Source organism: Wolffia australiana, chromosome 10, assembly GCF_029677425.1.
Source record: "Wolffia australiana isolate 7733 chromosome 10, ASM2967742v1".
Taxonomy (NCBI): Eukaryota; Viridiplantae; Streptophyta; class Magnoliopsida; order Alismatales; family Araceae; genus Wolffia; species Wolffia australiana.
In genome coordinates, this window is record NC_135844.1 from 4,957,640 (window position 1) to 5,029,728 (window position 72,089).

Consider the following 72,089-nt stretch of genomic DNA (forward strand, 5'->3'; position numbering starts at 1 on the left):
GCCAAGATGACCTGCGTTCTGTGAACTGCAGCCAAAGCGATCCGCGGTTTGTGATCCGCGATCCACGTTCTAGGCGATCCATGGTCAGTGCAGTTCACGATCAAGGCAACCCGCGACCCTCGTGCATGAGTTTTCTCGATCGACTGACTTCGTGGGACGGAGACACCGGGTGCTGGTGGGCCTGGGCACAGTAGGGGAGTTGCTCGTCGACTCCCGCCACTATTAGACGCTGCTCCGTCAGCAAATCGGCGGATCTAGGCACTTTTCGGTCAGAACGACTAGTAAGATCGCCGCCGACTGTCCTGGTCGTTGTTGCACCACGCTGGACGGAGAGAGAGAAAATGACCGCAAGGGGAGGAAGAGGTCGAACAGATGTTAATGATCTGTGCCTCTTCTCACACCTTGGACGTTCTTTCTCACCAAGCTATCTCTCCTCAGCCTCCCCCTTTCTTCTTCTTCTTGGAGGCGGGGCCTGCCTTCTCTTTCAACAGCAAACTCTTTAGAAAAAAAATAAGTCCCAGGACTCTTAGGGCACCCTTCTTCTCTTACAAAGGAGGGATACATGGGCTCTAATAGGACACAAAAGAGGATGATCCACTAAGGGGCCATTATAGAATGGGTCCCCCTCTTACAAGAGAATGAAAATAAAAGGGAAAGGGAGTGAGGTATGAGGAAGGGGTCCAAGTGCTTAGGCCCCCATCCCATCCTACAACAGAATTAAAATGGGACACGCACACGATAAACGCTCATGTAAACCAAAAGAAACCGATGTAGAAACATGAATAAACGGAATCGATAGGTACGAACGTGCTCTCACACAGGGTATTTGAACCCGGGCACCTTCACAACCGCCTTAGAGTGCCGGTCGGGATGTTGCCGGTGATGTTGAACACAGACTAGCTGTGGTGCTGGTGATGTTGCCGGCGTCTCTGAAGATGCTTCTAGGAACTCAGGCTGCTCCGTGCCGTCAGGGCTTCTCTATTGGGCACTAAATGGCCAACTGGGCTTGCCTCTGTTTGGCCGACTAGGCTTGCTTGTCAGATGCTACCCCTTGCCGGCTCCGGGCAGGGTTGAGCGCTCGCGCTTGCCTGTTTGTGGCCGGCTTGGGCACTAAAGCTCCTGGTCGGCCCCTTGCTGGCCCAAATTCAATGTTTTTGTTCTTTTTAGATATCCCCTTTTTTATTTATTTGTCCATCAATAATTACTTCTTCAATTTCTCTCATGCAACGACGTAGATAACATACTACATAGAACAATAGAAATTTAAAGACGTGTTAGATACACTTTTACAGAAAAATTCTTGAGTATGTAGAACATACATAAAAATGACATTAAAATGCAATTTGTTAGCACTTGCTCTATCTAGTGCATGAAATGCAAAATTCTTGTTAAATTGAAGATAATACACATTAAATGATCCCAAAATGGCTTTAACATGTGTATGATTACATGGCACATTTTGGCTCTAACAAACATCCTCTAAGAGAATTTATACAAAGAAACATAATTAAGGGTGAAATAGAGTTATTTTTTTCCCCTTTGTCTCCACCTCTCTACCTCTCAGATCGGGTTTGATACAAGTGAGGGTGTGTCTTCATGCCCTATAAGGGTTATGTGCCACTGGAATTACAGGCTGACTGTCATAGTGTATAGAATGTGGACACTCTAAAGACAGGTTGAGTTTTTCTATTGTTCTGTTGATCCAAAAGAATCCACAAGATCCTACAACTACTTCCTTGATCTTAGTTTCTGCAACTGACCTTACCACCATTTTTTGTTTCATAGTGTGTTTCTTCCTGCCTTTTGTGGTAGCTTCCATGTTCTCTCCCCATTACCAGCAGCAATGGAAGCTCTGCATAAATATATTCAGTTACGAAGTCAGGCTTCGGCCATGCTGTAAATTTCTGAGCTGTTAACACATACCTTCATCACATCCATTCACCTACCTATCCATATCGCATCACCATGCCCTTGCGACTTGGACACATAATAATCATCTCAGAACATCCTACCGCAACAACATCTATGCCTCTCGAGAGTGCCTTCTGATATGTCAATGCACATCCACACTGTGTAAGCATGCTAATGCCACATCAGCACATCCATGGCACACCTATACATCGTTGCCACATTTGCACCTTCATATCCACAGCTGCACATTCCTAGCCACGCCTTTGTGGCATTTTGTTCCACGTGCTTTGTGGCCTTAGTAGCATTATGGGATATTTATGTTTTACGGTGGTATTGTGATGTTTTGTATCATCATTTCAGTTTTATTGGTGTCTTTGTAGTGATTTCACGTGCTTTTGGACGCTTTCTGGTGCCGTTGTGGTATATCCTGCAATGGAGAAGGTGCTTTCCTATGCCTATTTAATTTTGCATGCCATCCTTCTGGTATGTTCATGGCATTTGTTCACTACCAAGATGTCTTCCACAGATTAGTTTCCCTCTTCTGGTGATCCTCTGGCAGCCTTCTTACTTCATCAAAAACTCATAATTTTAACATTGAGTGCACAGCTTTTTTGTTTGCACTTCCTAATCTCTGTTTCTCCCTATGCTTTGAATAGGATATCCCTTCTTTTTTTCCACGACTGTTGGAGAGGTGACTTATTTGTGATCTCTATTGAGGGTTTCCCCTGAAACATGTGGTATGAATCCTATTCTGCAATGATAATTAGGTTTCTATTGTTTACTTTTCCCCATCTCCCATGGAGAGGGTTACGATATGTGGCCCTACTCTCCATTATTTTTTCATCCTTGCTCACTCTTCACTACATTATTTTAACTACAAACACTCTTATTCAGTTGGACTGGTAGGTCACTTATATATTCCAATATTATGATTGTTGTTAAAGATAATATATATCATGTCATAATTCATCAATATATCTGATAGGTTACTCAGGAAGACCAATGCAGTGAAGTTGAATAGGTCATTAGAAAGACCTGACGGGCACATGTGGGAAAGGACAGCACAATATTATTGAATGAAATATAGAAAATATGGTTTTCTGGCTTTGATGTGGTGATGGATACAATTTTGGAAAATTTATTATATTGGATTTTGTATTCAGCGTTTTGAACAAGATTTCTGCATACGGCAACTTCAGCCTATCTTCTCCTTATCCCAGTTGTCTCAGGATTTGCTACGTTGTTCCCGAACCTGCCCACTGTGAATCGTACAATTAGTTATTTAATTAAGATTGGGACTTGTAAATATAGTGAACTTACTAGATGGATCTCATATTCCAAAGAATCTTGTGGATCTCGTGGCTATGTTAATGATTATGTTTGGAGATGTAACATATTAATTTACAATTTTTCAGCAGATCCTATCTGATGATTCTGATATTAAATTTCCTTTTTTACTTAAGCTTTGTTAAGAAAACCGATCCTTGACATTAATTTATTAAATTTACATCATATGCTTCTTTGGTTATACTTATATGAAAAACAAACTAGCCATGAATAAAAGTTGTGTGAAGTATTTATTCTCTTGGGTTTCAATGAACAGTAACAAGCAAGATGAAGGGCCCTTCAAGGAACGAATTGGGATGTTTGTCTAATTGTCATATACAATACAAATATTTACTGTTTTCTGTGAATTCTTACCGAGTGCATAACTTCTTAGAGATTCATCATCATATTGCTAATGTGTCCTAGCATAGTTCAAAGGGATGTTGGTTATGATTTTTTTATCCACAGTAAAGACTTTTCTCTAAGTAAGGATCCATGGTGCTGTGGATAATGGGGTGACTGTTGATGATTGATGATCCACATCTAGTTATTATTATGATGTACGTGTGAAGCTTGTTACATCTATAAGTCAAAAGCAGTGAGTTGCAGCTCGATATAGGGCAAATGCCTAGTTTAGGACTGTTTGTCTCACAATGTTTGAAATTATATAAATGATAGTTTTTAATTGTTAATGGTTCCTGTGGGAATTGCTTTCAACCCCTTCTATTGTAATCAGTATTCTATTCACAATGATTATTACTCTTTCCTGCATGCTGGTGTTCAACACATTGAATTTGATGAGCAGTTTATTGAGAAAAAAAAAAAAGACTGGTATATTTAGCCCCCCTCACCTTGGACTTAATCTAGCAGCTATGTCAATTTATTCTCTTTCTGATCCCTGTGCAGCTCTGTGTCTCTGTTCCCTCACATCAACTAGTTATTACACGAGAGACAAACCAAGGATCATGTGAAGTTTGCCTGTATGGACCTTTTGCCGTTTCTGCCACCATATCACTTAAAATCTTCTGGTTTTGGGTTTCATACTCTTGACAATTATGTATTTTAAGCTTAATTTTATCCAAAATAATTTTTAAATTTTTTTAATCACCTTGAGACTATTTGTGCAACTTTGATCATCTAGTACCAATGGGTATTTCATTTAAAGACACAAATCAGCATGGTATATAGCTTCTTAGTTGAAAAAACCCCTAGCCTTTTTGAACATGTTTGAAATCATGGATAAATCAATTCAAGCAAATTTTTATTTATTTTCATTTATCTCAGGCTTTTGGTATTGAGCTGTTGTCCTTTCTAGATATTGGGTAGTGCAAAAAGTAGTTCCCGAAGGACTTCATGCAGTCTCGAAATATGGTTCAAGAGAAAAAATGATTAATTCAGTGATGCACAACGGCTTGGCTAAAGAATAAAAGGTTGCACCTGGAATGGGCCAGTTGGGAGATCATTATTTTGAATGAAGCTCTCAAAATATTAAAGTCAAAGAGCCAATTTAAGCAATGCTTTCCACTTATTTGAATTCTAATTCCAGATTTATGTAAATTTCAGGTTTTCCTTCCTCTCTCTCGACCTGGCTTGCTCACATAGCATTGTGAAAATTGATCTGATACAATTTTTTTTTATTTATCTGAATCTCTCTTATTGACAGTATTATATTCTACTTTACTGTTAGACAAATCTATGATTAATCACTGACAATCCAGATTAGTATTTATTTTTTAGCATTACAACATTCTAATGCATATTGACCCTGTGGTATTGGAAACCAATGATGAAGCTGGTGAATTTAACTTCTTGTGTTTATTTTCATGGAAGAGAATAAACACATTGAGTGGTCCTGCTCAATCATATTCTTGAATTGGATATGAGGATCTATCCGTGATACCATGCCCGACATTTTTATTCATGGCATATTTTGGTTATTATATCTTGATACAGCACAGCACAAAACCATCTCATTCATTTAAAATATATTCCTTTTCATCTGTATGATATCATGGATTGTATTTATGATTCACTATGCATAATGAATTTTTCATACATAATATCTCTTTTGAAATTCAATCTGGACATTATAAAGTGACCCTAGTGAATGCGTTGACACTTGATACCTTATTAGATTCAATGTTTTGTATAATATAAATATGTCAGATTTACAAGTTAAAAGCGCTTTTTAACAGGTTAAAGAATTGCAACGACTATATTTTCTTGGTCATAGTAGATAGTTTCATGGGCCAACTATGGTGGATGAAATTAAGTAAATTTTTTTTCCTTTGCTTTTCAACATGAATCTAAGAAACTTTCTACTTTACAATGGTTTGCATCACATGTAAATAGAGGCTCATGACATCAGAAAGAGTTATTCAGTAGACAAAATTTTCAATGTAAAATAATGAATAATCATTAATGGTGTTCCACCAGTATTTTGAATTTCTATGTCTGTTGGCGTGTTAATTCAGATCAGGTGCCCCGATTAAAATATCAGACATAAAATTATTTATCGGATTATGATATCGTTTAAACACTTGGTCAATTTTTTGTTTATTATCGTAGAATAAATAATCCATGTCTGACATTCGAAATGGATAGTGGAAATTTGTAATTTATGCTCATTATCGGTTTTTGGATCTGTTACCATTGAGTCTTCAACATTTTTTGTGAATTTCAATTATTCAATTGAACTTGGGTAAACTAACTATAGATAGAGTGCATTTTATCATATTCTTATACCCTTTTAAATATTCTTTGACTTTTTTGTTGCAATTAAATTAGAAAAAAAATTCTAAAAAATAAAGTAACTGGAAATTTAATTTTTAATATCCCCACTCTATGCGTTCAACCATTCATTTAGGCGTGGAAGGAAAACTATTTATATTTTAGTATGAATACAAAAATTTAAACCCCACATTTCACCCCCAATTTCTGATGTAGAGACTTAAACAGAAAGGAGGATGTTAAAACTTGTGTTGAACTTAAAAGAACAAGAAACAGAGGGAGAGCAAGAAAGAGAGCATGATAACAACAGATAGAGGGAGAAATGGAGCAAGGGAGAGGGATAGAGAGAGCAGGAGAACAAGCAAGAGAGGGGGAGACGAAGAGGGAAATAGAGCGCATAAAAAAAGTGAGACAGGGAGACAAGGAGAGAGAATATGAAAACAAGCAAGAGAGGGATAGAGGGAACAAACGAGAGAGGGAGAGAGAGCATGAGAAAAAATCAGAGAGGAAGATTGAGAAAGAGAGAGAGAGATGTAGAGAGAGACACGGCGAGTGAGAGTGAGAGAGTTAAAGAGACGGAGAGACACGAAAAGTGACAGAGAGACATAGAGAGAAATATAGAGAAAAGATAGGTAAAGAGAAAATGAGAGTGGGATGGAGAGAGCATGATAATCAGTTGGAGAGGGAGAGAAAAAAGCGAGCGAGAGAAGTTGAGACAGAGATATAGAGGGAAGGAGAGCAAGAGAGAAAATGAGAGAGGAAGGGATAGAAAGAGGGAGAGAGGGAATGAGGGAGAGAGTCCGAGACAGTGTTTTGAAGATCTTAGATGTTTTCTTCAGAGTGTCTGATAATGGTTATCAGATCATAATCATTGTTGCTATCATAATCTGTTGAATAATAGCGTTATCTGATACTGTTATCTTCTTAATAACCTATTAGTCTTATCCGTTCTCTGCCTGAAAAACATTCCCAGTCATTGATATCAGCCATCATTATTCCTCTACTTATTACAATTTTTTTATTACATTGATTTGATACAGATACTGCGAGTAGAAGCCTGATTCAGAAGATGATGACATTTGTGTGAGACTAGGCCTTAAGGATGTCTAATGCAATGTAATATATAATAAAGTTACATCCTTACACTATAACAAGGAGATACAATATTACGTAAATGACCCACTTGGATTAAAACTGTTGTATGACATGCAATATCCATTATTATTAACTATATGACATGAGTACTACACATGTTAAAAACCTATAAATATGTATGTGCCACATGTGCTGTCATTGTAGAATTCGGATGAATGAAGAGTGGTATGTATATGATAAGAACCCAAGTGGGCCTATGACTTGGCTGGCCCAATAAGAGCACATTGTCATCAGGTCGAGTCAGTCTATGTACAATCATATGGAAAACTGGTTTTTAAAGGGGTTCTTGGAAATTTAAAAGGTTTTTTAGGGAACTGTGAAAAAAAGGTTACTTGAGAACAGTGATCCTCCCAAAAAATTAATTTAAGAAATCAAAAAATACACGTGACCCAAAGAGTCAGCTCGGCGATGAGGCTGGAGAGGGGTTTTTCAGAGATGTCCTCGAGGACTGCCCTCTGTAGTTCTATCACTTTATTCCCTTCAAAATCACTCAGCTCGATCAATGTTTCAACACTTATCAGTATGATACAATGATGATATTCTGGAGAGTAATCAAAAGTGAGGCAAATATTAAACCTCAATGATTGCCAATGCTTATTGATTGGAGGTGGCCACTGAAAATATTTTCATCAAAATATTGTCACCGATGGTGATAATAGACATTTGCGTACAGATTTCACACCAATGCAGCAGAATAATTGATTTTTCTTGCTGTTATTGATATTTGGTTAGTCACTCTTGTAAGAAAATATCTAATTTATTTATATTTCTGGAGGTGTGACCGAACAAGGGTAAAGAGTTTAAGTTGGCATCCATGATCTCTCGTAGTTATAAATTTGTAGATTTTCATGATTTATTACGCCTTAACCTTTAAAGGGAAAACATTCAAGGGTGACTTGGACATATCCGTGTTACTTGCATGTCACTCTTGCGTTTTGTTCGTACGGTATGGTAACCTCTAACAAATGCATTACTCTATGATTTGTACTGTGATCTAGAATATTAAGTAATTTATTTTATAGGAGCTATTTTGTTTTAGATGTCAATGACATGACTAAGTGATGGTTTAATGTGGCGTCCACATCAACATTTTGAATCATGGCTGGAGGATGAGGAAATTATACTCAATCATAGAACAAAACATTGGTACAATATTTAAGGACATCAACTCATGAAATGTTTTTAATTTTATAAAAATTAAAATTATAATTGGTTAGACTTTCCAGGAGAAACAAAATATGACATCTGCGTTTTAAAACTTTAGTTTTGGGTGACAGTATTATTTAAAACATAGGAGTTGTATCTTTTACTGAGGAAAAATTGGATACTTTATCTTAAATACCATGGCTCATGAGGAAGCCAGGGAACTATACTTTAGATCTCAATACCTTAGCATATCTATGCAAAGCCATATCAATTTCCAAACATGTCTATTTATTTCTGTAAAACTACAAGAAAAGTAGAGAAATACTTGGGAGGGAGATGAGAAGGGGGGGGGGGGAGAGAGAGAGAAACACTTTTGCACTGGCTATATGTTAAAAAGTACGTTGAGATTCAGACGAGTGTGATCCTTATCAGTTACCAAGTGATGAGGATATCCTCAATATAATAAAGAGAACAATTCCCTTTATTGAAACTGCCTCATCCCTTCGTCATCTTTTTTTAGAGTTTCCTATTCTTAAATTACCCTAACATGCTGGTCAAAGCCTTTTTTAGATCAATCTTAATCCATTTATGGCTAAAATGTAATTCAAGAAGTGTATTTCAAACATATAATCTTGATTAATTTAGCAAAGCCTTGCGAGTTTTGCTTAGAGAATAAGAAAACTAGATTCATCGAAAACAGTCCTTTGTCCCTTATAAAAGGATATGAAACAGTAAAAAAGTTACATCAGACCCGGCTACCTAAAACTTAGTCAACTTGTTATTACAGCTGTAACCTTGAATGATACACCTGAATACTAACAACTTCTTTGCAAAATACACACTAGTTATTGTTTGGAGGAGGACGAGGTTCTTTACTGTAGGTCACTCCTTTTGTTTGCCTGTGTAAAATATTTCATGTTAGGCAACCAAAAAATAATATCTTGGCAAAAAATATACATCATCTGATAGAGAGATATATTTTACCCTAGAAGATCAAGCCTCAGGATAGCTTTATATTGTTCTGGGATTTCCATCAAAGCAGCCAAAGCAAAACTTGCTTCTTTTCTTTGGCTTGTGGTTTCATTCATGATCCTCGAAAATTCCACAAACTGCATAAAAATGATTCGTCTTATGGAATTTTCATCACCTGCCTTTCAACATAATGCATGCTATATTTTCATGATATTGGGATAGTAGAGGGACCTGAAAATTATCAAAGGTACGCTCTGGGACATAATCGTCAAACATGGCCATGGTATCCCAAGGACCATCTCCCACTCCAACGCAAATGATGGACAATGGATATTCGCTGCATGTATCATATGCCACAGAAATATAAGAGTTCAATGATAAAGAATAACATTGATAAATATTCCTCTCTCATGAAAATCTCAATATGAGAAAAGATTATCCAAAATATCTTGAAATTTTTTTTGGACCTTGCTTTTACTAGAGCTTGGATAGTTCTTCTTTCTTGTACACTAAACTTCCCAGAAGGTAAGTCAGCGCTTCGTGTAATCTTAATAAACAGAAGATTCCACATTAGATGAAATGATATATTTTATGATCTAATGAGTACATCTTACAAAGTATTATAAAATTTCCTGACCTGGCCATCAGCAACGATGACAAGCACATGATATCTGCCACCACTCCGGTCTACAATATCCATGGCGGTCTCAATTGCTGGGGAAAATGATGTGGGACCTGTAGTGATAATCATTTTCATTTAGAAAGATCTTGTAGACCAAAATTTTAACAAGACAACATGTAGTTTTTAATGAAGCAATTCATACCAGATAACTGAACAAACGGGGTTATCTCCCTGTATACTCTGAGCACATCCTCAAATCCATTGCATGGCTGGTCATTAGGAAGAAAGCTGAAGACCGCTTCATCATGTGTTGTGACTGCAACATGTGCTTACCTTCGTCAGTACTCACTTGGGTTTATGAACTTATGAACTTAATATGAGTTCGGATCAAATCAAGTTAAAAAAGAACCAAGGGTGAAGAGAGAGATGAAAAAGATGACAGAAAAACAGGAGGAACCCAAACTGCCTAGGAGTTGGTCTGTAAAATATGAATATGAAACTCAATAGGAAAAACAGGAGAACTACAATTGTAGCCCTACTAAGTACATGTCTTGTTATTATTTCATAAAGAAAAATATTATAGTTTTTGTTCAATAGTATATGACACGACTGAAAAATATGAATTCTTTTAAAAATATTTAGGCTCATGACAATATTTGCAAAAAATTTATAATATCAAGTTTTTTCAATAGATACCTTTATTTAGGTGCCTAATGTGAAAGTTACTTTCAGAAGATAGAGAATGATAGGGAATGGATGAGACAACCTGAGAGAGTTTGATGGAGAGGGAAGTCGGCTGTAGTTATAATGATAGAGAGACAGTCACAATAGCAGGGGATCACCAGGGATTCAGAGGATGATGCAGATGAGGACAAATAACCCACATATGACATGAACCTCATCTCTCCTTCTCTATCTACAAAGAGGAATACCATGACTATTTAAAATAAAATAATGTGGACGGTTAATGAAACAAACGTTATCATGTTTACGGAATGTCACTTGGCTGATTAATTGCCATTCTATCACTTTGACCACTTAAACCACTTAAGGTATTTTGGTCATTTTTCCTTTTAGGTACATTTCCCATTAAACAGATCCCACTGTCTTTTTGAAAGAGCATAGATGAAGCATATTCAAGCTGTGTTTTTTTATGTGAACTTTATCCAGCTACCCATTCTTCACCAGAAACGCCCATCCTACCAGCTCCTCACCTTATTGCTCTTTGGAAAGATAGGACATGCATTCCCTTCTTCTTTTCCAATCCTCTCTCATATGAGACCCAACACCCTTATTAATAGTGATACCATATCCAACCCATTGTAATGAGTATTCTTTCTATTCCCACATATTGGGGATATTTTTATCTTTTCCAATTTTGCACTTTTTATAAAATAGGGATATCTTCTTTTAGGAGGGAGGTAATAAGAATCATGTTGGAGTTGTGTACACGATGTCTGTTGTTATCACTGGTGCAACTCTGTCATTATATTTTCTGTCTTGACGACAATCTCACCATAGCACCTGCTTTCTTTCTTTCTCTCTCTCTGTGAATCAATCCTAAATAAAACATCATGTTCCTTATAACACAAACTAATGGTAAAATTGGAAGAAAACCATAACCAGGATCCTATCAGGAAATGACCTAAAGAGCCTACTAACTAAACTAATAAAAATATATTGAGAGCTTTTGGATACGAAAGAAGAAATAGTCACAACAGGATAGAACAATCTGGGATAAGGAATGGATAAATCTGGACGGAAGCAGTTTCAGACGTAGTTACAAATAGATGACCACAAAGACATCATAAAGTCTGAGGAGAGGACCAAGACTAGGAGACAACTATGGGTAGCCCACATAGACTTTAAACTCAACTCATACGGTAGGGCTAATGGTCAAATGACCAAAATACCCATCGTGCTACAAACTGGGAAAGATGGTATCCAATTTTACACCATATTTTTGTGACTGCCGTATAGGATATCCCTTAGTAGAAATTAATGAGGTTTATGTCATATTATTGATGTCTAAAAATTAGAAATGCAAGATTTTGGTTCAACATGGTCTAGATGATAATACCTTTATAACCCATCAATGCAATTTAAAAGTTGAAAACATAGGGTATGAATGCAGAGATGATTAAAGTTCAGATCACTGACCGTCTCCAAAACCATAGCATGGTATGAGGTTATCCTCATCAAACCCAGACAGCGTCTGCCCAATGATAGATATCACTTGCTCATATGGATTCATGGATGGATGATCAAGATCGTGCAAGTTCTTGCCCTCGAAGGAGTTTTCCCCTGGAAGGACCCATCAACCATGGTTTGAAAAATGAAGGGGAAGAAATGGTATTTCACATTAGTGGGCAAAACCTGTCCATTCATTGGATTTGGTAAAATCAACGGCTATGATGAGGTTGGAGGATTCGAGGCCTCCTTCTTGGAGGGCAGCTTTGACCTGGGGGGAAAGGAGAAGAGAAAAATCAAAATCATTAGAAGTCAATGGTCAATAGTAGGGATGACGTGGCACCTCGTGGATGGTGGCGTAGTTATCGCTGATTGTCCTGGAGCTCTCGCGTTTTGAGGATCTTTTTCGGCTGATGGGGAGTCTTGGATTCTGCGGTAGACATTGCTTTGGAAACTAGTCATCGTTTTTATCATTTGACCAGCAGGAAGAAAGACTCGACAGAGAGAGAAAAAGAGAGAGATAGACAAGACAGGAAGAGAGAGAGGAACAGAGAGAGACGAGAAGAGAGAGAGAAGAGAGGGAGAGTGAGAGAGAGGGATAGAGGGAGAGAGGGAGAGAGAGGACAGCGACACAGGGAGAGAAAGAGGAGAGGGAGACAGAGGAGAGAGATAAAGGGGAGAAGGAGAGAGAGAGGAGAGTTGACAGAGGAGAGAGAGATAATACAGAGACAGAAGAGAGGGAGAGAGAAAGAAGAGGTGACAAAGGAGAGGGATATTACAGAGACAGAAGAGAGGGAGTGAGAGAGAGGAGAGGTGACAAAGGAGAGAGATATTACAGACACAGAAGAGAGGGAGAGAGAGAGAGGAGAGGTGACAAAGGAGAGAGATATTACAGACACAGAAGAGAGGGAGAGAGAGAGAGGAGAGGTGACAGAGGAGAGAGAGATAATACAGACACAGAAGAGAGGGAGAGAGAGAGGAGGTGACAAATGAGAGAGAGATATTACAGAGACAGAAGAGAGGGAGAGGGAGAGAGGGAGAGAGAGAGAGAAGAGAGCGATACACAGGAGAGAGAGAGATAGTAGGGAAAAGAGAGAGGGAGTGAGAGAGGGGAGGGAGAGAGAGGAGAGCGGGAGAAAGAGAGAGCCCTCGATAAAGAGAGAGTGCCCGCGACAAAGAAAGAGAGGGAGAGAGGAGTAAAGAAAGAAAGAACGAGAAGAGAAAGGAAGGAAGAAAGAGTAATACTGCGAGAAGAGAGGAAAAAATATGCGAAGAGGGAGAGAGGATGGGAGAAAGAGCGATTCTCCGAGAAGAGAGAGAAAAAAGAGGGAAAGAGTGAGAAAAGACGTGGGAAGGGAGAGAGGATGGGAGAAACAGCGATCTTGCGAGAAGCGAGATAGAGCCGAAGAGGGAAAAAAACGAGAAGAGAGAACGAGTGAGAAGAGAGGAAAGGAGGGAGAGCGAGAGAGAGTGAGAGGAGGGGAGAGAGAGAAAGAAACGGGAAAGAGAATGAACGAGATAGAAAGAGAGAGAAGAGGAAAAAGAAAAACTGCGAGATAGATTTATAGGAGAGAAAAAAGAGAGCAACAGAGAGAGAAATTCAGCAAGAGGAGATGAAGGAGGGAAGAGAGAGTGAATGACACAGAGAAATTCAGAGAGAGAGAAGAGATAAGGAGCGACAGAGAGAGAAATTCAGAGAGAGAGAGATAGGAGAGAAGAGAGGGAACGACACGGAGAAATTCAGAGAGAGAGATAGAAGGAGAGGAGATAATGAACGACAGAGAGGAAAATACAACGAGAGAGAGATAGGAGGAAAGAGGGGAAAAGGAGCGACAGAGAGGGAAATTCAGAGAGAGAGAGATAGAAGGAGAGAAGAGAAAAGCATCGTCAGAGAGAGAAATTCAGTGAGAGAAAGATGTAAGAGGAGAGAAAAGAGAGCGAGCGAGAGAGATAGGGGGCGAGAAGAGAGAGGGAACGACAGAAAGAGAATTTGAGAGAGAGAGAAAGGGAGAGAGAGGGAGAGGGAGAGGGAGCGGGAGAGAGAGGGAGAGGTATAGAGGAAGAGAGGGAGAGAGAGGGAGAGGTATAGAGGAAGCGAGGGAGAGAGAAAGGGAGGGAGATATAGAGAGAGAAAGAGAGGGAGAGAGAGAGGGAAGGAGATAGAGAGAGAAAAAGAGAGGAAGAGAGGGGGAGAGAGAAAGAGAGGGAGAGAGAGAGGGAGGGAGTTAGAGAGAGAGAAAGGGAGAGGAAGAGAGAGTAAGGGAGAACAAGAGAAGAGAGAGAGAGAGAGAATGCACTAACCTTGCCCCTCAGGTCACTGGATTGATTTCCTCCCATGAATTTTCCACGAAATTATGCACTAGCTTTGCTGAGTCCACCGCGTTGGATTTCCAATCAGGAGACAATCCACTTCCCTGCTCCTCTTCAGTTGCTTGAATCTCTCTCTCCCTCTCTCTCTCTCTCTCCGACTCTAGCTTGCCTTGAACCAGGGACACAAGCGAAAAACGCGAAGCCCTTAAACTAGATGGAAGAAAACGCGTTTCCAGCCTCGCCGATTGCAGGAAGATAAGGAATCTTGCCCTATTTCTCTATCTATAATAGATAGAAAAGTATATCATACTTTGAAAGAGACATTTAGAAGGAAAAATATCTTCTTGCGTAGTATGGGATCAGCAGAAGAAGAAATATAATGCCTCGTAGCCATCGGTACACACGAAGGAAAGAGAAAGGAGAAAAATTTTCCGTTGCGAGTGTGAATTCAAGGAAGAATTGCGTCACCCCGTACAGCAATTAAAAGGTCAAAACTAAAAAAAAAATTGTTGTTTAATTGGGTTATTCCCACAGATACATGCGATGAATAGACTATGAAAGGGAGCCCCTCAGGAATATTTGAAATTATAATACCTAGAGAGTAGTGTAGGATAGAATTTTGTTTAGATGAACCGGAGAAGTAGAGAAATTCTTGAGAATGCCACACACCATTTCAGCACAATAGGAAGGATTAGCTATAATATGTTTTGGAGTTTATGAGTTTTGAAGTTTTTAAGAACTTATTGATTACACGTTTATTTATATACCCAAATGGGTACTCTAGAAGGGTTCTGCAATGTCCCATCCGATTCCATCAGCTTCAATCATTAACAGATTTATTTTATTTGTTCTCAGAGGGCAGTCTAGCTCAGTGTTTTTGGTACACTTTTGAGGGAAGAGAACTCTTGGTCGAATCCATGTTTTTATCCTTTTTCTGTCCCAGTCTACCTATCTTTTGACTGCTTCTCCTCTTGTATTGATTTACTCTTAGTTAGGTACTAGAATTTGTCAAAACCCACAGTCCGGTACAGTGCCAAAAGGAGGTTTGACCGTGTAACTACTTGAAAGTAACCCACAATGGGTACAGGAACTTTCCTTTCAGATCCTGGGGCCATCTTTTTTTTGTGCCTATTTTAATACCTTGTTTGTCCTTGTCTTTGCCCGTTGTTTTTGGAGATTTCCTTCAAGTCATAAGATTCCTCTACAGCTTATGAATTACTGGTTTCATATTGGTCAATATATGAGCATATAAATATTTATACATCTTTTATTTGAATGTTCTATATGTGAGAAAACCTATACATATCCCAGTATTTAGTTAACTTTGAATTTCAGTAGAATTTTCTATCTGTGAAAAGGGCACTATTATTATACTTAATTTTAGTGGCATCTAAATACCGGAATGGAAGGGAGGAATTATTAAATAGTAAGGCTGAGAAATAAACCCTACATCTCTACAATTGTTATTCTTTCTCTCTTACTCTCTCTCTCTATCTCTTACTCTTCAGCTCTCCAAGATCCTCAAAGCTTCTAGGTGTTCTCTCTAGCAGCTGTGTAAGAACTTGAGCTCCGAAAAGGCTTCTCAAAAATCACCAAACTGATCTTTCAGTTCCATATGTTAATATTTTATCTATATATTTATATTACTCAGACGTCGAAGGATATTATCCTGATTTCTCTCCTTTACCTATCTAGTTTGATCACTTTGTGTGTCAACATGGTTTTCCCAATTTCGCGTATCTCTCAATCAGGTCTGTTTATTATGTGTGTCAACAACGTCTTCCTGATTTTGTTCATCTCTATCTAGTTTGATCGATATGGATGTCGATTGAAGTTTTTCCATTCCATTCATCTCTATGTTTATTTTCATTACTTTGTGTTTCAACGTGATTTCCCAATTTCTTTGATTTCTATATCTATCTAAATCTAAATATCCCAATATATATTCTTGTACCTTCATCATGGCATACAATAATCAATATATCTTATATATCTATAACTATCTGAATCTCTAAACATCCTAATTGATATTTCTTCATTTTTAATATCCGCATACTTCCATTGATATATTTTATCTCTCTCTGTATACTATAATCAAGATATTTTCTAAAAAATACTCAATTTTACATCTCTATCTATGTCAATATCTCACTAGATCCATTATCAAATTCATCTACATCTTGGGTTTTGACAATCTGATAATTCTGATTTCATAAAGAGATTTCTGTCAACATACTTCAAACATTTTTTTCTACTGTTCGGTATATCTCGATCTTAATGATATTTTTTGCTCTCATGCCTGATCTAAACTGTCTTTTCTTCAAATATTTAAATCATATTATCTCGTTAATGGATACAAATTATTTTCATCACCCAGAACATTTGAGGGAAAATGATTGTCAACACAATCAAGGTAAACCTTTTTAAAGCAAACACAAGTCAAGTCAACTCAAAACAAGAATAGTCAATCCAAGTTAAGTCCAGGTCTAGTCGAAGCCCAGGTCAACCCAAGTTAAGGGTAACAACTGGTGTAGTTGTAATGAGATAATCCCTAGTTAAGTGGTCATTTATTCTTTCGTGAACTGATCAACTTGGAGTGTGTGTACTGTATTTTCCTAAAAAGTGGTAACAAAAGTGAAGGAAATATGCATATTTTCTGAGCCTATCCCCCACACAAGAATTGTTTCAATGCTGCTAGATATGTGCCAGCCTTTGATCAAACCCATGGGCATCTAGTTCCAAAGAAATTATGAAGCTCATGGATAGAGTGTACCTATCCATGGCCTTCATTGATGCTAAGGTTGAAGGATATCATATGGAAATCAAGACAATCACTTCCATAATATTTTTGTTCATTGAAACAAATATTAATTCATTGTTATTTTGGTGTGAACCTTACAATGAAGTCCTTAAGTCTGTACAATGACTTAGTTATTATGATGGGCTCATAATACAAATGATAACATCAAATTAGATCAATAAAATTCTGCCTGTATACTCTTTTACCACATATTTTTAGTTTTGCACTAGCATTACTCGCCATTTTAGGATAAAATGAGAAAAAGATGATTTATTTTCCTAAGCTTTATTTTAATATATTTTATTGATTTTTTAGATTAACCCCACTTTACTCTTAGGGTCAAGTTGATTTCTCACATATTCTTGGAGTTTTCTTTGAAAAACAGGACTTCGATAAATACGACGGTGAATTTGAGAGACAAATGGGAGCAAAGTAGAAACCTAATCCATCTAATATATAATAAGAGGAGGCCCAGTGCACAAGAAGCCCATTCTTTGAGCCCATTCAAACCTCCTTAAAAACCGGGTCAACTAAAGGCAAGAATTGTGGAGCTAACCCATAATTTAAATTTGAAGTGTCTATTTTCGAATTTCAGGAGGACACTTGGGTCCAAGGTGGTACTCAAGAAATCTTAGCCCTCGAATCCTTTGAATTAAATTAAATGGTTGGGATAGTTAGGGTGCTACTATTTATTCTCTTCTCCCCTCTATTTCTATCTCATCTTGGATCTTTTCACCAACTTGTTAAAGGTCGAGTGCATCAGATTTCTTTGATCCATTATTTTTGTACAAGAGTACGGGAGATAGAACTCAAGGGTGACAAACCTTCTTAGAGAAAGAGTACCACTTGGCCTTTGTGGGAAGTGACAACAAGGTTCATGTGATCTCCTGAATATTGTATTTCAATTTAATCATCAATTTATCTAAATAAATATAAAAGAATATAGCCTAGACTTCAAGCTTTACAACACATCAAACAGCACTGAAAAATTTATTTTGTAGCAAAAATTATAGTGTTTTCAGTCTACTACCCGCCCGACGAAGCCAACAATTTGTGGCCAAAGGTTTTCTTCAACGTTAAATCTTGTTTATTGCCCTAAAAATTCTTCAAAAGTCACATTTTATTATTATAACATATATATAAAAAATTAAATAGGTTTTTTTTATTTAAAATAGTTTCGACTATATTTGATTTATTTCATTGATTGTCCTATTTAGAAATTAATTAAAAATCCTGGAAAAATATAAATCACCTAAAATAATTATTTTAAAATATATTTCAAATGAAATTTACTCTCTCATAATGTGATACTTGTGGATTCGACCCTTAGTCCCCCTACTCTAATGAAGGAAAAGTTTATAAATAGTGTTGCCTAAATCAGAGCCTTGAAACGAATTATTTAAGGCAAATCGTGGTTTATCAACAATCATCACTAGTCTTTAAAATTTTTAAATATTTGATGGATACTCATGTCATCGGTGTAAAAAAAAGGACAAAGATTGGGTGCCCTTTATAGAGAGAGTTCACTGAGTAATAGAGGACAAAGAAAGAAAAAATTAAGTGATGTGCAATAATATGCTGTTGCATCATAGTGATTAAATAATAACAATAAATAGTACATTCTGTGTTTTTCCTTTACATAGGGCAAGGGATCCGCACCAATATTTAAACAAATAATGGTTTAACATTCTTACCATCCATGAAAAAGTGATTAAAGGTTTACATTTTTATTGATCACGTCCAAAAATGCTAACGACAAATTTTCACCCTAATTTTTTAGCTCATCAATTTGGACCGTCAACAGGGAACATTCACCATTAAGATTCCTGGCTTTTATTGGGAGATTTTCTCATGGCTACTAACCATGTGTTGGGAGTGCAATCTGCCACATGATGCCACTCTCACAAGCACTCTTTCTTTTGTTAAGTTTTTTTAATATATCACTTAAGCAACATGAAAATGAAGATGAATTCAAGAGAGGGGATGTTGAGAAGAATAGAGATGTTCCTACTAAATATTATATTGCAAAATAAAGATGTAAGAGGTAGATAATGAAGATTAAATAAATCTTATGTTCCCTTAGGGTATGAGCCCCTTGCCAAAGTTAACACTCATATCGATTAGGATTCAAAAGCTGAGAGAAATAAGATACTACCTGAAAAAAGAGGGAGAACTAAAGAAATAGAGATACTAAAATATATTATTCATATATTTTTATATATCTTAGAGACAATAAGGAAGTAAGATATTGAAATGATTAATGGTATTAAAATTAAGGGTGATGTTAATGTAGGTGGTGGAAGAAGTATGTAAGATTAGTCAGATAGACAAACTAATAACACCTATGCTTAACAGAAGACAAGAAGATTATTGATTTAATTAATATTAAGTTATACTTAAGATACAAGATGGATAGAATAATGACGGATATTAAATATTTAGTTAGAAAGTGAATAAAATTTTATCTTCATAATATTTAAGAAGTTAATTAATGGGAATAATTATTTTAGTAAAAAGAAAATATGAAGAAGAAACAGGATGAGAATACTAATGATAGCAAGGTAGAGATTATTTAGTTAAAAATAGATTATTGACAATGACAAAGAATCATATGTGCTGAGAGTTTAATATAATGAGAGTTAGGTGGAGAATATGTATTTTATAATTTATACTAGTTTAATTTACTTGAATATATAGGGGTACAATAATTACTATTTATGGTTAATTTAAATAATTGAGTGAATATTTATAATATTATACAATTTAGACAGATTATAATAATGGAGTATGACTTATGTAGGTGTATTATGTAATATATATATATTAATATATATATATATATATTTACATATTTTCATGAGGTAAGACTTGGAAAAAAATAAAGAAAATTGTGTAGAATGCCCAGCGCAGAAAACATGATCAATGTAATTTCTAAAAGAGTTTACAAGTAAATCACGATGATATCAATCTAAAAAAATGATGTTAACCGAATATATGAAAGCAATCATGAATATGAACTACATATCTACCAAATTTTATGAATAAATCAACCTCCATTGCCTTGATTTAGATGAGTAGGAGTACAAGCCCTGCATATTGCCCCTTAGCTTCAGTACGCTTCCATGCTCGTCTTCCTCCTTACTGGTGAAGATCCTTTGTGTCTCAGACCTTCTTTAGCTCCATCTCGGGCAGTTGGAGCTGTTGGTGAGGTGTCACGACACTCTGGTTCCTCTCGCCATAAGAAGGGTCACACACTGTCGCTTTGGTTCATGATCAGGAGATGATAATTTTGGGGCTATGGTACCGTTTTTAATGCCTAGGAAGGATCTCCTAGGGCCGTAGATATTAAGTAATGACAATGGGGTCCTCCCAGGTCTGATTGCATGCGGCGGTCCTCGTGGGCCGAAAACTGTCATCCGGCCAAAAGAGGAACACTACCAAGGCAGAGATGACATACCTAACCCCATAGACGTTGGATCTCGTGCGATCAAAGATTCATGTTTGATTAACACTTGGCTTACCCCAACTAGTCACATCAAGGGTTCATGGTTTATTAGCCATTTTTTGGCGATTCTGATTTGCCCTACGAGGGCCCACCATCCTCATCAATGGTTGGGGCCAATAAACAAACTGCCAAAGAGAAATGCATAGAAATAAGATTTTGCCATAAAATATTCCTTAATAAAATTTGATAGTCAAGCTTATATCATTAAACTTAAATTGGTCCCTTATCATGTGGGCTTCAAGACAGGTTGGTCTGAAGCTCAGTCATAATTCCTTTTAATTTTATAAATATCGCAGCACATTGGGCCACAATTCCCAATTTTCCATCTCAGCTTGGTTTAGCGCAGAGCTAAAAGAAAAAGTTAGATATTTCCTATATCAGAAAATGCTAAATAAATGACAAATATATAAATGTCATTCAAAATGACCAAATTAATTAAATAAAAGTTTCCCCCTATGTGCGGGTTATCCTTCGAGCTTGGCTGTGTGTTGGTCTTGTGCGTCTTTAATCATTTTTTGGGCTTATGTTGGCTCCTAGACACGCTAATAAGCCTTAAAATGGGTAATCAAATTCAATTAATAATGGTGTTACAATTAGGCTTATGCAACAAACTTTTACTATTTACCCGTAATCACAATTGGAATGTATAGGATGAAAAAGAGGCTGAACCACAAGGGGGCACTTTCTCAATAATTTTTCATTCTATATTTTTATGAATTCATTCCAAGAATGAATTAATTATCCACTTAGTGAGCCTTTTATGTCTAAATTTGTTTTGTAATTACTAAAACTTATTAAGATTTTTTGGTCAGAGAATGATGATATTTTCACATATGGTCAAAAAAATCGAAACAATATAATGCAATGAAATGTGATTTATAAAGAAAATGTTTTAAGTATTCAAATCAGGAGTTATTGAGCAAAGCAATTGATTTGTAAATTGGACTTCAAGATGGCCGAATTTTTAGGGAAATTTTGGATTTAGTTATGGTAGATATGGAATGGAATTTTCAACAATCAATTTCAAAATCTAGAGAGAGAAAGTAAGCGAGATAACCTAGAGAGAGAATGTGGGAAAATTTGGGGAAAAAAGAGTTGTAGATGAAATTCGAGTTTGATCTATGGATCTAAGGTATCAGATGAGATGAGAAACAATTTAGAATTGAATATTTAAACAGATCTTGAATCAGAACCAAAATGCAATTCTAATCACAGGTTAATTCATCTCCAAGGGCATGTACATTTCACCCATGCCTTGGCGTTTGGAAAACTTTCAAGGTGTTCAAAGAGTGAAGACAAAAATTACAATTTCAACCCCTGAATCAAGAAATGTTAAATTCAGAAGCAGCTCCTATGTCTTTTCTGGCCAAAACTAGTTGGGGAGGGCTTCCTCAGCGTGTTTCCCCTTTTTCCCGACCACTATTTAACAATCTAACCGTATGGGTTGTAGAGGGTGAAAAGACAAACCTACCCCCTAAATTTTGGCAGAATCGATAAGTTAGATTTTAAGATATCCCCATCTTACTATCAATTAATCTCAGCCCTTGGATTTATTTTATCTATCCTCCATGTAGGTGCCAGCCAGGTAAAAATCACGATTTTTGATTTGTCAGAACGCCTTTCTTGTTTTCTCCGCCATCTGATCACTTACTGCCACGTCGCTGTGCACAAAAAATGACAAAATTAGTTATTGATAACAGAGAGGGCAGATACCTTTTTCATGGTTGGGAGCACACCACGTCGCCATATTTGCTTCAGTGCTGCCTCGTTCTTTTTATTTAAATGCGCACATGTCACAAGAAGCTGCACTCATTTAATGCATAAAGAGGCAGAAAATTCTCCTAGAGCCACCTGTCCTACATATATTAAAAAAATGATGATTGGAGAGTTATGGCATCACAAAGTGTGATGCCATATTTATCATATCGCAAATGATTGGCTGCAGCCATCATTTGCCCAACACTGGCGGGCTGTATTTGACGTAGAAAAAAAAATTGATAAAATGTATTATTAAATGCCAAATAATTCATGAAATATATTTTATAAATTCTAAAAAAATGATTTCTTCGCTAAATACTGTTCAAAAAATTATTAAAAATATGGAAAATTCCATAAAAATTTATAAATGTCTAAATAGTCTCCAGCCAAGTACTCTATGCCCTTCAAAAAATAAATCTTCAGTGCACTAAAGTAAGGATGTCATATAAGAATAATAATAATAATAACAAACAAATCATGACACTTTAGTGCAAGTTATTTATTTCTATTTAATTATAATAACATCCAAATATGGCCACTCGAACACATATTTATGTGATATTCAATAATTTTGTATGATAACTTGCAAGTTATTAAACACTAATGGGCGCATTTGTGGGCAGGCTTGAGCACCCTGTGCTTGCCCGCCTGCGAATGGCTTGAGCACTACTACTATGTGTTAGCTGTTTGGAGCTTCACAAACATCATTTGTTTAAATCAATCCCTCATTTTATTACTTCCTTCAACTTTCACTTCATTCTTGTAAAATATAAACTGAAATACTAGGGGAGCATTAAACTCATTCAATTCAATAATTTTAAACACATTTTGACTATGAAAATAATTAGAATTTTAAATTATGCAAAAAATTACATTAAAATATATTGTTTTAAAAATGCACCATTTAATGCATGAGATGAAATTCTCCTAAACATGAAGGTAACATTACTGGAGTGATGCCAAAATGCCCTCAAAATATGTATAATTCCATGCCTTATTTTGGGTTCATCATTCGACCTTTTATTTTATATGTATTCCTCACGTCTTACTAACAAAAAAACAATTAATACTTAATTGCTGTTCTATATGGAGACAGGGTGTATTCACCACTAGCTATATTTTCTGAAGTGAGTACATGTTTACATATTATTTATTACAGAACAGAGTTTTTGCTAAAAAAAAGTAAAAAGGAAACAATTAAAGTGGACAGCCCAAGAGTTTGTGGAAATGACTAAATGTGAGAGTGTGCACACCTAGAGTATGGAAATAAAAATTTATTTGAAATAAAATTTTAATTAGAAGCCAAACTTTTGGTGATTTAAAACTATTTTTATTGAATTAAAATGCAAAAAAAGAGGAAAAATAGTTGGAAATGGGTATAGTTGACAAGTGTTTGATGAAATACCCGAAAGAAAAATAATGAATTATTTGTGCATTTTTTGTTATTTTTCATATTTCATTTTTACATTCATATACCTCTTACTTGTATGAATTTAATTTATGATGTCTTACCAGATTTCCCGCCACATATGGGACATCGTGCACTGCGAACATTCGTTGCCAGCAACATCATGTCTCCTGTCTCTTGTATCTGTTCAAGTTTGTCCTCATGTCTCCTGTCTCCCTCTCACTCATCCACCTTTCCTTAAAGAACAACAGGTTGTGACCATCTTGGTTAGAAAGGATCAAAGAATAAGGGTGGAGGAAAAGAACTTCCTCCCTTTAAGGTTCAGGTTTCAACTTCAGTCAGAAATATCATTTATTCGATGACACAATATAAAATTTATGGGCCAGAAGAGTATTTACGTTCCTCTTTAACTAATATGGGAACTTCTTGGTACTTCTCTCATGAAGTATAAGTGTATTTACAACTTCCAATTGTGGATTTTGCTTTTCCTACAGAGCAAACCACAATTACGGCGCGAACTAATGGGTTTCCCTCACAATTTGATTTACACAGTTGGGATCCGTCATTAGATTCTAGACCTGGACCCCTCTTATTTGGTGATCTTCCATCCTTGTCATCATGCCCCATTAGCATTACAACCACGTGTTACCTGCAAGTTCGTCCATGACAATGCCTCATAGCTCAATCACCTCTTGAAAGATAAAAAAGTTGCCGAAAGGGTGAGGAATGATATGTAGTATTCAATCTTCTTTGATAAGGTTGATGTTCAAGATTAAAACACATCATTTTAAAGAAGGCTCACTTTGAGCCATGCTTCAGGCCAGGTTGGCTATGAGCCCGTCATATGTATATCTCTAATTTGCTTAATGATGTGGCCAGCAGGCGTAGTCTGCTCTTGTTCCATTGCCTTAGGCCCGACCCCCCCTTCACTGAAGTAGAAATATATTTTAAATGCTAAAAAAATTAAAATTAAAATTTTAAAAATAGAGGATAAGATGACAATAAATCTATGTGGTCTCAGGGCGCTAGCTGCCCCGCACATCACACCACCACACGTTGATTCAGCTATGATGAATGTTCACAATGAATATTTAGAGTCATTGACTTTACAACATGCATGTAAATTTTCATTATCCATCACTCATCTCTCACTCGTAAACTCGTGCCTTCACTCGGTCCCTTTTGCTCCACTCTCGTTGGCAAACTCATGCATCTATTCATACAATTATATGTAATAATCTCAAATTATGGGGTTTTTTAATGATTTTTACTAGTTAGTCATGTGAGTATTGAGACAGCCAACAATTAAAATTAACCTCACAGTCGTAGGGCGAGTAAGGTGTCGAACCACAAGGAGCAGGTAGTGCAATAGTAATTTCTTTCAGTTTAACTTGTCTTATCAATTTCTTATAATTTGTCCTAACAATAAATTCTATGATCTTCAGTACTATGATTCTACAGCAAAGGTGTCTGTAGAATCTCACCTTTAGTTCACTGAGCAACTTATAGAATAATAATCAAGAAGAATGGAGTAGGATAATCTTCAGTACATAAGTAATGAATTGATCTTCAATAAGTATGTTAAAGATAGATTTTCAGTAGCTTTAGTTTAGAAAATATCTTCAGAAGGAACTGAGCAATTACAGGCTCTCGCCTGTAAAATTGCTCAGTTACAGGTTCTTGCGTGTAACTTGCTCAGTTACAGGCTCTCGCCTGTAGCTTGATCTGTTACAGGCTCTCGCCTATAGCTTGCTCAGTTACAGGCTCTCACCTATAACTTGGGCAAGAGCAGGCCAAGTGCGCGGCCTTGGCTGCGCGTAGTCTTCTGTGCTTGGGGCTGCGCGCGACCTTGGCTGCGCACGGCTTCTTGCACGTGGGCTGCATGCTGACTTGTTTGCGTGGGGCTGCGAGCAGGGCTTGACTGCACGTGGGGCTTGGCTGCGCGCGGCTTCCTGCGCGCGGGGCGGTCTGCGCGCGGCCTTCTGCGCACGGGGCTTTGCTTGAAGATCTGGTGTAGATGGATGATGATGGAATGGAAAGGATTGGTGGAAATGGTTGTGAAGATTGAATTGGATGAAATGAGGGAACACAAGAACACTTTGAACAATAAACTTCAAATTAACCTAGAAAAAAAGAACAATTTTGATTGGAAATGTTGGAAAGACACTGATTGGTGCTTTCCAACCCAACCTAGATTGTCTTGGAGGGAGAATCAAACAAGACTGAAACTGAGCAATCACACATACTTGGTGTCATGACCCTTTCGGCGAGGATGTGATCTTCTTGCTCAAGCTATTCCTCAGCGTGCTTCTTCTCCCCAACTCCAATGTTCATCATCTCTTCGAGGGTTTGTAGAACTCTTCTCTTCCAAGCCCTAAACCTGTCTTAGCTGAAATTCCAGAAAACGTCAAAGAACTTTTTCAAAGAGTATTTATAGGTTTCTCATAAGCCGAAAATAGGGGTAAAAACGATGCAATTTTTAGCCCTTGTCGTTGCGGATTTTGGCTTATGCAATAAAATTTATAGGAACTCCACTTAAGACGTATAGTGATAAGTGTGAGTGTCGTCCAAGGGAAGCAAGTAGAAAGTTCAATGTGATTATCTTTTTGGTGTTTTAATCGTAATTAGCGTGAATTTGATCTTCAATGAGGATCAAGTCACCCTAATTAGATGAGAATTGAGAAAGGGGGGTAGAAGAGGTGAGAAGAATGGAAGAAATGTGGGCTCTAGATTGAATTAATTGATCCAATTGGATGGATCAAAGAATTCAATTAGAGAGGTTGGTAGGAATTTTTAATTTGGGTTTGGTTGAGTTTTGCAAGTTGATAATTCAGAACTAAAATGGGGTAATTGAGTATCCTAAGAATTAAAACTAAATTTTTTAGAGTTCTCTTTTGGAATGCAATTGAATGCCCAGGTGAATCCCTCAATTTCTCCTCTCAATCCTAATCAGGGCTTGTACATGCCGCTCAAGCCAAGCGATTTAGAAGTTCAGATCAGAATAGAGATGAAGAAACAAACAACTTAACCTATTTCATTCAAAATGCATAAAAGTTTAAATACAATGAAAGGAGAAAGTACCAAAACTGTTGATCCAGGCTGGGGCTCCTCTCTGTCTTGCAGCTGTGATAGAGAACCATCAAGAATAAGCTCCCCCTCTCGAAATTTAGCTTTTATACTTAGGTTATATGGTAAAAATCACCATTTTACCCCCGTTTAGTACTTAATATTTATCTATCAATGTAGGCTCTATCTGAATGATCCAACTGTACAGATAGAAAGAGGGGATCAAGACGAATAAATCCATAAAAAATCATCTCAATCGGACTTCAGGATCAAAAGTTATTAATGAATCAATTTTAAACCAATTTAATCCATTGGATTTAAGATTGATTTATTTATTAATTTCGTTTTTAAACACGCAATGACGTGTCGCTCTCATTGGCTGGTGCATTTTGAATCCTCTTTTTTGCTGAAAAGTCCTTAAAAAGCCTGGAACTGCTTCTGGACGCCGCCCAAAAGTAATTGCGTATATGCCCCTGGCGCACTCTCTCTCCTCCGATTTCTCCTAAAAACATTAAAAATATATATTAAAAATTGCAATAAAACCCTGTACAAGTTTAAATTGGATCTTTACGCCTGCAGTGGCGACCGAAAGCTGTTTTCAGGGTCTTTTTGCAACGAAAGTTCGCAAAAAGACCCTTGAAAGTTTGAAAATAATAAAATACTTTTTTTCTATTATAAATATACTTTTTTTTCTTAGAATAAATGCATTTCCTCTTGAAATAAATCCCAGAAAAATCCTAAAAATTCGTAAAAAATTCTAGAAAATTCTAGCGAATTCCCTGATTCATTCCCATGCTGATAAGCGCCAAAATAAAATATTAAATATGTCATTTTCATTCAAAATTAATTATTTCGAGCTTCAATAAATCCTTAAAAATTCATATAATTAACAGAAAATTATGGAAAAATCAGACATTACTTGAAAACATTATTTTCATGTAAATATATGATAACAGCCCAATTTTAAGCTCTTTAAATGCATGAAATCATGCTAAAATCATGAAATAAAGACAGAAATTAGGGTGTTATCAGTTTCCTCTCTTGGGCACAACTCTTGGGCTTCTTGGGCTTTTAGGATTGGCCCAAGTAAGTGATTTGCAGTCCTTTGAGAATTTGGCCTTCATCTTGTAGAGGATAAGTCAGTCTGCTTAATCAGGTGCCTTCCTTGTTGGATTTCATCTAAATCTGTACTCATTTAAATGAAATATAAGATCCAATCCACTTGATTCTCTGAATCAAGTGGGGTTAGTAAAAATCATGCTTTGAATGGCAAATATGGAACTAATGCTTGCAAATAATGATTTGATGAATGGCAATTACCTGATTATTTCATGACATAATTATGGTCATCAATATTCTCTAACAAATCCGAATTGAGGTGGTTAAGTATATTCACTTTTTGTGTAAGAGCCAACCATGCATGAACAATCAATTCTTAAAGTCGTGTTACTCCCATGCCTTTAATAAACTTAAACACCTCAACGTAGGACTGTGTCAACAACAACTACATGGGGACGCTCATGACACATAGTCCACTTCTGATCCCTACTTGCATTTTAGTGGGTTTTCTAGAATGAGAAGTCATGGGAAAGAGTATATTACAGCATCTCTAATTTGCGAATTTTTAATGATCACCGTGTCTGGGATGCATGATCCGTTACTATTTTATTTTATTATTGAAAGTGTGCCAATCCCTGTGTTTTGCGGGGCTAAGCATCTTCAACTTGCTGGGATAACTTTGTTTCATCTGTAGGGGCGTTGTGCAGTAAGCCCCTTACAGGCGGTCCTCTATCGTTGTAATGTCAAGTAGTCTCTGTAAAGCTTTTTGAAAGAGGGATCGTCTTGTGTGTGAGCAAAGGATTTCTGGCTAAACTACCAAACCACACATCTTTTCCAGTGGGAGGGTACTCTTAGTAATGGTTACCTAGTTGGACCCTGAACCCCTTACTCAAATATTGTATGGATATGTAGGAAGTTGTGCTCCTAAGTGTGTTTAGGGAGTGCTTTGTTCGTGAGAATGGATCCAAGTCATGTCAGGGGTTGTGGACACACTTGCGTGAATTTGACTAACAACTTTAAGGCAGAACATTAGGATGAAATGTACCCAAAGAGGGATGGACGTAAGCTCGTAGGTTTCTAATGATAGGGATAATCATCCAGGTGTTATTTTGAAACAAAAAAGCCTCCCTACCATAGCAGGCCAGCTGGTTCCTCCGTCGTCATCGCGTTTGGTGAGGAGATCATATAAGATAAGATATCACCTAACCTACGGCTTTCTAAAACCAATTATTTTCTGGTCAATTCGCTATATCGGATCAGTGGTAGTATGAGAGTTCTTTTACTTAGTAACACTCCTAATGTCCCTCATGTTTCTGTTATCATTATCCTAAATTTGAACCTTCGGAGCCTTTTTTATACTAAAGGCTCACATTGTAGAACTCCGTCCAAACTCTTATCTTCCTTACCATTCAACTGAAACATAGAATATAGGTACTCTTTGATGCATTGGGAGCAAGACTAATTGACTTGTATGAAACTCTACTAGATGCTCAAGTTGAGAATGTACTATCCACCTGATTCCACTCCTGATTTATTTGTTACGGCACTATGTTTTTTTTAGTTAAAGAGCTGTGTGAAGCAGGCGGTTGTAATAAGGATGACAACCAGGAGTCACAATCGATAGTGAGGTCTGACCAAACTTTTTTCTTCGTTGTTCTTTTGCTCTCTCTCCTCACACCTTTGATTTTGTTTCTTTCAAAACATGTTGTTGCAAAGCTTTTGAGTTTGTAACGTTTTATGTTAAGACATAAAAACTTTCTGACTTTGTACTTAAATCTTCCTCTTCATAACATTCATATTTATCTTAATCACCCCTAAAGTCGTGCCTCACTCTGTAACTTCTGACAATAAATGCAGGCATTTGATTTTGCATATTTCAAAATCGCGATCCAACAACTCCATAGAGAGGCGGCTGTTGTTATGAAATGATTTGAAACACCATTCAATATAGGAGCAACAATTTGTGTTGTTTGGTCAAGTAACATAAATTTAATAGAATTCAACATTTTCTCAACTGTTAATTTTTTTCTTTTTTTGCTCCTAAACGCTCGTAAATTCGTGCCTGAAGTTGTGCCTTTTTGCCATGGCTCTCTACATCAACAAGTTAGAATTCTGACTCATAGACTATTTAGCTAGTCGTCTTCCCTATGGTAGGGAGTTGGCTGGGTCAAGAGATACTATATAAGATCAGCCCTCGTTCTTTAGATCTCAGATTGGGAAACCATAAAAAAGCTCTATGGCTAGTTGTCACACGGTCAAATCTCGGGCTAGGACTCTTGGCCCGGAATTGACGTGTGCCAGCCTCAGTGCTTGGGCAGAACACTGAGCAGCCTTGATCTCTTGTAGCGGAAGCTCTTGGGATTGCTTAAGATCGCTTAGAAGGGGTTAGGGGAGATGGTGGTGCTAGGCACCGTCGGTGAATAGGGTCATTGCATTAATATCATCCGGAATACATCATGGATTACATGGGGGAAGACGAGGGGTGTTACCATGAACGAGACGAGGCGCCTTGCGCCGAGGTAATGTCGCCACACCGCCTCAGGGCCGCCGATCTGCAAGCGCACGCCCGCTCTGCCGCTAATCCTTGCGCTGGGCCGGGCGCCATGCGCCCGTGGGAGTGGCGATCACACACGCCACCCCTGCCTTGACGATCACACACGCCACCAGCACCCGTGTCCACACTCTAGCGCGCAGACTGCGCGACGCCGCCGCGTTCGGTGTCCCCGAGCTGGGCGCTGTGCGCCCAGCATTACCCGCAGGAGCGCCGCGCGCCCGCTATGCCGTCCCGACGCTCTCAGTGCGCCACATGCCTTAGTCTCCTGGCGCGGATGTCTCCCAGCCGCGCGCCGCCCGCGCGGCCGCTGCGCGGCATCCCGCACAACTCCGCGCGCTGCGCCCACGGCATGCCGCCCGGCCTGCGCGTCCCGCACCTGCGCGTAGCGCTTCCCGCTCCTGCGCACAGCTTGGCGCTGGCGGGTAGTGTTGACGCGCGCGCGTGGCCCTTGCGCGCGCGCGCCTGTGCCGTTCAGCCCGCGCGCCTAGCACACACGGACCGTACCTGATCCGTCCCGCCTTGGGCGTGGACGGGCGTGTGCGCAGTCTACCGTGAATCACCATCGGCAGTGGCAATGGCCTAATAGATCAGGTACTTGGATATCGCTATCCATAATGACTCAGTCCTTAGAAATGTCGTGAGCCAGGGTGCGGACAAACCTTCCAAATAAGCACGCAGGCCCCTGGGCAAGGAATGCCGACTAGTTAGGGGCCTAACACTAGTCTACACTCTTTGGAGATTCAAAACCTGGCAAACTGACACATCTGAGTAGCTAAAGGAAAGTAAATTAACTTAGACCCCTACACAAAGTGATTCATCATGCTCAAACATGAACTAATCATTCATAGTTTCATAATGAAGCGAGAAACGAGTCACCAAACTAAAAGCGAGATGAATGTTTTAAATCAATTGATAGATGGTTTGTTTTAATAAACCTACCCCATAAGTGGGGAGCCTATTAGGTGATGGTATATCTCCAGGTGATCCTAGTCACACACTACTGCCCTGGTGTGGCCGCAAGTCTGCCATAGCTGCCTACGGTTGCACAAGTGTGGCTGCAGGACTACGGCTGCCTTGACACATGCGGCTACAGCAGCCGGTGCCTGTGGTTGGCTTCAAACCCTTTTCTAGAATTGTCTTATAAAGAAAGAGGAAAGATAATTAAAAAGTTTAGATTAATAAAACTACACAAATTCGGGAAAAATAGAAATTGGCATAGTACATGACTTGATGCATGAATCTGCATTATTAAACAAACATGAAGACTTATGCATCATAATTCAATATTAACCAAACATTATCTTAAAAATAATAAAATTGCATGCGTAAACTTGGATATATCATTCCTCTCTTTTCTTCACTCTAAACTTCACTATCTGTCAACAGTTAATTATTAACTTTGTAGCAATCAACTACTAAATACTGCTATTTGAATCATTTTTTATGAGTTATCAAATATTTATTATATTGAAAATAACTATTGGCTACTACTTTCAAATTTAATTGTGTATCATTGGTCAAAAAATCAATTAACACTGAATTATTTAATATAACATCAAATCCAAATATTCTTAAATCAAATTAGCTACTACTATAGTCTTAAGAAACCTAGGGAATGATTATAATGTAGTGGGGATTTTAATTAATGGACAATGAACATGCAGAATATACATGTATTTATATTTAATATAAAATATTGTGGATTTTTAATCAACATACAGAATAAGTAAATTAAGGCTTAGTGGGCCGACCGAGTTCCCCCAGGACTATCAATCTCCATATCACTTTAGTATTTGAATCTTTATTATTCAGTAATTAATTACTAAAACGTTAATAAAAACCATTCATTACCACATAAACATAATCATTAACTATCATCAAATTGATAGAGATAGATATAAAGATAGAAATATAGAGAATGAAAGATATAGATAGATAGATGGAGATCCAGAGATAGATATATATAGAGATCTAGAGAGATGTATAGAGATATAAAAAGATAGATATTTAAAGACCTAGAGAGACGGATAGTGATACAGAGAGATATATATAGATAGACAGATAGATAGTAAACTAGAAAGATAGATAGATATATAGAGAGATAGATTCATAGATAGTGAACTAGTGATATAGATAGAGATTTAGAGATATAGATTGATATATAAATAGATAGATATGGATCTAGAGGGAGAGTTTGAGATATAGAGAGAAAAATAGAGATACACAGAAATGGGGACATAGAGAGAGATGTATAGATATAACGATGGAGAGGTCGAGAGATAGAGGGATAGTGATATAGAGAGATGGAGAGAGAGATAGATGGATAGAGATATGGATAGAGAGATAGATAAATAAAGATATATAGAGAGAGATAGATGGATAGAGATATGGAGAGATGGAGAGAGAGATAGATGAATAAAGATATATAGAGAGAGATAGATGGATAGAGAAATATATAGAGAGAGGTAGATGGATAGAGATATAGAGAGATAAACATATATATATATATATATATATATATATATATATATATATATATATATATATAAGAGAGAGAGAGAGAGAGAGAGAGAGAGAGAATGGGAGAAACTTTCGTCGTATTTTACATGTCTAGGTTTCTATATATAGAGGAAGAGTATTTCCGAGAGAACTGAGAGTCGGCGACAGACCCATATTTCTTCATTGATCGCTCAAATCCCTCCGTTGTCGCCGGACAAGATGAACGAATCAAAGTGCCCAGTTGAGGTCACCCCTCGAATCGCCCGATGGCGTATAGAGAACATCGAGGCCTGCTTCTGGCACCAATCCAAACCGTTCGAAATCGGTCGCTGGAACTGGTTCTAATTCTTTCTCGTCTCATCTTCTTAATCATCTCTCTCTCATCCTCTCTGTTTTTTTCTGGGTTCTCCTCTGATCACGAAGTATTTGCTGCAGGCATCTCTCCGTGGAGAAGAACAAGCAGATAATTATCAGGCTTTTCCCTCAGGCTTCCACTTTTGCCAAAGAGCGTCCCCCCATCGCCTCTTTCGTTATCCGGGTCTTCTACTTCACTGGCCGACGCCGCCAAATACTGCACCTTGGTGACTAATCTTCTCTCTTTCTCCTTGATTTAGAGATTTGCATAGACATATGGAGGCATAGAGATGGAGACAGACTTAGACATGCAGATGGATAGATGTATAAAGATATTGATATCGAGATAGAGATAGACATAGTCAGGTAGAGACATAGACATATACATAGAGATAAGCATAGAGATCAAGAGACAAACATGGACTTATAGGGACATAGAAATAGAATTAGAGATAGTCATAGACATGAAGAGACAGAGACATGGACATAGAGAGATATAGAAATAGAGATAGAGGTAGGGATAGACATGAAGAGACAAATATGGACATGTAGAGACATAGACATAGAGATAGAGATAGGCATAGGCATATAGAAAAAAAGACATGGACATAGAGAGAGAGAGAGAGATAGACATAGAAATAGAGATAGGGACTGAAATGAAGAGACTAAGATATGGACATATAGAGACATAGAAATAGAGATAGAGATAGGCATACGCATGTAGAGAAAAGACATGGACATAGAGAAAGATAGACATAGAAATAGAGATAGGGACTGACCTGAAGAGACTAAGATATGGACATAAAGAGACATAGAAATAGAGATAGAGATAGGCATAGACATGTACAGACATAGACATAGAGACAGAGATGGACATAGATGCTAACCAAAACGTTGACAGACATAGATCGAAACCTAGATATTGACGGTCATGAAATAGAGGTAGACAGACATCGTCCAAGAGATAGACATAGACATAGACATAGAATTAGACAGACATCATCCGAGAGATCGACATATAGAGTTTCGCAGACATCATCCAAGAGATGGACATAGACATAGAGGGCAGACAGACATCGTCCAAGAGATAGATATAGGCATACATAGATGTAGGTGTAAACATACACAGAGATGGAGACACACAATAGACGTAAATATAGACATAGACGTGGATATGTACATGGACATTGACTTAGACGTGGGCATGCCATGGACACAAGCATAGACATGTGGATAGACATTGACATAGACAGGGAAGTATACATAGAGATAAACATAGAATAAACAAACAGACACAGACATAAAGAGAGTCAAATACCGACATTGGCATAGACGTAGGCATAGACATAGAGAGACAGACAACATATAAATAGACGTAGGTGTAAAGGACGAGGTAGATGTAGACATAGACATATGCATTGGTGTAGGTGTAGACATAAAGGGTGACATAGAACTAGATGTAGTCTTAGATGTAGACATTGATAAACAAAGATGCGGGCTAATTGTTTCTGAAAGAAAAAGATGTTGGCTTATACACACGGATAAACAGAGTGCCGTTGAAAAATATACAATCATATGGGTAGAGATGGAGATGAATATATTTCTCAATCACTTTTAACTGGTTTAGCTCTAAACCTCGATTGAATACCTTTCTCAATTTGTTCAACCAACTTAATGCCATTCTGAGTGCTGATTTAATCCAAATGTTGATCTCAATCTTCTCAACTTGTTCCTCTCAGAGGTCTGTCGGAGGAAGCTCAGGGATAGCAGTGACTTTATGTGGGCTATTGATCCTGGGCTCTCTGGCAAGGTCATCATTGATGTCGAGTTTTTTGACTTGAAGGCGGTAAGTAAAGACCCTCTAACCCACTTATCATGTCCCGGCGTTCAGTATTCTATGTTGATTGAAGGACACAATTCAGACTGATATGCAAATATTTCTCTCCACCATACCTATGTACTTTTATATTTTTCAGTCTGTATGTCCATGCCTATATATTTTTCACTCTCAGTATTCTGGCTTTCAATCTGAATCGAGCATCTCATCACAAGAAAATTTGCCTTCTCCCAATAGAACAGAACCCTCCAACCTTCCTCTCGTCTATGCAAATGAGATATTCAATCGAGATTGAAAGTCACACGACTGAGATTGACGCATAAATTTCTATCTCTCTATTGATATCTCTATGCTTTTTGAATAGTCAGTCTTCCTATTTATCACTTACCTTTGCTATCCATATCACTCTCTATTGTTTATGTTTTAATCTTAATCAAACAGCGCATTCTGCAGAAAGAAACCCTTCAACCTCTGATGAATCAAAGTAGATTGCTGGGGTCCTGATAAGGACTCACCACAGAAGACCGGGTCAACAAGTGTCAAAATAATAATTCGTGAAAATCTTAGGGTTATGAATATTATGTAAGGTCAATAGATAAACCTTCTGATGAATGATAGCTTTGAGGTTTTTTGGCTGCTGTGAGGGCGATAACTTCCAGTTTGGAAGTTCTTGTGGCCATTCTAACCTCTCATCTTCTTATTTCTCTCTTCTCCCCACCTATCTTCCTCATATTTTTCGTGAGTTTGAAGATCGCGGGCATTGTAACAGTAGAGAAAAGGAAGAAAAACTGTAGGGAGAGAGAGGGAAGGACACAAAGAAGATGAAGAAGAAAAGGAGTCAATAATGTATTCAGCAAAACGGAATTTGTGTATGTACCAGAATTCAATACTGCAGGGTGAGGTGCTATCAAAATTGCAGACTTTCTTCTAGTGAGATGATATCCTTCTCACAAACCTCCTCTCGTCTTCCTCATGCAGGCCGGTGTCGGTGAGCCAGTCTCGATTTGGGGCAGCAACCGTCTACCTGATGCAATCGTGCCGACAATCAGCGCCCTCCGACAATTGCTCGCTGATGGCGCCTTCACGGATATCACCATCAACACCTCAGACGGCACCACTGCTGCCCACCGCGCCATTCTCGCCGCCCGCTCACCTGTCTTCTGCAGCATGTTCTCCCACAACTTAAAGGAGAAAGAGCTTGCGACTGTGGACGTCACCGATATGTCCACTGCCTCGTTCAATGCCTTTCTTCAGTACCTCTATGGTTTCATTAAAATTGAAGAGTTCATCCCCCACCGGATGCCGCTTCTCCATGCAGCAGACAAGTACGATGTGGACGATCTCCGGGAGGCATGTGAAGCCAGCCTAGCTGAAGATGTTGGTCGAGGTAACGTCTTTGTGAGGTTGCAAAATGCGCATCTCTATAGGCTTCAGACTCTGAAGAGCGCGTGTATGAAGTATCTGGTGGAGTTTGGAAGGATTTATGATCTACATGATGAGTTGATTACCTTCCTGCGCAACGCTGACAGGGAGCTTGTAGTGCTTGTGGTCCAAGAGGTTCTTGCAGCCTGGAAGGGTGACTGAAAAAATAGGACTCTAGGCCCTTGCCTTTGCAGGCTTTGCATGGTTGAGTTAAAAGCTTTTTAGCGTAATTCAAGATGCAATTCACTGCCTCAAAGGAAGTCCCTGGATATCTGAATGTAAATTGGCGAAGTGGATTTATGTACAGGAGCCAGGATAACAATAGTCATATTTCTTTCCAACATGAAAAATAGATGTTTAATTGCATGCTTCTTTGCAAAATCGTGAGAGAAAAACTTATTGCCTTGTGATGTGTCCTTGCTTTTGCAAATATTGAGATTAGAAACTATTATGGCAAAACATGAATATGATCATCAATGAGGAAGACAACATGAAATGGCATTCGAAAGTGATTGTTCTTGATTTGATTATCTCAGAAACCCAATCCTAACTTAAAATTTGGAAGTCTTGGATCGAAACAAAGAAACCTACATCTTGGGGGACTGACACTTCTAATTTTTCTGAGAAATCCAAAATCTAACCTTAAACTGGGTTTTGGTCTAGGGTCGATCAAACCCATAATTTCAATCTGCTACGGAAAAAACTCACACAATGGGAAAAGTTGGAATCAATTCGGTCAACTAGAATCTCTGGTGATGATTGTAGAATGGCTGACGGTCCAAAGCCAACCCTAGACCTGACCCAAAGTTAAACTATGGGTAGGCCAAGGTCTTGTCTGGTCAGTAAATCCAAAGGGTCTGTATAATAAGTGTATCCGACTAAGGAAGTAACTTTAGTTTTTACAAGTTGCGTATGTTGTTCCCTGTTTTCATTAGTTTATATTATGATAAAATTCATCGTGAAAATACTTTAATAACCATGTATAATTAAAGCAGAGAATGACTTCAACCAAGTCAAGCGTTACACCACGCATAAAATGATTTACACGAAGTCAAGCGTTACACCAGGCAGAGAATGACTTACACGATGTCAAGGGTTACACCAAGCAGAGAATGACTTACACCCAGTCAAGCATTACATCAAGCAGAGAATGACTTACACCAAGTCAAGCAGAGAACGACTTGTGAAAATACTTTATTATGTCATCAATATAAATCATAAAAGAGACAAAATACTTATTTGACAACCACATAATATGAACGCTATTGTAAAACTTACCCTATGTAAATCCAGCTCTCCTCATAAAAGCGTAAAATCTGTTATACCATTTCCTTAGATACTTGTGTAGTCCATATTCAGAATTCTATAGCAAAAACAAAAGAATTTGACTCCAATGGCCCAATCAAAGGCAAGGAGGACCATGTGTTTTTGCTAAAGAATTCTGTATATAGACTAAACAAGTGTCCAAGGAAATGGTATAACAGATTTGATGCTTGTACGAGGAGAACTAGATTTACAAAGGGTAAATATTAGAATTGCGTTCATATTATGTAGTTGTCAAAGAAATATTTTGTCTACATTATGATTTATATTGATCATATAATAATTGATGCAAAAGAGATATCTGAAGCCAACAAGCTTAGAGACAAGTTTTGGAAGGAATTGAGATGAAAAATTTGGGAGTAACAAAGAAGTTCTTTGGAATGGAAATGCTACGGAATCGAAGAACAAGCAAGCTTCAATCCCAATCCAAGTGCATTGAAAAGGTTTTGAAATGTTTTATACGTGGGATTATAAGCCAGTGGTCATGATTCTTGCTGCTCATTTTAAGCTTTCAAGCTCCTTATCACCAAAAACAGCCAAAGAAGAGAGCCATATGGAAAGCGTCGCACACTATAGTGCAGTATGTAGCTTGATGTATGAAATCGTTTCCACTCACTTGCACTCGCTTGTACATTTCATATGTTGTTAGTGTTGCGAGCAGATATATGGCAAAACAATGAAAGTCTGGCTGTCATGCAGTGAAATGGATCTTTTGATATGTAAGAGATACCATTGATAGTTATTTAGAGTTTGGGAAACGTCGAGGCGCTGTTTGTGGTTATGTTGGTTCACATTATGTTGGAGACCTTAATAAGATAATGGTGGCGACGATATCAACGCATCGACACCGGACGCGTCACCACCGTCATCCGAAGTCAACACGACCGCTGAAGACATGCCGCCATCGTCACCGGATCAAGTCAATGAGTCAGCGTCAGGCACGTCTCCACCCACGCACGCTCCTTCACGCGTCCTGACACGTCGCCAAAGGCAGATCGAGAACTGCCCCCTGATGTGACGCGAAACCGCATCGTTCGTCACATCGCTCATCTTTATTTTATTTCTTTTAACTGCATTTTCTCTTTACTCCAAGGCCTATAAGTATAGGCCAATGTTTCAAGAAATAGTTAGGCAAGTCATAAATCAAGAATTGAGTTTTTGTTAGACTCTTCTTCGAGGACTTGCCCTAGCCTTCCCTATCCCCTTCCCTCCTGATCACCGCCACCGCTGCCGTCGCCGCCTCACGTCGCCGACTAACTCCTTCTCCTTCTCTCTCTCTCTCTCTCTCTCTCTCTCTCTCTCTCTCTCTCTCTCTCTCTCTTTCTCGCCTCTTCTCTCCTCCTTTCCTCCCAGCGCCCTCGCATCAGGCCACCTGGCGTCCGAAGCACCAGGCAGCCCAGCGCCCCAACGCAAGGCCGCCCAGCGCCCACGCGCTTGGCTGCTGATAAGCCTAAAAAATGAATGTAAAATATGTCATTGTTTGGGGTTGTAGACTTATGCAATAAAATTTATAATTTCCCTTAATCACTAAATATGCATATAGAGCAAGTAAGGGGTCGAACCACAGGGAAACAACAAATGAGATTTTTTATCCAATTTGAATAAATTAATTCAAGAATGAATTAATTTTGCAATTAATAAATCTTAATTATCCTTAATAATATTCTTTAATTAATCAAAATTAAGTAAAACTTAATTTTGATTTTAATATTTCGGTCAGAAAATTAAAGATAGGAATATTATAATTTTAAGCTCCGATTAATTCAGATTATTAATTTCCCAATTATTAAAAAATTTTAGAACAACTTTTTATGAATTAAAATTGGGAATTAAATGGTCAAGAAAGGGATTTTTAATTTGGACTTCAAGATAGATGAATTTTCGATTCAAATTTTATTTTTAGGTTTTTTATATGTTAAATTAAATTCCTAAACAATAAAAATCGAAATATAGAGAGAGAAACTAAACAAATTAACTTAGAGAGAGAAAGCGGAGAAATTAGGTAAAAGATGAAATCCGACCCTAAATTAAAAATCTAATGAAGCAGAAATGTTTTAAATTGATGTAGAATTAAGGATACAAAATCAGATCTTAAATCAGAATCAAAACGAAGTGCTAATTTCATTCAAAACAAACTTCTAGGGCATGTACATTTCGCCCATGCCTCGGCGTTTTAGAATTGTTCAAGAAGATGATTGAAATACGAATCAGAGACTTAAAAATTTGAGTTCAGAACCAAGATCTGTCGACTTCAAGAATCCCTCATGTGTCCTTCCTGGCCAATTGCTTGGGGGAGAGCATCCAAAAGTGATTTTCGCCCTTTTCGAGAACTCCATTTAATTGTCTGGATTGTAGAGGGGGAAAAGACGAACCTACCCTCAAAATTTCAGCCCAATCTGACATCTAGATCTCAAGATATCAAGGTTTTAGTGAGGGTAAATCTGAACCATTGGATCGTTTTATTTTCTATAAAAATGATTTTTCCTGATTGGTTGAGCTTATTTCTCGTTTTCCGCCTTATGGGATCACGTGTCGACCTTCGTTGTCCGCGTCGGCCGCCCGCAATGATTGGAGAACAATCATTGTCCACGTCACCCTGAAATAATAAAAAAACAGAAAGTCTCACTCTCTCTCTCTTTTATATATTTTAAATCATAAGTCGCTTATTTTGACTATTCTTCTCTCTCTCTTCTCTCTTTTATATATTTTAAACGGCAAATTGTCCCATATATCCCAAGTTTTTAAAAATGTCCGCGATCTATCCCCGGTTTTTAAAAATGTCCGCGATCTATCCTCTATCCGCGATCTATCCCCAGTTTTTTAAATCGTCCGCGATCTATCCCGTGTTCTAAAAAAACCGCGATCTATCCTGCATTTTCCCGACGATGATGTGGCGTCCGACGCGGCATCCAAGTGGGCTGACCGTGATAGACGTGGCATCCAAGTCGGACGCCACGTCGTCGTCGGGAAAAAACCCCACTCTCTCTCTCCCTCCGCGATCTCTCTCTCTCTCTCGCGCTCTCTCTCTCTCTTGCGCGATCGGTCTCTCTCTCTTCCTCTCTCTTCCATGATCTCTCTCTCTCTCTCCTTCTCTCTCTCTGCGAGCTCTCTCCCTCCCTCTCTCTCCGCGATCAGTCTCTCTCTCTCTTCCGTGACCTCTCTTCCCCTCTTTCTCTCTCTTCTGTGATCTCTCTCTCTATCCCCTTCTCTCTCTATGCGGTCTCTCTCCCTCCCTCTCCCTCTCCGCGATCAGTCTCTCTCTCTCTTCCGTGATCTCTCTTCCCCTCGTTCTCTCTCTTCCGTGATCTCTCTCTCTCCCCCCTTCTCTCTCTCTCTCTGTGGTCTCTCTCCCTCCCTCTCTCTCTCTGTGATCACTCTCTCTCTCCCAGGGTTTTTCGACGCGGACGTGGCGTCCGACTTGGATGCCACGTCTATTACGGTCAGCCCAGCTGCCCATTTCGCCGTCCGCGTCAGATGCCACGTCAGCATCCGCAAACATGGGGATATATCGCAGAAGTTTTAAAAACTTGGGGATAGATTGCGGAAGTTTTAAAAACTTGGGGATAGGTCGCGTGAAAAAAAAACCTGGGATAGATCGCGTACATTTTTAAAAACCTGGGATATATGGGACAATTTACCCTATTTTAAATCGTAAGCCGCTTATTTTGACTATTCTTCTCTCTCTCTCTCCTCTCTTTTATATATATTTTAAATCTTAAGCCGCTTATTTTGACTATTCTTCTCTCTCTCTTCTCTCTTTTATAATTATATAATAATTATCTGCTCATTCACCCGAATTTCGGGCGAATGACGTGGATGCCCCTTAATATATAGATAAATGTATTATAAAATGCTAAATAAATTAAATATATGTTATTTAAATATGTAAAAAATTATTTCTTGGCTATATAACGGTCAAAAAATTATAAAAATATGGAAAAATTCCATAAAAATCATGATAACACTTACCAACCTTAAGCCAAGTAGTTAAAGCCCTGCAAAAAATATTTCTTCATTAAAATGAGGTTAAATTCCATGTAAAAAATGATAAAAAATCAGAAATAATAGTAAAATGAGAGTGTAACTGATTTATCTTTATTTTAATATGATAACATGAAATATAGTCAGTAAAATACATAAATATAATGTAAAACTCATTAATTAATCATATTAATTTGCAAGTTATCAGCCGCCTCGTGCCCTAGCGCCAGGCCGCCCGCACCCAAGCGCAAGGCCGCCCAACACCTTAGCGTCAGGCCGCCCCCCCCGTCCTAGCGCTAGGCCGCCCCCGCACCCTAGCGCCAAGTCGGCCCGCGCCCAGGCGCGAGGCCGCCCAGCGCCCTAGCGCCAAGCCACCCCCGGCCCTAGCGCCTGGCCGCTCTGCGCCAAGGCACTAGGCTGCCCAACGCCCCAGGCACCGCCACCAACCGCCGGGGTAAGCGACACCGCGTAGGCCGCTAACCCGGCCGCCCACGCCCCGGACGCTCACGCCGCCACAGGTCGTCGTGCATACCGTTTTGGTGTCGGGGTGCTGCCCCGCACCCCTCAAGGGAACGACTACCCCTTGACCCCAAACTGACCACGCAGTTAGATCCGCGACACCCTGTCGAAGCGCATGTCAATCATCCTGCCAACGACGCCCCATGCCCAAGCACTCCGGCCACCGAGCAACCAGGCTTAGTTCGGCCATCCCACTGCCAAGGCCGCTCAACGCCCAAAACGCCTAGATATTTCGTCCAGTGGGCCATACAACGCCCGGATCGCCCAGCCGCGTCACGACCTGAATTTCCCTCAGCCTCATCATGCACTGCGGTGCTGAGGTAGGCCTGAACTCCTTTAGTGTCATGTGTTCTTCGTCTAGTGTTCCACCAGGATTCTTACACCGCTGTCAGATTTGATTTGATTTTCTTGAAACTTCCACAAATTCTTCCTTTTGTGAGATTTCTCGCGAACGTGAATTCGAGTATTGGATTTGGTGCTTAGTCATCGTCGCGGTGGTTGAAGACAGTACTCCTGCCCTCGACAAGGAACGGGGCTGCACCACCATTATTTCATCGGTTTTAAGTTTTCGAATTCGATCGTGTGAATTTTGTGTCCTGTTTTACCCCTCTACCCAAACCTGTCCTGCATTCTCCACCATCATTATCATTCCCCTCTCCCTAGTCGTCAGCCTCCCTAGTTGTCCTGCATCAGATAATGTCTCTTACCATCTATGTTTTTACCATGGGAGACAATAATGTTAATTGGCAAGATATTTTACAGTCTACAATTGCATTATCTACAATTAAGGAATATTATATGGCACATAGTAAGGGAATAAATGAACTAGTCTGGCTAAGAGGATTCGTTCACGAACTTCACTCATGTTTCTAAAAGCATATAAAGAACATCATAAGAGGAGGTGTCTACCTGATATTGAGGTGGAATTCAAATGGAATTCTGAGAGATTTCTAGAAGGAATTATTGAGAGTATCCTATGAGCAACCTGATGGAAATATATATGATCGGGAACCCATACACATTTCACATCTCGTTCCATGTTCATTAATAGAACATATTCTTTATAATGCACATGTGACGCATATAATGAAGTCCATGAATACATGATCAGTCACAATGAATTATGATGATATCGTAATACATAGATAACTAGTTTTTGAGCATTTGTTCTAAACATTTTGATTTGAAGGCTACGCGAGAAGGACGTCAAAGTGTCCTGATATGATAACACTATCTAGCCTCCCTCATATGATGAGTATGGCCGGTCCCATAGCCATTAGTGTGGAGACATTAAGGAGAGACACCAGGTACTCTTTAGCAAAAAGAGTTCATGAAATTGATCTCGTACAAATCCCTGAATGGTATTATACCAATTTAACAATCAGTTGTGTAAGTAGTCCTTTGACCTGAGACACAAAAGACATGTTGCGGACGAACTGTTGTACTTTGACTACGGTCAACGAGTCTTAGTTTGGGTACATCAAGAAGTTTACAGAGACGGTTGAGTGGTCAAGATGGGATTGTCCACTCTCTGTATAAGAGGTGGCGCCTCAAGGAAGATGATGGGATGAAGTCCTTGACTCTAGCATTGAAATGTCGGAGAAGTGTTCTGCGATGATTTCTGAATGTGTTAATACTTACTCGATGACCGTTTAGGGTTTGGTAGTGGACCATACCCTAAGTCGTCCAAGGTAACCGATGACGAAAAGGTTCCAAGAGTGACTTGATATACAGTCCTTTGTATCTTCTAGAGCACAAGGTGTAGCTTGGCACCCCACGTGTCGGAGACTCAACATATCAATTGGATTAAATCAATCCGACATTAATTAACCTATATAATGATACAATTACTTAATTTGGACCGCCAATAAAGGCCATTGGCCATTGGATTCGTTAAGTATAGTAATAAATGGGTCTAGAAGCTCGCATGCAAATGGTCTTTTGGACGTCGAAAGATATAATTAAAATACCCACTTAGTATAAATGAGGGAAGGCCCTAAACAAAATTCACTGAGGCCAGAATTGTTTATGGGCCTTTCCAATTCTTCTCCTTTCTTCCCACAACCCTTCTTTACCCCTTATGCAATTGGGACGACGTAACGACGATGATAAAAATTGAACGGGGCTCGTCAATGAGAAGAAGGATGTTGAACGTGCCGAGGATCACATAGATATGTCTAGAGGTTGCATACTTGAGTAACTCGAAGCGTCTCACTCTGGGATCCAAGAAGTCACGAAAGCGATCCGCGCAATAGTACTTCATTTCATGTTTTTATCAATGCCGTGCATTTTTCCAAAAGTCTTGCGCAATGTATCATTTTGATTTCTTCATCCATGTCAAGGCCTATAGAACTTAACACAACCTTGGAAGGTTCAAGCTTAGTAATTGGAGAGTTGGAGAAGACATGGGGACAACATAATATCTCACAAAAAGGGCTTTATTAAGGAGGTGACACCAAGTGTGCATCTTATTTAGGCATTAGCCCCTTGGTGAACTTGTTCTCTTTTATCCTTTTTATACATGTTGTTTTGGACCTATATTATGAACATTTATCATCCCATTCAAAGATTTGTTTTTTCTCCAACCACTGTATGGTTTTTGTTTAATCTCATCCCAATACTCCTGGTGGATTCCTGAGGTTGGCTGGATACATATTTTAGGCTCCATTAAGTTAAGATCCTCAACATCCACACTGAAGGATCTGTCTGTTACCTTCTGCCTCTCATATAGAAATTACCTGTTTGGCCACTTGCAGGAGTCAGGATATCAACCGTAAATGTATAATAAATGAAAAAAATGTAAATGGCCTTCCCCAGTATATGAAATGCACCATAAACTATGGCACTCTCTAACATATATTTAAAGCTAAGGAATGTTATCTTCTGCATTGAAGTGTTGATAGTAACACAGATTCTGAAAGTCCATCACAAGAGTGACAATCTATTAACATCTACATATTTCTTTATTACTTACAAGTCATCACATCAAGGTCAACGAAATAACAGACAATTACATATTTTAATGCCAAGGGTAAGTAATAAAGAGTATTCAAGTTGGGTCACCAAGTTTATGTGAGAACATTGTTTTGGATGTTCGTACACAGAGTCAAGAAATATGCGTTCATTTTTTCTCAAATTTTCTCAACTAAGTTTTCTGTTAGTAACTCACTAGACTTTTTATCTCCAATGATTTAATTTTCAAATATCATTTCTAGATATTATTGCATTTAAACTATATTATTTTGTCAAAATAGAGCTAGAGATGACATATTAATTATCCTAACGCTTAAATCAGTGAACTTCACGAGCCATTGCCCCTCAAATATGATCACTTAATTTCAAACATCCGTGGATTCTGACATCATATATTTCCTTCACACATTCATGCACAAATTAACAATTCTGTAGATTTTATACTTACTCAACTGTATCTATATAACTTGCAGCTACAACCTTCCATTAATGATCTTACACCACTGTTGTGATGCTGTCCCATTCTGAAGTGCTAGCATTCGCATGCTCCGGTGCTTCTTCTTTTCGAGAACCAAGTTTGCTTGACGAAGAATGGTAATTATTCAGAGATTCTTCCGACATTTCATATTCTGTCTTCGCGCTAGAAGTTGAAGCATCCATATCTCTTGGGATCACCTGCGCTTTTTTACTGGGTTTGAGCAGAAAGAACCTCCCGGCATTACCATCACATAATTTACTCACTGCCATTTGTTTATGTTCGAATGGCTGGCCCGAGCTGGCCCTTTGTCCTTCTTTTATCTTTTCACGGAGGAGGGTAATAAGAAACACCAGCATAGCTAAGCCAGAGACGACCCCAGTAATGAGGAACAAACCCCATATCTTGTCGAAATTGAGCCTCTCCTCAGAATAATTATTTTCCTCAGACGCGTAATAATTAAGATCTCCGAGCCATCTTTTCTCTATCTCTACTATTCTATCTCCTTCGGCCAAGCGTAAGATGGCGATAGATAGGTCTGGCACCAGCGGGGATCCTTTCTGAAAAGCCTACAATTGTCAAAACACACGGCGATGTCATCAATTAAACATGAAAATAAATCAGTTTGAACAGAATGATGCTTAAAAGTGGCGCTTACAAATCCAAATCCTCCAGCTTTATAGGGACCTCCAACCATGGTGTAATTTTTGAAATAATCTTTGAGGAAGACGCGGATGTATGGAATCTCATCAAAAATTGCGCCAACGCCTCCCCCACTGCTTCCATTATTTAGAGCGTCTACATAATCCCGTGGAGAAGTGAGAGGCTTCAGCATTCTAGGGTCCAGGCCTTCCTTTAAAAGCAATTTTCCCGTAAACGAGCCTTTAAGATAACCGACTCTTTCTCCCCTGGGGATGTCTTTTAACTCCAGAGTAGTAGACCTTAGATGCTTTATGAAGAGCATGGAGCTTAGACTAGCAGTGTAGCTAGACTGAAGAACAAGCACAACCAAAACCCAAATAATGATCACCACCCTTGCAATGTTACTACGAATGTTCTCCTCTGGCATAATGTCCCAAACAAAAGCGAAGGACCAAAATCAGAGAAAGTCACTGAAGTTCAACGTATATGGACGACAGGAGACGTACATACGTAAATACAAACATAAATTCATTAAAATATACATCTAAATGCAGAAATAGACAGGTACGTAAATCCAATGGATTGTGAAAGGCTTAGATGACTGAATGAAAAATCGACAAAGGATACAATGAGCTTACTGTGTGCGAAGACAAGAGTGGAGAAAATAAAGTAGGACGTGGTGCCAACTTGGGCGTCTATGGGTCCACGAAAATCTTCATTGAGTCGGTGTTCTAGAACCCACACGACAAAACCTGTGAAGAAGAAAGATCCTGCGGTGACTATCCACAGCTTCCAACTGAGCGGTTTCAAGAACATCAACGCGCTCGTTCTCCTTTGTTTCCCTTGCGGCACTATCATCCTGATCCCCGACGTGGCGTAGGGCAGTGTAAAATCAACATAATTTGACCGATTCGCCGTGATCGTTGTGTCTCCCACTAGCCCATCGTACTTCTGCAAAACGAAACCGACATTAACATCTTCTATTAGTCTCTTTATCAGACCAGAAATTTAACAATTATCAGAGGTTTTGGTCAACCTTCTGGAAAACCAGCTGGACAAGTTCATCGTAGCAGGGCTTCTTCATACCGGGTGCCACTCTATGCTGCACATACTCAACGGGGACCGCGTAGGGCATTTCCTTCAAAGCGGTTTCAAACACTTCGATGACGTATCCGCCGACGACTAGCTTCCCCGTTTCAGGGTCAGTTTCAGCAGTCAGCAAGCGTTGAAATCCAGGGTCAACAGGCCCAGGAACTAAGATTCTCAGCTTCTTTCCCACCACAGGATTGAAATCCCATCCTTTGGGGACTGTTGTCGTGTCCCCAGGCCATATCACCGGTGATAATCCAGGAGAAGGAAACGATAACCCATCTCTCCCCACATCTCGTAGAAAGTCCTTCTCCGTCCAAAATCCAACTGTGCTCTGGCTTCCTCCGGCAACGTTTACTATCTCAAAAAGAGGCTTCTTACGCTCGCCGTTCACTAGCAGAAACTCACCGCTGAGGCCATGGAACTCTACCTCAAGTAAAGCGTCCAACAAGCGAGGTCCAATACTGGATGCGCTACTCTTCATCAAGACCGTCTGATTTGTAAAATCCTGCGGCTGCATCAGGCTTTTCTTATCTGGGTCGACGGTTTCAGCCGCCATGGCGAGAGCCCAAACTGCATCGTACGCCCATAGGCCGAAAACAGTCAAATCCGAGCGCTCTGTTTCTGGGTTAGCGAGGCGAGACGCTAGTAGCCATCTGCTCTCGAAATCTTTAAGCTTTCCTGATCTGGGGACTACAAGGTTGACGCCTACAACGCCGAAGAAATCTCTGCGGAGAACCGAAGCGTTGACGGTCCCCAACAAGCTCGTCAGCGCATCTGATAAGATCCACGCGAAGCCTTTGCTCATCATTCCCACCTCTCTTGCCTCGGAAAATAACCTTAGCGCCAGACTCTTCTGCATATGAACGAGGAATACTTTACACTCCATGCTCATCAGCTTGTAGAGCTCCATTGAGATGAGTTCAGGTGAGGATGACGGGTCGATAGCGCTTTTGTAGGGGACGCGGACGCCGATAGCGTTTAAGGCGTTGACGACGTGGGGCACTATTCCGGCCCCAAACTCGGACTGTTCGTAGATGGGTACGACCTGTTTCCAAGCGAAGTGGGAGACCAAGGCGGCTATGGTGGTCGCCTGAAAGGAGTCGCTGACTGCAGCGCGGATAAAGAACTTGGTCTTGTCGTGAGATACTGAAGGGCTCGTGGCCGAGAAGGAGAGAACGGGGACTTTGTTGGCGTTTCCGAGAAGAGCGACGAAGGCGGCTTCGTCGGATGTCTGAGGGCCTAAAACGGCTTCAACTTCTTCTTTGATCATCAAATCCGCGGCTGAATGGAAAAGACAGATAATTATGGAAGAAAATATGAATCGAAGCAAGGTTAAGGAGGCATACTCAGAGAAAAACTGAAACCTATCAAGCTAGAGTGTAGTAGAAGCAGGTATGCTAATTATGAGCTAAATTTGAATTAACATCCGCCAGATTTCAATACGAGAAAGGCCGTGTTACAATCAAACGTTCGGCCGCAGCGATTAAAAAGCGGTTTTATGGGGAGGTTTTACTTCTGTAAGTGTATCAACATGAGGATTAAGAAATAATTCCCGTAGCAGAAACGTCACAACCAAAACAGGAGTCGATCTACCACCACGTTTGATTCAGGTGTCATTAAGATCCCAACATCTTCGAACTGAAAGAGCAATTAGTGGGGAAAATATCGATTACCAGCAGAGGCTGCAGAGAGAGGATCGTTCGGCGAGTCCCGGAATATAAGGCCAAGCCTGGTCGTCTAGTTGGCGTGGGCTAAGTAGAAGTCAGAAAGGGCAATTTGCATACAAAGCCAGCTGCTTTTTCCAAACATTGTTCCCAGATTAAGGATGACTCCGACCTTGAACGATGAACGCAGTGCCGACGCCGGTGACTGTTCATCAATTACAGTAGCGTTTTCCTCGTGGACTGCGTGCCTCGGATGGGTGGCAATTGATGGATACAATAAGAGAAGAATAACGAAGAAGCTCAAGTAAAGGTAAACAGGACTCGTCCCGTTCTTCATCTAGCAGGATTAGGTCGACAGGATGCTAACAGATGGGGTATGCAGACTTTCCAGTTTAAATATAATCACTACTGATAAAACCTGCAGAAGTTGAACGCTGTCCCGACCCAGAACTGGAACTTCTAGAAAATCGTTCGATCTTGATAAAATATAATATAGCTGCCCATTAAAAGAAGCTAGAATATGCGGGATGCGGATATTGGGAACGCACAGATTCCATCTTTGACTTTATTGCTCGAGCTCGCTCCATCCATATTCAACTTGATACATGCCATGACAAGCGCATATTTTACGACATTCCGTGTGGTTGGAGTGGAGAAGTTAAAGACACAGCCGTAGGTTTCATTACATAACTCCCCTACTATATAATTAGTATAAATCTTTTAATAGTTTTTATAGTTTTTCTTTATATATATATATTATAGTTTTCGTAATCGATTCAATGCAATATGGGTTGATTTAGTCGAACACCCGAGAGGTGTTCGACCAAATGCCCGTTAGGAGGTCGAAGCCAGAGGGAGATATATAGTAATTACTTAATACTTTGATTTTTATGTATTATATATATCTTATAAACGAAATTGACGATTAGAGGGGTGATTCTGTCGAACACCCGTGAGGTGTTTGACAGAATGCTCGACAGACTCTGAATAGTGATAACGAGAAGATAAGAGAGCCGATTCAATCGAACGCCCGTGAGGTGCTCGACAGAATGCTCAAAAGAAGGCGAGATATATTTTTGATTTTTTATAAGGTTGAATGGGATAGATTTTTCTAAGGAGAAAAATATTGATAATTTGATCAAACACACTAGGTGTTCGATGAAATTCCACAAAGGATCTGCGAGTCAAAATTCAACAAAATTACGATCACGGATTCGATTGAGTGAGGATCTAAGCGTCTTGGTTAATAGTAAAACATGAAAGTTAGCTGAGGAAACACTTAAATTAACCTGAAACGCCCTGATTTGAAGACGATAGTTGTGGTGCCGATCACCGTCGTTGAGCTTCGGTTTAAGGTGTCCCTCGTTCTTCTCCTCTGTCCGGGTGCCAATCCAATCGTCTTCAGAGCTTCCTTGGGTCCTCCCTCGCTGTCCACAACCGCCAGCGCTGTCACGACGCTGCAGCTTGCTTCCAAACGCTGAAGGGATCTCCGTCGCAGCAATGGCTTAAGGTCAAAAGAAACCAAAATTGGGGGCTCTCGGCCCCTTTAAATGACATGGGAGGGGTCCCAGAGACCGTGCAATGGTGGGGAGCTGCCCTGGTAGCCCTCCCAAGCTGTTGGATCAAGGCTGGTCCCCCCTCAGCGGCCAAGAACGGCCTCCGGCCGGCAAAGTTGACGGCCAGGGGCGAAGATGGACAGAAATGCCCCTGGCCGTCGGATCTTTCTCATAAACATCCAACGACTGCGATTAAATCGCAGCCTTGGACCCTGTTTATGGTGTACCCCAGTCATCACCATGTCACCACCTCATCATCATCCACACAGGTAGTCCACATCGCCTTAGCTATCTCCGATTCGTTTGCCGCAGGGCTCCACATCCACATCAGCCTAAAAAAGATAAATAATAGTTAAATCAAGCAAGATAGACCTCATCGTCCAATCATCTCTAAGAAGATTGGACGGTGGAGATCATATCTCGCTGTTTAATGAGAGCCCGAAATGATACGGGCTTCGGGCCGGGTTGGCTCAAAGTGTGGTACCTTTTTCCTGTTTGTTTTCTTTAAGATCGCGGCCTGTGGGTTCGCGATCATGTTTCTACTATGCGGCTTGGCCCATAGCAATTCCAACTGAAAGTGGGATTTCGCAGTCCCATATAGAAGCTTTCTAAAAGACAATACAATATAAAATAATTTGTGAGTTATATCAAATGAACTGATATGAAATACATACCTCTCTTGTGCGATAGCTATGGGCCTGCCTGAGGCCGATTTGGGCCTGAATGACTCCTTGTTTGCCGGGCCTTGCTGGTGGCTAGGCTGGCTCGACTGCTGTGCGCTCGCTGGCCTGGCTGCTTGCTTGAGCTCCGACGCCTTGGTCTGCTTCTTAGCCGACCCCTTCTTTTTTACTATTATTTCCCTTCTTCTTTCTTCTTAACTCTTAGCGTGCTTCTTTTTTCCTTAACTCGTTTTACTTCCACTTCATCTCTGCTAAAAAAATATGACTTAAATACTAGACAGGGCATTAGAAATGAAAATTTCCTAAAAATATTTTTGCTGAAAATTATCTAAATTGTAAAACATGCATAAAATGGCGTTAAAATGCATCATTTTATAATTTGCTCTATTTAGTGTATGGCATGCAATATTTCAAAAAATTAGGTAAAATACACATGAAATGGTTCCAAAATTCCCTTAACTAATGTATAATTACATGACTTATTTTGGACTTATCATGCCACCATCATCATTGTCATCAGCATCAGTGCGGGTCCACGTCCAACCCGACTCGCGCGCAAAAGCATCCGTGAAGTCGCCCAGGTTTAAGTACCCCTAGTAGAGCACGTGTTTGCATTTTCGTTATCTGTTTTCATTTTTTAGTTTATGTTTTGTGTTTGTCACGACGAGTGTACCCTACTCGTCGTGACGCATCCATATCATTGCATTTTCATCTCCTCCCATATCCTTTTTGCATTGGTTTAAGTCTCTAGTTTTATTTTTGTTGTAAAATGGGGCCTCCCTAATGCATCCCTTGTAAGGGGCCCATCATGGCCCTATATAAGACCATGATGATCCCCATGTTGATTTCAGATCTGGAGTTTTTGTTTGGAAGTTATCATTATTGATCCAAGTATCATCGTCAGGAGAAGAAGAGGAATATGAAGTATAAGAGAAATTGGAAGAAGTAAATTGGAGAAGAGAGGGAAAAGTCAAGAACATGAAGAAGAGAGAACGACACTGCCCATTTCCATCTCCCTTCTCCCTCCCTATTTCTCACGAACTTCAAATTTGGTGCTCTTGCACCATCCTTTGCTGTCGCCGATCATCTAACTATTGGGTTCTAGAGGCCTTGACTTGAATGAACAAACACAAAACGATGCGCAATGGAAGTCCTTTTTGCGAATACAACGGCATCAACGAAAACATTGAAACGAGTACCTTATCACGAATCTCATTCGTGATTTCTTCGATCCCGGAGCGAGACGAATCGAGCTACTCAAGTGTGCAGCCTCTAGACGTATCCACGCGGTCCTCGGCGCGTCGGGTGTCCTCCTTCTCGTTGACGAGCCTCATTCTTTCTCCGTCGGCGTCGTTACGTCGTCCTGATCACATCAGGGATGGAGAGGGTTGTGGGGAGAGTGGAGAAGAAGGGGAAAGGCCCCTGAACAACTGTGGCCTAGGTGAATTTCGTTCAAGGTCTTCCCCTATTTATACTAAGTGGGTATTTTTCATAAAAACACCCAAAACATATCTTCCAACATCCCAAAGACCATTTGCGTGTGACCCTCTAGGCCCATGTATCAGTCTAGTTAATGACTCCAGCGGCCCAATAACCTTTATTGGTCGTCCAAATTAATTAACTATATCATCATATAGATTAATTAACGTTGGATCGATTTAACCCAATCGATAGGTTGAGACTCCGACACGTGGGGTGCCAAGCTACACCTCATGTCTTAGAAGATACAAAGGAGTGTATATCGACTCACTCATGGAATCTGTTCGTCATCGGTTACCGTGTATGTATAATCCCATATCCACTTGACGCTCCTTGGACGACTTAGTGTCTGGTGACCTGTCAAACCCTAATTGATCATCCGAGTTAGTACTGATGCATTCGGAAATCATCGGAGAACTCTTCTCCGATATTTCACTGCCTTGGCCAAGGACTTCGTTGCATCGTCTTCCTTGACCTCTCACCTCTTATACCGAGGGTGGACGATCCCATCTTGACTGCTCAATCCCCTCCGTGTACTTCTTGATGCACTCGAACTAAGACCGTTTAGAATCCCATGATTAGAGACTCGTTGGGCCATAGCCAAAGTACAACTGTCCGTCCACAAGACATCTTTGGTGTCTCGGGTCTAAGGACTACTTACACAATCGTAACGTGAATCAACCTGATTGACAGTTCGGTATAATACCATTCAGGGATTCGTACAGATCAATTCAGTAAACTCTTTCCACTAAAGAGCACCCACTATCTATCCTTAGTGTCGCCACACTAATGGCTATGGGACCGGCCATACTCATCATATGAGTGAGGCTAGATAGTGCTATTCTATCCGGATACTTCGATGTCCTTCTCGTGTATCCTTTGAATATGAATGTTTAGAACACATGCTTAAAGACGAGTGATCTCCGTATTACGATCTCATCATAATTCACTAAGTCTGATCATGTATTCATGGACTTCATTATATGCATCACACGTGCACTATAATGAATATGTTCTACTAATGAATATGGAACGAGATGTGGATGTGTGATTGGGTTGCCGGCCACATATATTTTCATCACTAACCATGCTAGCGGAAGACATAAGAAGAAGTACGAAGAAGAAAAGAGGAGGAAAAAGGAAGGCAAGAGAAGAGAAGAGGAAGGGATCACCCCTTTCCCTCTCCTATTTTCCTTATTGCTGATAACTTTCAAATTAACATGATTAATTGATCAATGTTACATTATATTTATATGTTTTAATGACCATATTTTGCATGTTATCATATATAAATTGAGATAAATGATATACAATTTGATTTTATTGTTATTTCTAAATTTATAGTTTTTTTAGATGGCATTTTACCTCATTTCATTGAAGAAATAGTTTTTATAGGGCTTAAAATACTTGGCTAAAGGTTGGTTAGTATTTTCTATTTTTTCAGGAAATGTTCCATATTTGTTTATAATTTTTTGGCCAATATTTAGCCAAAAAATAATACATATTTTGTTTATTTGACATTTTAAGAAAGCATTTTATAATTTATACACATATATACCATGTGGTATCCATGTCATTCACCCAAAATTTGGGCAAATAACTGGATGAATTTTATTAATAATAATTTCAAGAGAGAGATGGAGCATTATTTGCTCAGTATGGTTTGCGTAGTGCCATATTGAGTGTATGATTTGCTCAAAAGACAACATGGCACAGGCGGCAAGGTAAAGTTAAGATTCATTTTTTTTTTGTTACTTTTATATTTCTTTCTCGATGTTCACACCATGTTTTTTCAATCTTTTCAATGCTGACCGACTCGAAAAAAATGTTCGAAAGAATTCAAGAAGAAGCACGGCCAGAACTGCAGCATTATTTGGTGCAAATATCCAAGTACTAGGCAGCACAAAACTGCAAGGTACTTCCCAATGCCCATTTTTATAGCTTCAGATGTGTCTTTGCTTGGGCAGCAAGATGAGTGCCCGATCTCGTTTGTTGTGTTGATACAGATTTGGATCATTGACAAGTGGCTGAGCTTCAAGGAGCAGCAATGGGCTCCCGCTGGTACCCGCATCCACCTGTTGTTGTGCCCCTTCTTCGAATTCTGCCGCGACTGCACCTATGGCAAGCTCACAACTGTGAGGTTCGCTGGAGATGTACGATGTCTGGGCATGTGCGAGGTAGCTATCCAACTTCTAACATGATCCAAAATAATTAGTTTGTAAAGTAGATCACAGATATTCATGCTTGCCATGCCGGAGGAGTTGTGCATTTCCTTGAAGGATGGAGACACCACAAAGTTGGGGCCATCAATGTTGACTGGATTGATGTTGTTTGGGAAGCGACGCTGAAGCATGGGCCCCGACCATTATAATACTTACCATCGAGTCTGGGGGACAAAGCTCAATATTATAAATCATTATTCTATGTTTAGAAGAGTAGTTCCCTCGATTCTTTCACCTTAATCATTCAAGTTAAATAGAAGACATACTGATCTATATGTCTCTAAACCTGTTGTTTCCTTTTGATGGAATGGGTTGGATAAAAATAGATTGATAACTAAGATCCCAATATGATATTTTCATTAGGTTATTCCTTTACTGATGTTTTTACGCTACACTGTCTTAGAATTCTGAAAGCTGTCTCACTTAATACCTAGCTAAGTTTATCAACGTACTTTACAACGATGGGGGATGAAGCTTCCAATAATAATAATGCTGTAACCTAGATGCCCATTTTTTTAGGCCTAGTGGCCATGTGTGTCCCCCAGTCAGTGATTGTTATAGAATTGAGAGGATCTGCAGAAAAATTACTTGGTGCCCTCAAAATCCTCTAACAGGATTTTCTCAAACCTGGTCCTCTTACACTATTTTATTTGAGAGGATCCACTAACAGGATTTTCTCTGATATCATTTCTCTGACAATATCTTCTGACAAATTCATATCTGACATAATCCTCTCACAGATTTTTTTTCGGCCAGGATCTTTGCTTTAACTTGTAACAGATGCGTATTTTCTTCTTTGGCCCATCGGGATCTTCTAGGGCCATACAAATATATCTCGACAGCTTCTACAAGCCCCGAAATCTGTAGGATATCTCTCCTCACGAATGCCAAGCTGGTTATCCTCATTTTAGCTTGTCAGAGTTGTATTCTCGATGTTTTGAGTTGTCCTTTCAAAGGTACAGTTGTTATGGATGACCATGCACTTATTCTAGCACATATAAGGCCCCTAACCGTGTACTGAGGCTGCGTCAAGTGGTGTAAAAGCCAGGTTTTTCATTCCAACATCAACATCGAAGGATGTCAAGAGGCAAGGGTGTGCAGATCAGGAAAGATGCTTCACATGAGGTATCCTCGATTTTGAGGCAAGAGCTTTATGATGCACGAGATATGGTTCAATGATGGAGGACTATCCAGTCAAACACACCACGAATTGTCATCAACCACGTCATGAAGCCTTAGTGGACTTGAAGAAACTAATTTTTTTGCTACCAGGTTTGACACACTGCATTCGGTGTTTTATTATGCTCCATGTCTTCTTTTTGGGGTCATGGAGCCCATCCTCCTGTACAGGCCCCATCCTCATATCATTTTGTTTGTATTTTGCTGAATGTAGGGAGGTCCCCTCATGCACGTGTACGGGCCTCCCTGATTGTGATTTCTGTTTTGTGTCATTTCGTTCATACCCTTTGGGGGGGAGCCGATGTCTGGCTTCATCCCCTTGAAGGGACTCTTTAGGGGTAGGGAAGGACGCGGGCTGACAGAAGTTCAGTCAGACCAAACTAAACCGGACCGTTGGTCAGCCTTTTTAGGGCTGACCAAACCTTCCGGTCCAGGTCCAGTTCCCACATCAAACCAAACCGAAGACAGACCGTAACCCTCTCGCTCTCTTACCTACTCCCCCATCTCTCCCTCTGTTCTTTCTCCCGTTCTCTCTCCCTCTCTCCCGCTCATTCTCTCGCTCCCTATCATCCTCTTTTCCTCTCGCCTGCGTGTTCTCACTCCCTCTATCTCTTTCTCTTGTTGTTTCTCTCTCTCTCTCCTGCTCGTTCTCTCTCACTCACACCCGTTCGTTTCGTCTCCCTCTCTTTCTCTCCCTCTGTTCTGGTCTCCTTCTCCCTCTTGTTCGTTCTCCCTCCTTCCCCCTCTTTCGCCCTCTGTCTCATTCTCACTCTCTCCCTCTTGTTTTCTTTCCCTCTATTCGTCTCCCTATATCATTCTCTCCCTCTATTTCTCTCCCCTCTCTCCCCCCTCTCCCCCTGTCCTTCTTCTCTTCCTCACTCTTTCACCCGCTCTTCCTCTCTCTCTCTCCCTCCCTCCCGCTCTCTATCTCTCCCTCTCCGTTGTGGTCTTTCTCTCTCGTTCGCTCTCCATCCCTTGTTTTCTTTCCCTCTATCTGTCTCCCTATATCCTTCTCCCCCTCTATTTCTCTCCCCTCTCCCCCCCTCTCCTTCTTCTCTTCCTCACTCTTTCACCCGCTTTTCCTCTGTCCCTCCCTCCCTCCCACTCTCTCTCTCTCTCCTCTCCATTCTGGTCTTTCTCTCTCATTCGCTCTCCATCCCTTGCTCCCTCTTTCCATTGCTCCCGTTCTCATTCTCTTTCACTCATTTTCTTTCCCTGTATCCCTCTCTCTATCTCGTTCTATCCTTCCCTCTCTTACATTCTATCCCGATCTCCCTCTCCTTCTTTCTCTATCTCGTTCTCTCCCTCGCAATCTCTTCCGCTGTCCCTCTCTTCCGATGTCCCTCATCACCTCTCTCTATCTGGTTCTCTCCCTCGCAATCTCTCCCGCTGTCCGCTCTTCTGATCTCCCTCATCATCTCTCTCTATCTGGTTCTCTCCCTCTCTCTCTCTCCCACTCTCTCTCTCCTCTCTTACTCAATCTTTACCCAACTCTTCCTATCTCTCTCCCGCTCTTTTTCTCCTCTCTCACTCAATCTTTCACCCCGCTCTCCCTCTCCTTATGTCTCCCTCTCTCTTAAAGTACCTCTCTCTCCCTCACTCTCACACCCTCTTTCCTGCTCTCCCTCTCCTCCTCTCTCTCATGGCGCTCTCTCTCTCTCTTTCCCTCTCTCCCTCTCGACGCCCCTCTCTCAAACTTTCTCTCTTTATCCCTCTCCTCCGCTCTACCTCTCTCTCAAGCCCTCTCGTTCTATCCCCCCCTCTCGGTCACCCCCTTTTTCTCCCTCTCTCTGTCACCCTCTCTCCTGTTCTTACCCGTCACCTCTCTCCCAATAGTCCTCTCTCGCTCGCTCACCCTCTCTCTTGCTCTCCTCTCTCATTCTCTCTCACACACTCTCTCCCTCCTGGAATCTCTCTCCAGTTAACTCCCTCTCTCTCCCCTGCTCCCTCTCCCTCTCTCCCCTTCACTTCCCTATCAGGCTCTCCCTGCTTGTTTGCCCTCTTTCCATCTCTAATTCTCTTTCTCTTTCTCTCGTGTACTCTCCTTCTTACCTGCTCTCTCTCTATCTCTCGCTCTTTGTGGCTCTCTCACTCTCTTTCTCTCACATTCTCTCTGCCTATGCACTATCTCAGTGTATCTCTCTCCCTCTTTCATTCTCACCCCTTTCACTATCATCCTCTCACTCACTCATTATTCAAAACCCCTTCAGTACTAGAGGTGACATTAGATGCTGAAATGACCAAGCAGACTTAAGATGCTGAGATGACCAAGTCAACGTGACATGGACTAGTCAACATGACTGAACTAAGACCAGACGAAACCGAGCCCGGACCGTGACCAAGACCGGAGGGAACTTTAGGTCTAAGTTTAGGTTTTTGGTAAGACCGGACCGAGACTGAACCGTGTCCTTCCCTGTTTAGGGGGGAAGCCAATTGCTTCTCCCCCTAAATGGGCCCATTAGGGCACCCATAGTTCCATGCTTATTTTTACTATTAAAGGAATAGGAGTGAGCTAATGCCAGACATGACTTGCTTTGAAGAATTAAAAAATTTTCATTCGTTGGACCTAGGGTTCCTTTCCCTTGTTGTTTGTTCTTGAGGGTCGATGTCCCTTCCTCCCATCCACCAGTTGGTTTGCAAAGTTCCTAGTACAGGCTACCCCTTTCGTTGAGTGCAACACCGACCGGATGTTGGAAAGTTAATATTGACTTAGTTAATTTAGGAGTTGGTGTTTTGAATAAGACAACAAACAACAAGTCAGCATGGTATAGGGTGATGTGGAGGCCGGAGCTCAGTTCAAGGAGAGTAGAAGACTGGGTTTCTTGGAAGACCAAGTACATGAAGAGGTGTGTGGCCATGGTGAGTTTAAATCCATAGGTAGTTACGGGGGAGTGCCCATAAATATGTAGGTGTTTTCATTGTTGTAGTATGCTGTGTGCATCAAGGTTCCTTTCTCTCCCAAAGTGTTCTTGCATCTTGTTTCTCTATGTGAGATCAAGAGAGTGAGGGCTTAGAAACCTTTTTCTCTGTGTGTGATCAAGAGAGTGAGTGCATGTCCTTCCCTTCTCTTTGTGAGTTTCTGAAGTGAGAGAGCTAGGTTGCAACACTGGTGGCCTTCGCTGATCAAACTGTATCATTTATCCTACATTGGCGGTCGACACCAACTCATCTCTCCTTCAGGACACACACTCTAGAAGATCTTTGATTCCCGACCCAGTCCCCCAAAGTCAACTGTGAACCACCAGGCATAGATTTGTCGATAGTCCCCCACTCATTTTTCATTCAGATACCTCGCGGGTTTGCCTTTCATGCATGAGGTTGTTCTAATGACTACCCCGAGATAGCAGTGGGGTCTGACCATCTGACCAGGACTGGGACATGCCTGACACATCACTATCCAAGAGCCTACTAGTGGATTTGGTTGTCCGGGGTAGCTCAGTACGGAAAGAGAGCTGCACCACACAATCACCAATGCGTTTGTTCGATGGAACCTTCTTGTTCAACCAATAGACACTTTTTCCTACTGATAAGCTCAAATTTAAAGTGTTTTACTAATTAATTATCAGTTAAATCGTATGAGGGTTGAGCTTAAGCAACAAAATTTAGAACCTCACAACCTTAGGGTAAGCGGGGTGTCGATCCACAGAGAGCAGGTAAAAAGCAGTAATTTCTTTTCAATTCAATCTGTACTTTTAAATCTCAATAATCAAGTATAAACTCTGGTAAATGATCTTCAGTACAAACGACAGAGTTTTCTTTAAAAGTCTCGGTGCAGCAAATCTTCAGTAAGGATTTCCTTTACTGAGGATTTGCCTTTGCCCTTTGGGGCAATTTCACAAACACCCAGCGGGTGTTTGTGCACGCGCGAGCGCCTGCGCGTGGCTGCTGCTGGCGGCATGTGCGCGCAGGCAGCTGCTGCACGCAGGCGTGCCTACGCGCAACGCTGCTGCAAGCGGCGGTTGCGCGTGGGCGTGCCTGCGCGCGATGCTGCTGCAAGCGGCAGTTGCGCGCGGGGAGCTGTTGCGCGCAGGCGTGCCTGCGCATGACGCTGCTGCAAGCGGCAGCTGCGCGCGGGCAGCTGCTGCGCACGCAGTGCTGCTAGCAGCTTGAGCTGCTGGCGACCTAGGCTGAGGCCTGGGTCGCTGGCGGTTTGGCTGCTGGCTGCGTGTGAGAATTTCTAGTGCAAATTCATTAGAAAACTGTAGATTATTGAGGGAAAACAAGAAGTAGGATGAATTGAACAACCAAAAAACTTTAGATTAACTAAAACGTAAACAACTCTGGTTGGAGAATGCTGAAGAACCTTGCAGGTTGCTTCAAGCCCAACCGAGATTGTCCAAGAGGGAGAGGAATACAAAGCTGAACCAGCTCAATCACTCCGACTTCGTGTCACGTCCTGTCCGGCGAGTCGGCGATCTTCTTGAGCGGGTACTCTTCAGCTTGCTTCTCCTCCCAGCTCCAATGGCTCATCAGCTACTGGAGGGTCTGCAGAACACCTTCTTCTCCAAGCCCTAGCTTCCTTAGAGAAAATTCTGGACCACCTGGAAATGAACTCTCAAGAGAGTATTTATAGGTTTCTCTTAACACATGCCCCGGAGGCATTTTTGGAATTTTCTTCTTCTTGAATTTTTGCCAATTCCTCTTGATTCTTGTCGTCCTCCTTTGGTTGTCTTAACCTGTTTCTGAACTTACTAACGAAAAAATGTCAAATATAATCCACTTGATTCGAAGAATAAAGTGGGGTTAGTAATTTTATAAAATAATGCATATGCATGACAACTCACATGAATTAACTAAATATTCTTGATGCTTTGATACTTAAAAGTCTAAATATTTGATGACTTATTGAGAGTCATCACCTACCTGACATATTTTTTGTGGGGCTGATTAAACAAGAGATGACCTCTGACCATTTGGTTGTCATCGCTCGACCGTACGCGACGAGGAACCCAGAAGCGCATCGTCCACATGCCACCCTCTTGGGGCTCCACTCAATCGGTCTACAATTGCTCCCACACAACTTTTAGAACTGGTAATTGGTGCAACCTTCGGCCACAAGTCAATGCCAAGCAACTAGGTCCTGAACCAAAGGTCACATCGTACCCTCTCTATTTTTGTAGTTTTATTTTGTCTTTCCAAGCTAATTTTTACCAACTCCATCACCTTGAGAGAACAGATACATGTTATAGGACTAGCCACTATACTTGTATTAGGGGCATCCTTTCATCGGTTTCTGGCCAACGTTGCTCTTAGTGATGGGTGTGGACATGCATAGATGGTGAACATATTCTTTCCGTCCGAATTTTTTCTGATTACCCAGGTCATTGGGTGCTCCTCTATGGCACGACCCAGCATGTGGACTACTTGTCCCGTCCTCCCAAGTCAGACAGTTTTTCTCATACTTCTCGTTGGGTTAAACTTTCACATCACTTAGTCCGCTGTATCTCATTTTCTTTCACCTCTCTTGGTGTGGTGTCACACGAACCGCTCAATTCTGGCACGTTGTGTTACATCATTCAAGAACAGTTTGACAATGTGAATGATACAGTTAATCAAATATTAGCACGTATCACTGCTGTTGAGAAATCCTCCCGGAGTCTAAATCCTACAAAAAGATAAGGTGCATAATAATGTGGAGAGGATGCAACACTTCACAAGGTTTCTGAAGATGGCGATTGCTCATCAACAACCATCGAAGGCATGCACGATGTTGAGTATCGCATGAAGCTGGAAATTCCTCGTTTTAATGGCAACTTGCAAATAGAGGAGTTCTTGCATTTTCTTGTTGAAGGGGAAAGATTCATGACTACACAAATGTCCTGGAATAGAAACAAGTAAAGTTTGTCCCCTACAAGTGTAAGGCTTGTGTATCAGCTTGGTGGGAACAGGTGCAGAAAACATGGACGCAATCTGGTAAAGAGAATCTTCTTACATGGGAAAAGATAAAGAAGCTACTCAAATGTCAATTTCATTAACCTGTTTATAGACAATTTTTATATAAGCTGCTGAAATTTGTGAACAGTAAAACAGATCTGTTTGTTCTTGTACTGTGGGCTTCTATCAATTGAAAACAAGGATTAATTTGAATGAACGCTAATAATACAATATTGCAAGATAAAGAATGCCTAGATATGGGATATTGAACAGAAGCTTTCTGTTCAGCCCTTTCACAAGCTTATTGATGTGGTGTTAGCTCGAGAGCGTGTTCATCAGCTGATGTAAAGAAGGCCAATATCTTGCATTGCGCAAAGTGTACCTTCTTCATTGCAAGACAGTGTCACACAAGATGGAGAAAACAAATTACATAATGGATGGTCTATCTCTTTCACCCCAGGGCCGAGTGGCTCGGTGCCACCGAAGAGGAGCTTAACTACCAAGAACCCATGTGCGCCACATACTGTGGTGAAATGTTATCGGTGCAATGAAGCTAAGAGAGATGTAATGTTTTCCCTACTCGGAAGGTGACAAATTTTTCAGATACAAATGCTGATGAAGAGGAGCTGGGAGATGAAAATGAAGTATTCGAAGAAAACATCATGGAGGATAACTGTTGTGAAGCTTTGTCCCGTGTGCTTACATGACTCATATTCACTCCAAGAAACGAAGATCACAGTAGACAACCGAATAGTTTCCGCTCTCAGTTCACCGGCAACGATAAGTTATGAGATGTCATTATGATGGAAGAAGTAGTGAAAAATATTTTTTCTCTCATTATGATGAAGAGGCTACCTTTGAAGATTGAGCCCCATGCACAACCTTATGAGATTGGTTGGGTACATGATGATATTGGAACCAAAGTCAACTATTATTGTATGATGAAGCTTTTCATTGACAGGAAATATGTGGATGAGCTGTAGTGTGATGTCGTAGATAGGAATTGATGTCACATCATCCTTTGACAGTCGTGCAGTCTGACTACGATGCAACCCACAAAGGTAGACATAAATTGCTTTACCTTTTTAAGGATCGTAAGAAGTTTGTGCTCAATCCCACAACTAGGAAGCTTGTTCCTATCAAAGAAAAATAAGAGATGATGTTGATTAACAAGGAGTTGTTTTCTTACATGAATGAAAATTTGGATGTTTTATCTGTTGTTCAGATGATTGATCATAAGCCATGTTGTTCTTAGCAAATCCCAGAACAGGGGCATAAGCTCTTACATCAATTTCCAAAGATTTTGAACATCATCTAATCTTCCTCCAATAAGAGATATATAACACCGCATCATCCGCATTCCAGGAGCAAGTGATGTAGCAGTATAGACGCTGAGATCGAACGGCTCATGTTACACCGCAAGGAGGGTGGGGGCAGTCACGTAGTGTAGTGGAGACAAATAATGTGGACGTATTACAAGTGATAATGCGACAACAAAATCAGTATGAAGAATAAATATGGTGCTGACAAAGAATACATCCACTAGGACACAATAAGTGAGACCTGGGAATGCCACTAGGCTCCCAATGATATAGACAACGAGTTGAGGGTGGACGATGCGAGTATGACTATTGTCGCTTGTGCCAGCACCGTTTAAAGCGAAAACCAAGATCATAACAATAGAAACCTATTCCGACTAGTGTATTCCTATCTATCACTAACGTAAGTCCATTGGTGGAGACAACAATCGGATGCACTGAAAAAATATATAATTAAGTGAAAGTTTAGTAGTGTATCAGTAGCAGCATGTACATTCAATGGCTGATTTGGTATAGTGGATGGCGAGCAGCGCGTATTAGTGGATGGTGGGCGTGACTGCGGACGCAGCAATGGGCCCGACAAGGGGCATAGCAACTAGCACAACAGGGTGCGGTGGCAGCAAGGGCAGCAACAGTAAGAGGCGACAGCTCGGCGGAACAGTATCAACACGGCACGATGGCAGCCTGACACCGACACAATGCAATGGTGTAACACCGATTGGGCGTGACACAAAGACATAGTAATATCGTCAGGATATAGAGGAGGCACGTCATTATGGTGATCACAGGGTGTGGCGGTGTGACACTGATAGGGCATGGGAATGCAGCAAGACAGTAGGGACAACGCACGATAGTGGTGCAGAAATAGGGTGTGGCATCATGGTGTTACGGCAAGAGGACATAATGCTGAGGCAATGGCGGCTAGGCATAGTGACACGGCAACAACAGGGCACAACATCCACGGCTGCTTGACACTGTTGCAGTTGTGGCCCCAACTACGACTGGAGGCCATGAATGTGTTGGCTGCACCCGTAGTTTTGGCCACTACTACACCAACCTGGAAATGCAACTGGTGGTCGAAATGCCGGGTGGTGGCACTGTCGGCTGCCGCCATGGCACAAGCAGCCCAATGGGCGACGGTCATGGCTGGGAAGTCCTGGTGACAACGGGGCCAAAGTCATGATGACAGCGGGGGCCAAAGTGTCACCGACAGCCCGGAGCAAAGTGTAGACAATGGCATGGGCCAAAGTATTGGCAACGGCGGGGGCCAAAGTGCTGACAGCAATGATGGAAACTAGGATTTCAAAGATTTCTTAAGAAAACAAAACAAACCTAAAAAGTGGAAAACCATAACAACTAATTAATTTCCTAAATAACTCAAAGGAAAGAAACCCGAATATCACAGTTTTACAAATTTATTATTCTCATATTCCTATGCCCCCCTTTTACTAGGGGTAAATATGGGCCTTCCCCTGGGAAATAAAGAAGAGAATGCCCAATTAAAATTATCCAGGGCCCCCTTAGGAGAGACATACACTAATGACCCATGCACATTCTTGCACACGCACAAACGTGTAGGCTCATACAGCACCCGCAACACATGCAAACAAACAAAAACAAAAACATGCACTCTGACCTACAAGGCATACTAAACAAGATAAGATAACATGGAACTTACATGGCATGTTGACTAGGATGGGTACTCTAAAGGCTGGATCTCGCATGTGGGCCTTTGCTCGACGAACAGATGCAACCTGTTCTTTTAAGCTGGATGGTCCCCATCAACAAGTTTACCAAATTTTCCCCACTACAGAATAAGCCAAAAGGAAAATCAATTATTACCGGATCAAGTTGATGAGCTGTTGCAGAATGGACTCATAAGAGAAATGATTAGCCAATGTGTTGTTACAGATTAGTTGGTTCCAAAGAATAGACTCATAGGAGAACAAGCAGATGTGTCCAAACTATCGAGCAACCAAAAATATTATGGCAAAGTATACCTTCCCCATTCCGTGAATTGATGATATGTTGAATATGTTATATGGCCATAAGGTGTTCTAAAGACTGACTTAAACAATAGATACAGTCAGATTCGGATCCTCTAATGGGATGAATGAGACAATGCATTTAAGACAAAGACAGATCTGTATGAGTGGCTGGTGATGCCATTTGCCCTCTCCAATACTCCGAGCACATTTATGAGAGTGATAGATCAGGTAATATAACCCTTTATTGGGAAATTTGTGGTTGTTTACTTTGATGACATATTGATCTCTAATAAAACTGACAGTAAACACATGGTGCATCCTCGAAAGTTTTAAATGTCCTGCAAAGGGATAAAATATACATAAATTTCAAGAAGTGTTACATTATGACTAGTAGTGTAGTCTGTATACTGTACGTGCTTAATGCAAATGAAATATAGGTTGACGAAGAGAGGAATATAGGGTTTTTTTTTTTTGGCAAAAAAACACGGTGTCGGGTACGGCCAACCCCAGGGTTGTGCCGGCAGACTGATCCATCCGTGCCCTGGATGCCATCCAAGGGGTTTTTATTTATAAAGTGGAGTGTTTTTCATTGTTTTTAGGCGTGGAGCGAGTATATATATCCCAATTACACTCGGATCCCACTCGTCCCCGCCCATTTTAAAGGAAAGAAGAGATACATGGATGATACTTCGCAGGCGCTCGGGAAAGTGTGCTCGCCGTCGTCCCGCCAGAGCCGCTCCACGATGACGATGTACTACGGGATGTGTCCTCTCCGTCGTCGAGAGGGATCGAGGAAGTTGGTGATGATGCGCTAGTCGAGGCGGGTGTTGTCCATGCCTCTTGCTCTAGCAGTCCACGCAATCCTCCAATCCCGGGGGCCTGGTGTTACGAGGATGCGCCGTGTGCGGAGGGTGGGCAGGCCAAGACGATCGAGGCGATATCAGCCGCGAGCCGTGGGGGGGAGCGCCTGCCAAGTATGAAAAAGAGAGAAGGGGGTGCGTGCATGTACCGCGTGGTTGGCGAGGGCATCGGCTGTCTGGTTGCCCTCTCCCAACTCATGACAAAAGCAAGCTATGTGGGAGCGACATCGCAAGATGTCTTCCCACGCACGGCTGAGTCGCCACTGAGAGCATGTACCTAGACGAAACATATCAACCAATATCTGTGAGTCCGATTCTACGATGATATTGTGAAGGTTTCGTTCCTCACAAAGGAGTAGACCATCATGAATCGCCATAGCCTCGGCTACTATATTAGTTTGTATGCCCTAAAAAGAAGAGAAAGCAAAGAGTATACTCTCCGTATGGTTTCTGAGGATACCTCCCCCCCCTACTGGCCCCGCGTTCCCTTTAGCCGCACCGTCCACATTCAGTTTGAGAATGCCTATTGGCGGTAGGAGCAAATAAACAACTCGATACTGGATGTGGGCGGCGGCGGGGGTTGCCGGGATGCCAATTGAGCAGAGGAGATCTCTCGCGAGTGCTGAGCGGCCGTCTCGAGAGGGAAGCAGAGGTTGGATGCGCCGAAGCCACAACTGAACTCGTCGCATGATGTCCACTGCGCGCATGGGTAAACCTGCAAAACGAGAAGAATTTCGCCCCTTCCAAATCTCCCATAGAAGATAAGCTATGGTGATGCGGAAGATGGGACTCCGTGCAGAGCGGGTTGACGAGAGGATAAACTTGCCAAAATACTCAAATGGGGTCAGAGGACGAAGACGATCGGTGATGAGGTGCCAGCATTCCACAGCTGTCTCACTATGGAAGCAAAGATGGTCTATCGTTTCCGTGTGTGGGAGGGTGGGAGAACAATGGCAGTGGGAACTAAGAGAATATCCGATCTGAGTCACTCGGTCATCAATCGGGAGGCCGCGGTGTAAATTTCTCCAAAGGAAAAAGGAGACGCGCGTATGGATCGCCGGATGCCAGATGCGGCGACCCCAGTACTGTAGGGGGGATTTCACACGGAAATGCTCCCAAGAGGAGCGGCACGTGTAGGCTCCATTGGATGTGAGTGTCCAGATAGCACTATCAGAACTAGAGTCGATTGGCGTAGTCTGGACCTCGGGTAGGGTGTCCAAGGGAAGACAGTGCTGCTCCCATAGGTGTGACGTGTTGCCTCTGAGCAACTGGGTCATAGTGAGTCTCACTCGGTGCGGTACAAATTGTGGGTGGGAAGCGAGTGGAAAATCAGCATGCCAGGTATCGTACCACGCGCTAATGTCCCCTCGGCCGATATGCCAACGTGTGACTTGAGCCATCTCAAGCCAGTGTCGCTGCCACGTCCGCCATCTCTTAGGGCCCCGAATATCTATCTCGCGACGGGCCCATTCGCCGTATTTGGCTAAGTTGAGACTCCCCAATGGGGAGTGTGTGGTACGCATACGCCATACTAGTTTCTTTTGAAGCATGTCCTGAACGTCCAAGAGGCGTCTGATCCCTAGACCCCCTTCATCTGTCGGGCGACTTGCTTTCTCCCAAGAAACCCAATGGTGCCGACTCTCTCCCTCGAGGTGACCAGACCATAGGAAGCGCGCACATAGGCGTTCCACAGAGTGGAGAACAGTAAGAGAGAGTGAGTGGACAGCAAGAGTGTGTAGGGAGATAGTCATGAGGACATGTCGGATAAGCTGGATCCGTCCTCCTAGGGATAGGAAATGAAGTTTCCATCCCTCTAATTTCTTTCTGAGCTTGCCTAGCACGGCATCAAAGTAGTGATGACGAGTAGGGCCAAGAAAGATTGGGCATCCAAGATAGTCGAATGGGAGGTGTCCTCGTGAGTATCGTGTATAAAGCTGGAGTATCTCAGAGTGCCTTATAGTGGTGGAAGGTCCCACGATAAAGCTACTCTTCTAGGCATTGATGAGCTGGCCCAAAGCTTGCTCGTAAGCTGTAAGGACACTCATAAATTCCTTAATGGATTTTTTAGATCCATTGAGAAACAATATGCCATCATCAGCGAATAGTGAGTGCGAGAGAATCGGGCAACCCCTCTTTGTAAAGTATGGTTGGATGCGGCCTTGGTCGATCGCTCGGGTGAGCGATCGGCTGAAGACCTCCTCCATCAATATAAAGAGGGTAGGTGAAATAGGATCACCTTGCCTGAGTCCCCGCGTGGCCGTGAAAAAGCCGGTGGAATTTCTATCCATTAGGAGAGAAAAATGATTCTCCCTAATGCAAGCATCGACAAGTGCGATAAATGCACCCGTGAATCCGAAGCGCCGCAATACTTCGAGGAGGAAATTCCACTCAACTCGATCAAAGGCTTTCTCCATATCAAGCTTGATGATGACATTGGAGCCCCGGATATGAGTGTCTATGGACTGGGCTAGCTCATGCACTAGTGTGATACTGTCATGGATCTGTCGACCCTTGACAAAACCACACTATTCTGGCAAGATAAGTCGGTCAAGGAAGTGCCCTAGTCGGTTTGTAATGATATTGGATGTGACTTTATAGCATACATTACAAAGACTGATCGGGCAGAAGTCTCTAAAGGAAGTTGGAGTGTCCACTTTTGGAATGAGCGCCAAAAAAGTGGATTTCCAACTCCTCGCGAAGATTTTACGCCTGAACACCTCCTTGATAGCTAGCACCAAGTCAATGCCTACAATATCCCAGCATGCCGTATAGAATTCAGTGGTGAAATCCATCCGGTCCTGGGGCTTTGTTATGGCCCAAGGAAAAAACTATCTCTTTGATCTCCGCTCGTGTCGGGGGGGCTAGCACAAGTGCGTTGTCTTGGTCGGTCACCAGATAAGGTATAGAGGAAAGAAGATCCTCGCTCATAACTATGGGTTGTGAGGAGAGGAGTGAGTGATAGTACTCCACTTCGGAGGCTGCTAGCTGGGCAGGGTCCTGGCCATACGTCTCTAGTGGGGTCGCATAATTCGGGCGCGCTCTGTGACAGATCGAGGTGTGAAAGAAACGCGTGTTTCTGTCACCCTCTCGCAGCCATTGGATACGAGATTTCTGGAGATAAATATCTCCTGTCGTCGCATGGCATCCTCAAGCTGCTCTCTGAGACGTAGCTGGCGCTCTCCCATATCATCTGTCCAGCACTCATGTAGTTGGCGGTCAACATCAACTAATTCCTTCTTTAATTCTTCGACCGGTGAATGAACGTCTCCAAAGACATGACGATTCCACCATTTGAGATGAAGCTTGAGATTCCTCAGTCGATAACTGAAGTTCTCCATAGGTGATGTAGAAATAGAACCATGCCAATGGCTACACACATAACTATGGAATTCTCTATGTTCTAACAACATGTTCTGAAATCGGAAGGGTGGTCGACGGACCCGTTGACTCAAATCTAGGAGGAGAAGGATCGGTGTGTGATCCAAATAAAATCTCGGGAGAATCTCGATCATCAACGTGCAATGCATCAAAATAGTACTATTGGTAAAACAACGATCAAGTCGTTCGTACATACACGCATCCGCTTAACGTTCATTCCAACATGTCCACTTTTCCCCTATGGTAGGCGGCTCCACTAGTGAAGCCTCGTGGATAAAGTCGTTGAAGGCTTGCATAGAACGTAACCAAGATGCGCAGCCCCCCTGTCGCTCAGTGATGTCCCGTACGCAGTTGAAATCTCCGGCTGTAAGCCAAGGTCGATCAACCGACTATGAATGGGAACGGATATGTTGAGCGAGCTCCTCCCATAGGGCCTCTTGCTCGGTGGGTCTGTGCGGGGGGCATACACGACAATAAGTAGGTAGGGCTTTGGGGGGCATTATACGTCTAAGGTGGCGTACTGTGTCCCTTCAGCCAAAAATGCAATCGGATATTCTCGTTTCCAAAGAAGCCAGAGCTTATCCGATGAATGGCAATAAACATGACCATCCCGAGTTTCCTTGCGATGTAATGTGACTGATCCGATGTAATCATCGGCTCAAGAAGTCCCACTATACCTATGTTATGCCTATTGATAAGGGAGAGCAGATGTGTTTGGGTGAGAGGGTTTCCAATCCCTCTACAATTCCAAACGAGACTGGTAATCATAAATCTATCTGCTCGCGTGACGCACCAGAGATCGGGTGTTGTATGTCCAGCGTGGAGGTGAAGGTGAGGCATCCGAGCGGCATCTCGGATAAGGGGAGGTATCCATATCAGAGTCCTCCGAGAGGGAGACATCGTCCTCCTCACCTGTGGAATCCCGACCACTGGTACCGCTACACATGTCCTCCAAAGTAGTGAAAGCGGCTTGACAGTTTGACGCAGTGCGGACACTGCATAGGGCTTGCCATGCAAGGTGCGTTTGAGGTATGTAGTGTAATGTACTAGTGCATAAGTGACATGGTCATCGGCTCATGAGACCCACGAGCCTGGTGCATGTGTAGTGTTTGTGGCATGCATAAGTGAGAATTTCAAGATGCTCTAACGACAATTATTTCTCACTTTAATTCGCTGTGTGACTAATGTCCATTCGTTAGTATTGCTCATGATGTGGAAACGTACTAAGCGACGATTACAACTATCAATGATGAGTGTTGGATCAGTTGGATCCGGTCCACTACAAAGCTTAAGGGGGTGATAAGCCAAAAAAATGTGGGTAAATATGTCATTGATTTGACGTTTAGACATTTTTGCTGGCGACAACGTGAACGCACCAACTTCGAACGCTCTTCCAACGTCATCCGAGATGCCTCGCATCCAGACTCGTCATCAGCATGTACTGGAGAACCGCCTGGATGACGACCAAGTCAACGCACCGGCATTAGTCATGTCTCTACCTACACACCCCCCGTCACACATCATGACACAGCGTCAACGACAGATCCAGAAGTGCCCTTTGACGTGACACGATTGCACGTAGTCTACTTTTATTTATATTATTTCTCGTATTTTCTCTTTCCTCCGAGGCCTATATGTACGCCAATGTTCCAAGAAACATTTGGTAAATTTCTTTCAAAGAATTGAAGTTTTCTTTTTGGAAGACTTGCCCTAGCCTTTTCCCTCCTCGGACACGCGCTGCCACAAACGTTGTCGTCGTCGCTAGAGGATCCTCTTGCTCATTTCCCTAGGTTCCTACATCCGCAACGGTCGCCCGCGCAGGCTGCCACGCCCCCCGCTCGCGCAGGCCGCCACGTTGGCCGCCCGCACAGGCACCGCCCGTGCAGGCCGCCACGCTGGCCGCCTGCACAGGCACCGCCTACGTAGACCACCATGTCAGCCACCTGCACAGGCATCGTCAATGCAGGGCGCCATGTCGGCCATCCGCACAAGCACTGCTCGTGCAGGCCGTCACATCGGTCGCACGCACAGGCAACACTGACATAGGCTGCCATGCCAGCCGCCTGCACTAGCACCACTCGCGCAGGCCGGCTGCGCCCTGGGACGCCCTCGCAGCTACTTGTCACAGCACATACCATTTAGGTTTCGGGGCACTGCACCAAACCCCGCAAGGGGGCAACTCCCTCCTTGACCTCCCGCCAACTGACCGCGCCGTTGGATCCGCGACATCCTATCGAGGCGCACATCAATCATCGTGCTAA

General features: G+C 41.1%; 3 protein-coding genes across 5 annotated transcripts; 1 reads left to right on the plus strand and 2 right to left on the minus strand.

The window, feature by feature from the left end:
- Positions 1-8,954: 8,954 nt before the first annotated feature.
- On the minus strand, positions 8,955-14,620 carry LOC144708390 (E3 ubiquitin-protein ligase RGLG5-like). 3 transcript variants are annotated; one of them, XM_078581671.1, is made up of 11 exons: positions 14,354-14,620; positions 12,396-12,497; positions 12,239-12,323; positions 12,023-12,166; positions 10,629-10,778; positions 10,065-10,178; positions 9,878-9,975; positions 9,708-9,787; positions 9,472-9,577; positions 9,253-9,377; positions 8,955-9,167 (listed from the first exon to the last, which is right to left on the minus strand). In XM_078581671.1, exons 1-11 carry the CDS (start codon positions 14,387-14,389, stop codon positions 9,110-9,112), a joined length of 1,098 nt encoding a protein of 365 aa, XP_078437797.1. In that variant the 5' UTR covers positions 14,390-14,620; the 3' UTR covers positions 8,955-9,109. The 3 variants fall into 3 exon arrangements, with proteins under 3 accessions (XP_078437797.1, XP_078437798.1, XP_078437799.1); XM_078581672.1 differs by having other exon boundaries at positions 12,396-12,482; positions 14,354-14,618; XM_078581673.1 differs by lacking the exon at positions 10,629-10,778 and having other exon boundaries at positions 14,354-14,617.
- Positions 14,621-33,151: 18,531 nt separating this feature from the next.
- Positions 33,152-36,990, plus strand: LOC144708712 (BTB/POZ domain-containing protein At1g55760-like). Its single transcript, XM_078582136.1, has 4 exons — positions 33,152-33,349; positions 33,447-33,592; positions 35,105-35,211; positions 36,181-36,990. Exons 1-4 carry the CDS (start codon positions 33,231-33,233, stop codon positions 36,784-36,786), a joined length of 978 nt encoding a protein of 325 aa, XP_078438262.1. The 5' UTR covers positions 33,152-33,230; the 3' UTR covers positions 36,787-36,990.
- Positions 36,991-45,884: 8,894 nt separating this feature from the next.
- LOC144708574 (glutamate receptor 2.9-like) lies at positions 45,885-48,901 on the minus strand. The gene is made up of 4 exons (XM_078581968.1): positions 47,574-48,901; positions 47,176-47,488; positions 46,554-46,957; positions 45,885-46,464 (listed from the first exon to the last, which is right to left on the minus strand). The coding sequence occupies exons 1-4, from the start codon at positions 48,897-48,899 to the stop codon at positions 45,916-45,918; spliced, it is 2,592 nt and encodes an 863-aa protein (XP_078438094.1). The 5' UTR covers positions 48,900-48,901; the 3' UTR covers positions 45,885-45,915.
- Positions 48,902-72,089: the final 23,188 nt, after the last annotated feature.

What these genes read in the sequence shown, in the direction of transcription:
- LOC144708574 (XM_078581968.1), bottom strand. Translation starts at nt 48,899, where the DNA reads ATGATCAAAGAAGAAGTTGAAGCCGTTTTAGGCCCTCAGACATCCGAC. An exon ending in CACTCTTGTCTTCGCACACA is followed by an intron (nt 46,958 to 47,175) that starts GTAAGCTCATTG and finishes ACATTATGCCAG; the next exon opens with AGGAGAACATTCGTAGTAAC. An exon ending in AAGCTGGAGGATTTGGATTT is followed by an intron (nt 46,465 to 46,553) that starts GTAAGCGCCACT and finishes TGACAATTGTAG; the next exon opens with GCTTTTCAGAAAGGATCCCC.
- LOC144708712 (XM_078582136.1), top strand. Translation starts at nt 33,231, where the DNA reads ATGAACGAATCAAAGTGCCCAGTTGAGGTCACCCCTCGAATCGCCCGA. An exon ending in GAAATCGGTCGCTGGAACTG is followed by an intron (nt 33,350 to 33,446) that starts GTTCTAATTCTT and finishes TATTTGCTGCAG; the next exon opens with GCATCTCTCCGTGGAGAAGA. An exon ending in AGTTTTTTGACTTGAAGGCG is followed by an intron (nt 35,212 to 36,180) that starts GTAAGTAAAGAC and finishes TTCCTCATGCAG; the next exon opens with GCCGGTGTCGGTGAGCCAGT.
- LOC144708390 (XM_078581671.1), bottom strand. Translation starts at nt 14,389, where the DNA reads ATGGGAGGAAATCAATCCAGTGACCTGAGGGGCAAG. An exon ending in ACTACGCCACCATCCACGAG is followed by an intron (nt 12,324 to 12,395) that starts GTGCCACGTCAT and finishes CTTTCCCCCCAG; the next exon opens with GTCAAAGCTGCCCTCCAAGA. An exon ending in TCTCCATCAAACTCTCTCAG is followed by an intron (nt 10,179 to 10,628) that starts GTTGTCTCATCC and finishes CACATGTTGCAG; the next exon opens with TCACAACACATGATGAAGCG.